General features: G+C 41.7%; 1 protein-coding gene across 1 annotated transcript; it reads left to right on the forward strand.

The window, feature by feature from the left end:
* The first annotated feature begins 12,513 nt into the window (after positions 1–12,513).
* LOC128838469 (proton channel OTOP1-like) lies at positions 12,514–45,235 on the forward strand. The gene is made up of 6 exons (XM_054030672.1): positions 12,514–12,913; positions 20,101–20,237; positions 25,298–25,356; positions 30,451–30,581; positions 36,931–37,865; positions 44,424–45,235. Exons 1-6 carry the CDS (start codon positions 12,514–12,516, stop codon positions 44,592–44,594), a joined length of 1,833 nt encoding a protein of 610 aa, XP_053886647.1. The 3' UTR covers positions 44,595–45,235.
* Positions 45,236–51,738: the final 6,503 nt, after the last annotated feature.

Consider the following 51,738-nt stretch of genomic DNA (forward strand, 5'->3'; position numbering starts at 1 on the left):
ATGCATGTTCCAAGTGAGTGTCATAACCAGCAGGCTTTGGGGTCAGTCACTTTCTTTTGGCCCAATGACTCACTAGAGTATTTATTGAAAGTGGAATGGCTTCAACAGGAGAGATTGAGAAAGACCCATATCAGAATATCCCTCAGCCCAATGATTAGGATGCTCTGAGAGGCAGGATTTGAACAGGGGTATCCTACATCCTAGTTGAGTGCTCTAACTGCTGGTCTAAATTATAAGGGAGGCACCACTACTATCTCTTCTTGGATTTTGAAAGGGGCCCTGCAGATGAGAAAGGTGTTCCCCTACCTATCTCCACCAACTTTGGGGCTTGAGTTGGGACTTAGGCATGATCTAGGTGCCTGGATGTCTAGTGTAAGGCATTATATGCATGCCCAGAGGCAGAAACTAAGGCACCAAAGGAACTTTTACCACAAAATTTTAGGCACTGAGTGAATTTAGGAGTCTGTAGGGTTAGGTGGCAGCTGAGGGGGTGGGGTGAGGTTGGATCACAGTAATGCCTAATCTTTGTGTGGACCTGGACCTGCATTTTTAGGTATGTAAATATCTTTGAAAATCTGGCTGATGAAACAATCCAGCAATTACTAATTACAGTAAATATTTCTGTTGTTTATGAAATCAGTTTTAAAGTGAGAAAATATTGATAAACTTGCTTTTTTCTTGTATATCTGCACATTTAAGGTACTTTTATTTAACTAAAAAAGTAATTTAAAATATTTATATATGTATTGAATTCTAATTTCCATCCAAAGACAGCTTGCCACAAATCCCAAGTAAAAGGTTACCTAGTAAACAAGAAATGTCATTCACCATTTTCTGACATAATGAAAAATAAATTGGAATAAATGTATGTTAAGAAACTAGATAGCCTAAAATAAGTGCATATAGTGTTTCCTACTGGGTAGCTAAACTACCAAATTTGGCAGAAAGTCAATATTGGGTTGCAAATCAGCAGGTTTTAATGGTTATACCATTAAATGAGAATAAACCTTTTTTTAGAAAATAACTGAAGTACAAATGCAAGATTAAAACCAATTGTTTAAAATGGTGGTTTTCAATCTTTTTTCATTTGCAGATCCCTAAAAAATTTCAAATGGAGGAGCAGATCTCTTTAGAAATCTTAGACATATGTAGTCTGCAGACCGCCAGGGCTCCGCAGACCACAGGTTGAAAACCACTGTTCTATGGTAACAACAATCTTTCACAGACCCCTTCAACCAGTGGTCCTCAACCACGGTATGCAGAAGGCTTCTGGGGGTATTCAACATCTAGATCAGTGTTTCTCAACCTGGGGGTTGTGGGATGGTTTGGGGCATTGCAAGTGCAGGTCTGGTGTTAGGGGTTAACAGGCAGGGAAATTGTCAGGGGTCTCATGCCACAGCGGACTCTAAAGCTAAGTTACATGCTTCGGCCATGAGCAGTGGGGCTCAGTCTTCAGACAAAGCTCACAAGTGAAAAACAGTATCAAGTATCACACTGAAATGTAAGTACAATATTTATATTCCAATAGATTTATTTTATAATTATGTGGTGAAAATGAGAAAGTAAGCAATTTTTCAATAATAGTGTGCTGTGACCCTTTTGTATTTTTATGTCTGATTTTGTAAGTAAGTAGTTTTTAAGTGAGGGGAAACTTGGGGTACACAAGACAAATCAGACTCATGAAAGGGGTATAGTAGTCTGGAAAGGTTGAGAACCATTACCTTAGACATAGTCTGGGGATCCCCTGTTGAAAACCACTAGTTTAAAACAAGGTTTTCTGACTGCTGATTTAAATCATGATTAAAATCCCTGATTAAATGAGCAGTCCACAGTGCTAAAATAATATAGAAAATATTATATGGAAGACTAGTGAACAGAGTCTATGGTATTTAGGTATGTCAATGCCCTAGAAATACTTAAATGGTAGCTAAGATAAGAATATTGTAACAGGCTTGCTATTTAATGAGAACCCCCTAATGGCCAGAGATGCCTCTTTAGTATCCACCCTGTTTGCCCTCCTCAGGGCCCTTTAGGAACTCCCTACAGTCTCTCAGGCCTACCACCAACCACCGCTTGGGGCTAGCTTAATAGCTAAACACTGCTCAAAATAGCATTCAGTGTCCCAAAAAAATAAAGTCCATCACAGGGACAGCAACACAAAAGTTCATACTCATCTCTGGCTTTTCTGCCACATACACAGCTCTTATTCTCCCCACACAGAGCTACAGCTCTCATCCTTCCTAGTGGGAACTTAGCCTACAGGATCTGGCTTGCTTTTCCCTGTCAGCCACCCTCCTGTTCTTTCTGAGTGGGTAGGCAGCCTATATAGTGCTCTCCTTCAGAGAGCTTCCTACTAGTTGGTTGAGGGAGAGGGGAGCCCTGCCCCCACTCTAAGCTACAGGGCTCCTGGTCCCAGGCCCTTAAAGGCAAGATGTTGGATTGGCAAAACCATAACTACTAATTCTGCAGGACTTCTTCCTCTTTTACTTCTACAAGACCATTTCTGGGGCCTTTGTTTATTCCAGCATTCCTGGAAGGGAGACTTCTGGCCCCCTTTAGTCTTAAAGGGCCAGTATTCCCTGTTACAAATATATAGAAAATAACTCTTCAACCAGGTATAGTTATTTGTCTAAAGTATTTATCCTGCAGAAATGACTTGTATAAAATCATCTCCATAGTTGCTTAAAAGTCAGGTTAAATTAAATAAAATTAGTGATGACTTAGCCCTTCCTGAAGTTCATAAACTGACAGATATAGCTTTGCACTGAGAATGAAAAATCAAGTAAGTTGTAACTGTCTCTTGTCTAACTTTACCATTTGTTGATTACACTGTTTTTGTAGATTGAACAATCTCCTATGGCTCAACTCTTCAATTTTGTACATTTGCAGTGTTGCCAACTCTCATGATTTTGTCATGATTCTCATGATAATTGTTTTCCTTAAAGCCCCAGCTCCTGGAGTCAAGTGGATATGTGATGATTTCAGCCTTCAGTCTTAAAAAAAAAAAAAAGTAAGTTTCTAGCCCTTACTGTGACCCAGTGCACCATAAAAGGCTCAAAAAGCAGAAGGTAAATAAAAAGAATACCAAATCTATTATTTTTACATAATCTCATGAATTAAAGCCAATCTCATGATTTTTGGTGAGCCTTACTCATGTTTTTTGAACATATGGGGTTGGCAGTACTGCATTTGTATTACAGATAAAATAATTGTTTTCCTGAAATCACACAGCTGGAAAATTGTTGTTTAATTATCAGATTCTTAACACTTTACAAGAGGCTGTCTAGCAATAGTCTATAGCAGACCAGAAAGTAAGGCTTAATAACTTAAAATCAGACAGGGATGTGTGGGGTGGGAAGTCCTCCTTTGCTGTTGTTCATAAATCACTTAAGAGCTTGTCTACACCTTGTTCTCAGCAAGCTGGGGTATGAATCTACCCTGCACTAGCACGCTGCACACTAAATGTCCTCATGGACCCTGCTGATGTGCACTAACAGTTCTTCAGTGTTCTTTGATCTACTCCACTTTGAAACGAATTGTCAGAGTATGTCAGTAGGATCCACATGGACACTTATTGTGTGGCAGGCTACTACAGGGTAGATTTACACCTTGGCTTGTCACAAACTAAATGCTCAAGTAGCTGAGCCCTTAGAGTAGATATTTTGTTATGTGAGAACAATGACAGAGAGACCTAAACTATCGTTTCCTCCATAAAACATTTGCATCATACTTGCCTGAATAGGTGATTGCACAAAATTCACTCAGTTACCTGCACTTAAATCATGTTTCCATTTTCCTTACCAGTAACACTAATATTAGAAGCCTATGTGTATTTCAGAATAATCCCTATTATTTAACAAAAATAGTTTTTCATACAGTTATGGCACTAGAAAAGAAGAAACTTTACAAAGTTCTAATCTACATAACATAAGAACGGCCATACTGGGTCAGACCAAACATCCATCTAGCCCAGTATCCTGTCTTCCGACAGTGTCCAATGCCAGGTGCTATTGGCTGTTAATCTGTGGGTTGAATGTCCATCATTATGAATATGTCCCTTTCTGTTGTTGCTAGTCTTCCAAAATCCTCTCTTGATCAGCCACTTCATTATATTTAACACCATGTCTAAATGGTGTTTTCTCTTACTCACTCTTCATGTCTACCCTCTATTACACATTGTTGACTTCCTATCCATTTATACTGTGCTTACATTTAATGCTATTGACCACAGCTGTTCTTCACACATTCCTTCTCTTTTATTTTCTTTTACATTCTGGTTCAGTTGTTATACTAGACCCATCACAGTGGTAACCAGGTTCTTTTCAAAGCTAAAATTAAAGGTATATATAATCCATGGATATTTTGAAGTTAGAAATAGTGTAACATATTTGATGCTGAGAGGAGATAAAAATATGAAGAATTTTAATAGCAGTCAGTATTTTAATTAGCCACTTGAGGACACTCATAGTGTCTGCTGTCTCTTTTAAGGAGCAATCATGTTGCACCTGCATATCCCCAGGGCGTGTAGATCACTGGATAGTAGTGCTGGTGGTCATGAAAACGAGGCAGGTGCTTTTATTTTTCCACTTTTCAGCTTTAACTGCATCTAGATCTGTCATCTTAATTTGTTGAGACAACGCGAGACAGTATGGCCACTCAAAAAAAAATTAAAGTAAAAAAAAAATTGAATGGTCTAGCCTGGACATTTGAGATGAATGTTAAATAAAAGAAAAGTATTTTAATGTATTTGCAATAGTTTAAAAGATGCTATACACAAACCACATGCAGAAAAAACAAGAGGTAAGAATCGACACACCAAATCAGACCAATCTAGTTGGTATTTTGCCTCCAGCTGTGGCCAATATGTGATGTGACAGAAGAAAGAGACATGCCCTGCCCGACCCACAATTCACCTAAACAACTTGTGCAATGTTTTACACTGGAATAAATTCCTTCCCCAGTCCTGCAAGCAATTGGTTGATGCTCCAAATTTTGAGATATTAATTTATAATATTGTATTTACCTTGCACAGCTGTAAATGGTAACAATGATCATGAAGTTATGCAAACACAAAGGAAACCTATAAAACACGGGAAAGGGAAGAAAATAAGCAATGGATGTTTAAATTCTTTGAGGACTAGATTCTAAAGAAGGCATTGCTATTTTTTGCTCATCCTGGCTATCCCAGCTACTAACAGAACTACTCTCCCATCTAAGTCTGTATAGCATGTGTCAAAAGGAAGGGAAGAAGCTGATCACAGAAGGCTGTAGTGTTAAGTGAAAAGGTAAAGAATGATTTCAGGAGAGACTATTGCAAAACAAGGGCCCAAGGATAATTGTTATTTTTTAAGCATTCATCAATGAATTAACATGGATGGCAACAAGTATTTCAGATATATTAATCCCAGAAATGTTCTTCTTTTGCTGGAGCAATACAAGGCATAGTGCCATCTGCTCAATCTTTTCTTACCACCTCATTGTCAGCACCAAGAAGAAACATTTCTAACTGTATTTATTGAGTAATAACTGCAAGTATTTTTCAAACACAGGTGTTACTTAATTAGGGAGCTAGGAGGGAGAGGGAGAGGGATAGCTCAGTGGTTTGAGCATTAGCCTCTTAAACCTAGGGTTATGAGTTCAATCCTTGAGGGGGCCATTTAGGGATCTGGGGCAAAAATTGGTCCTGCTAGTGAAGGCAGGGGACTGGACTCAACACCCTTTCAAGGTCCCTTCCAGTTCTATGAGATAAGTATATCTCCATACATTTATATTAAATCTTTGATTTGTATTCATTTCACATGTAAATATTGATTTTGAATTCCTCAAATATTGACCCTTCATCAAGTAATGATGCAATGATCCACCTGGTAACCTCTGATGATGTGGGAAATTTCTGTAATATGTCTATGTGTGCCTCAGTTTCCCTCTGTACTTTGCAATGCTACCCAGTGGGTGCAAAAGAGTTAAACTGTCTTGGGGCAGACCAGGAGACATGAGGGATTGTGTCACATAACTATCTGAGGTGGAATTAATGGGTTGTTAAAGGACTGGCTGAAACTGACCCATATCAATGTGGAGGATCCACCAAGATAATGGGAGCCCCCAAGGACTGAACAATTGACACTTATCCATGGGAATCTCCAGCAGTGGAATATGTGAACTGAACATGGGTCAATGATGGGTTAAGAGTTAGCTGTTGGAAGACACTCAGCAGCTCTCACCTCAGACTAAGGACAAAGAGTCAGAGACAGAGAGCGAGCCAAGATGGCTTTGACAGCAGCATGGCTCAAGGGCACCCTGATGATGGCCAGACTGAACTCTCTCTTAACCTTTGCCTCTCTCTGCTGACCTAAGGACTTTCAGAATCTCTAGGCCACTAATAAATTGTTACCTTGTTTTGAAAAAGCTGCCTGGTGTCACTTCAAATACTGAGAGTATTGTACCCTGAAATACATGTCTCTCCCGCATGAGTCTGACTTGGCTGGATTCACTGCAGGGAGCCATGAAGAGAAACTGAGATTACTCATGCCTGAAGGCCTAGTTTCAGAGTCTTGGAAGCCATGGAACTGCTCCTGTGGGTTCTTGGGCCAGAGAACATTAAAGGGGTCTCTCCCAAGGGACTGGTTACAGGCTAGGACATAGATCAGAGCTTGTGCATCTGTGACTTAAGCCACCCAGTTACAAAACAGTATGGCCACATGAGCACTGCATGGCAGCCGTCCGGGATCTTAGTATATTGAAGAATGCCAACACACATGAGGCAGTACAAGGATGGCAGGCTATGTACAATCTTTACCATACTGCCAGTTCCAGTGTTGCCACAGTCGTTTGCACACCCAATGGCAGCTATTGTTGACTGAAAAAAATTGCATGGTTCACACCCACAGTTTTCCTACATTGACTTTGATGTGCAGCTCCTTCAGGAACCTGCTCCAATGAATATTTTGGTACTATTTTGCAAAATAAAAGCTCCTGGTAAAAGTGACTCCAGCGGTGGCACAATTGTTGCAAAATGAAGAGAAACACAGATGACTATAACATCCAGGCAGAAGGAACCCATAGCATTATTTGTATTACTGTAGCACCTAGGAGCCCTAGACATGAACTAGGACCCCATTGTGCTAGGCACTGTACAGACAACAGAAAGACTGTCCCTGTCCCAAACAGTTTACAATCTAAGGACATTACAAAATTAAGTCAACCTAACTTACATTGGCATACAGCCATCACAGTAATTACATCACTTGAGCATGTCTTCACTTTGCTCCTTGTATTGGTGGTGCGCATCCTCACCAGAAGCACTTGCACAGATTGAACTGTCATTGTGGGGCATTATGGGATGGCTTCTGAAAGCCAGCAACAGTTGATGTAAGCAATACAATATCTACACTGACACTGCATTGACCTAACTACTTCAACCTCTCGGGGAGGTGGAGTTATTACTTCAGTGTAGTGGGTAAGTTATGTCACTGGGAGCAAAATTGTAGTGTAGACACTTACAGAGTTAGGTCAACCAAACTGCCTTTAGTTGACCTAACTGTGTAATGTAGTTCAGGGCTAAATATAAGACAAGATATGGATACAAACGAGTACATGGAAATGGCACAATATTAGTCAGCATGATAGACAGTGGTCTCATGCTCTAGGAAGGTTTATCAAGTATAATCATTAATAACAAAGATGTCCCTTAGGCTGTTGGGTCCTATATAGAAGAGAGTTGTCACGAGATGAAGGAAAAAGCTTGAGGTGATGCAAAAAAATACCAAGGTTGTAAAACAGACAAGATGCTGAAGTCTGTAGGTAGTGCAGCATCAATAGAAAATATTAAGACAAAATGGTATATACGTTGTGTTGAAGAAGCTTCTCATCCTATTAAATCAGTTCTTGTAAGAAGCCACTATATGAGAAGTTTTCAAAGGCAAATGGTGGTGTAACTATCTGAATGTTTCATGGTCTACTGTCGCCTATACACAGGAGTCTGGAAGTGTTTAATAACACACAGCACTTACATATTTGCTGAATATTATCTGCTATGAATTGTTGGTCCAGATATCGCTGACAGCAAGTTGCACAGTGACATAGGAGAGGTCTGCTACAAATGTAGACACAAGTGGAAGCCCACCCCTTCAATGGTCAACATGCATGTGTTTATGCAGGACTAGGACTCAATTGTGCTAGGTGCTGTGCAAACACAACAGAAAGATAGTTCTTACCCCAAAGAGATTACTGTCTAAGTCAGACAACAAATGGATATGACAGGCTACAGCTATGTGTTTACTTCCACCAGCTTTGTCAAACTAAAAGGCTTTGTGAGAGCAAAGTTAATTAAGAAAGTGCATAGGGTGCCTCCTATCAAGAATTGAAGATAGAAGATTATTATAAAATCCTAGCAAACTCTGGATAGAGTGACCTATAAGAAGAAACATACCATCTCTGAAGTCTTTTGTCGTATCAGTGTATGTTCACCCTGGCCTTAAAATGAGATTATGGTTGGTCTAGCTAAGTCATCAAGGCAATAGCCACCTGGTTATTATGGTGGCCATGAAATCTGGAGCACTATCAGCCTTGTTCTTTCCAATGCCACTGCAGTGTGGACACTTCATCAGCTCAGGCAGGGACTTTGCAGTGCCGTGTGGGAATCAGTAGACCAAATCTAATCCTGATTTAACACCACAGAGGGACTCAAATGCTAGATGAACACCGTGAATTCTGGAAGTCTTGTGGTAGAAGACGCCCTGTACTTCAGAATGGTTGCAAAATGCATAGTCGCCTCATCTCTCTGGTGATTCCTCTTTGGTTCATACTGGACCAAATACCCAGCTGGAATCAAACAGGCCAAAGCAGGTTACTAATACCAGAATGGGGACTGTGACAGTGTGGAATATCTCTGAACAAATTATTACTTCCATTTTGTACACTGTCTTCTATTTTGTGTGTTGACTACCATTTTGTATTCTGTATTGAAAAACCAGTTTGACCTTGGTAAGGTCAATCTTATACTGCATTCCAGATAGGTGACCAGCGTAGGAAAAAGACTTGACATCTAGTTGAATGCCTATGAGTGAGAAGCCATCACGGAGCAATCTAGGGCCATCAATTTTGTCTCTTGACTGCTGTCCCAATCCCATGAAATAATGAAAACTCTGCACAGAAGCCTGACTGGGGAAGGGGCTGGAATATCTTAGCATGGGTACATGGCAAAAGAGAATAGATACTGTATTTAAGGAGGATGGCTTCTCAATGGAGTGGGGTCATCCACGGCCACATGGAAAAGGAACTGGCTGGAGAAAGAAGGCATGGGGCCTCTGCCTGGTCTGAAATGCTGGCAAGACCTCAGAAGGGGTGAGATCAGACTAAGGAAGGGGGCATCGCTGAACTTCTGTTATTTTATAAAGATCTGTAACTTTTTAAAGAGTAAAGTGACAGGTGTTAACCTCGGCTGAGCTTGTTCCTTGCCTTTTTGCCATGTTCTCAAAGTGGTTAACCGTTAACCCCAGAGTGACTAGAGACTAGGTGGAGCTCTGAGTGTGCACAAGTGACTATGGGGGCTCAGGAGGTCTAAGGCACTGGTTCCAGAGTGTGCAGGCAGCAGGACAGTGGAGTTGCACATCCCATGGAAGGATTTTAATCAAGTAGTCTGAGCATGGAGTGTGTCTTACAGACCCAGAGCTAGGAACAATGATCAAGATCTGCGTGGTGGATCCAGTTGGCTTAGAAGCAAGAACTGATGTCCATCCAGAGAGGGGACTGGGCCAGTTAATGACATAGCCCTTGTCCTTAATTATACCGTGGACAAGTTAGAACTTTATTAAGCACCTCTCTTGCATTTAAGTGCCCAAATCAGTAACTAAGCATTTAAAATGTTAGGCACCAAGCCTGAAGATTTGACTTGCTATTGCTTAGCTGCAAACAATTTTCTCCAAGGTTGAGTTAACAAGGCAGCAATGTATTTGATTCTGTGAGGGCTATATTTTGGCAGCTAAAAAATATTTTTTTAAAAAGTTCCTGAAAAAAGGTAAGAGTGTTGCAGAATGCAGCAGTAATTTTGATGAAACTAAAAAAATCTGATATCCACATTCTGGCTCTGGCTGTTAAGGTGGTAGATTTGGAGGATTTTACAGCATGTGATTCAATGAGACATTTATAGGCTCACTCATGCAAATTATGTCCCTATATCTTCCATGCTAAGCAAATAAAATGTGTGTTTGTATGTCACAAAGAGGGTGGGTGAGTTACAGTTTGCTGCTGGGTCGTGGTGGTGGGAGTAGGTATAGAGTGATGGAAGTGTGACATTAATTTTTCAGAATAAACACCCCTGTCTTTTCCAGTCCACCCTAACTGGAAAAAATGACATCAATTTTCTGTTTTTAAAAGGAAATTATTTAGCAAGGATTCAGCCCAAATAGAGGGTGTTTGAAAATCTATATTTTATTTATTTGTTTGTTTGTCTTGTATAAGCAAAAATAGGAGGTTATAATTCAACCTGTTTTGACACCTAGAGTTTGGCATTCTCTGCTAAGCAAACATTATAATACCACATATGTAACCATTTCACTGAAGGATCTCAGAGTACTTTACAAATGTTAATTAGTCAGGCATCACAACACTCCTGTTATTAAGGCACAGAGGGTTCAGTGACCAGTTCTGCAGGATGCTGAGTGCCCTTGGTTGTCCTGTCTTTAATGGGAACTGAGGGAGTCTCAGCACTTCCCAGCTGCTCAGCACATCATAGGATCAGGCTGTATGTGACTTGCCTATGTCACACAGCAATGCCTAGAAGTCGTGACTCTTAGCTCTTTGCTATGCCTACTAGATTGCACTCCCTTGGGTAACAGAGATGCTGCTTGAAAAGAAAGGCATTTTATAGCCAGCTGAAGTACTACCTGCCAAAAATAAGATGAGAGGGAATGAAAGTCCCAGATCATGGCAATTACCACATTTCCACCTGAGTGAGATGGAATTGAATTACCTGTTATTAGTTCCCCCCCTCCGGATCCCAGACTCCATATGCCTTTCAGGAATCTGTCTAGGAAACACTGACATTCTATCTCGCTCTCTTAATACCACGTGGCTTAGCTCTTTGTCATTATTTGTAGAACCCTTCCACAAAGCTCCCCTGGGAAAGATAAATTAACTAATAGATTTTTCTGCACTGATTATTCTCTCTCTTCCTTTTCCCAAAGCACAACACACCTCTCCACTTCATGTCAGGCACCCCTACTCTAGGCACCGACAAACCACCCACCTCAGTCCTACACCTCCATACAGACCTCCCACCCAAAAACGGAGAAACAATCCGCTCTCGCCCGCTTTCAGCATTGACAAACCACCCCTTCTTCAAGCCCTTACACGGGGAACCCCTTCACCTCTCTTACCCATCCCCTCACAGTTAAGTAGACCAACACCTCCCACTCCCACCAGCACGCTCCATACACCATACTCCTACAGCTCCATCGCACAGCCCTAGCCGGACACTCTGACAACCCGCCCTCACTCAAATCCCACTGCACCTCTCCATTACACACCCCTAAAAGGAAACCACTCCAGCCACCGCTTGCGTCCTTCGCCCCTACCGTCCCACCGCTACGGCTACATTACCCAGTTCCCCACCGCCAAACACCCTGTCCCTCTCTTCCAGCCCCTACACACTGCTCACCCCTCCGCCGTAACAGGCGCACCGCACACCCTGACTCCCAGCTTCAGCTGCCCTACATGCAGCAGACTTCTCTAGCTGCCTTGCATGCACTCCAATATCTCCCCCGTCTCTGTCCGTCACACGTCTCACTCCTGCTGGGATGCACACAGACCCGCCATGCCCACCTCCTCACACACACTCCTCCAACAGGCGCACCCCACCCCACAAGCCCCGCCCCAATCCCGCACCGGATACCTAGACACCCCCCCTCCGCTCGCTCCTCTCGCACCGGGGGCCCGGACAGAAGGAGAGCACGGGGCCCGGGGGCCGGCTGCCGCGTGTGAACTGCCCAGGGGTCACTCCCCCGCCAGAGCGGTGTGCGGCTGACATCCAATCCCCTCCCGCGCCAACCCGCGGGCAGTGACAGCGGGACCTGCCCCCGCCACGCCGGCCGGCAGGTGTATAAAACTCGGGCTCGGATTCCCTGAGCTGCGAAGGCGGGGGAGCGAAAACGGGGCGAGCGAGGGAGCGAGGAGTGCCGCTGCTTGAGCAGGCAGCCGCCCCAAACCCGCGGGGAAGGAGAGCGGAACTTTGTCCGAGGCCATTGAGACCTGTCCAGGGAGAAGGGGCAGGCGGAGAGAGGAAGGGAAGCGCGCAGCAGGCTGGCCGCGGAGCTGAGCGCTCTCTGGGAGCGCTAACAGGTGCGGCGAAGTGACCCTGCCCGCTGTCCCGCTCCGCCTCCTCACTGTTACACCGCGAGTAGGGGGGTCCCTGCTGCGGGGGCTTGTCTGTCACCCCCGTTTCTCCCCCCCCCCCGAGTCCCGCTGGGGACCTCGGCCACTCCCAGCAGGTCTCAGGGCTCTCGGCGGGTGGCCGCGATGGTGGAAGATAACGCAGACACCACCTCCAGCTCTGGGGAGAAGAGCCGCGGGGGATGCCCGGACCAGCAGCAGCCGGAGGAGTGGGAGATGGAGAAGTCGGTGCAGGGCCCCCCAGGGCAGCCCGGAGGCAGCCGCTTGGTGGGAGGCAGCTACCCGCAGAAAAACGCCGAGATCCTGAGCAGCCAGTACGGCATCAACTTGTTCCTAGCCGGGCTGCTGCTCATGTTCGCCTGGGCCGTGCATGCGGTGGGCATCAGGAAGCAGGATCTGCTCTCCTATCTCATCACCATCATGCTCATCCAGCTGCTCTGGATGCTGTGGTACATCTGCAGGAGCTACACCCAGAGGAGGCTGATCCAAGAGAAAGACACCCACGCAGGAGCCCGCTGGTTAAAGTGTAAGTCGCGGGTCCCACTTCCATTTACTGGCAAAGCCAAGGCCGGGCTTTGGTTTCCCCTGCGAGGATAGCCAAAAAACCCAGCAACCTCCAGGGGCCTCAGCGCGTCATAGGGCCAAATCCATGGTCTGTGTACTTGCCCTACCCTTGGCCATATAGTAGTGAAGGTCCCTATACTCAAGCAGAATGGAAACTTCTTGTGGATTCATTCCATGCAACCTGCAACTTGTCAGTCAGGTTACTGTGAAAAGAGAAATTTCACTCCCAGAGGGTTCCTCTGAAATCCCCTAATTTCTACCTTTCCTACCAGAGCCAGAGAGAGGCTTGACACCAGTATATTTGAAGTTCCTCTTCTGTTCTTCATAATGATCACTTTCTTATTTTCTGTACAAAAACAATAAAAACCAACCAACCAAACAAAAAAAAATCCACTACATAGTTATATCTACATATAGAAATAGATGTAGATCTAGATTATATGGATACCAATCATACAGGTGAACACACTAAAGATTGAAACCCCCACCTCCCACTCTACTTATTTAAAAGCTAGATACGAGCAGGGCAGGCACATTGAAAATAGGATAGTTAGGTTAGATCAGGCAATTATGTAGGTGAGAGTCTATTTGTCTAGAGGAATTTGGGACTTGGGAAGTGCACTCTTTTCAAGCAATGCAATATTATTTATTTTATTGCAGAATGCATCACAGGTGTCAAAGTTTGTCTATACAAATAAGCTATTATTATTTATTACCTGTATTATCTGTAGGAAAGGGATAGGTAAGAGAGTGAGTAAATATTATAATGCCACTATATAAATCCACACCTTGAATACTGCAGGCAGTTCTGTTTGCCCCATTTCAAAAAAGATACATTAGAATTGGAAGAAGTACAGAGAAGGGCAACAAAATGATTGGGGGTATGGAAAACCTTCCTTATGAGGAGATATTAAAAAGACTGGGACTGTTCAGCTTGAAAAGGAGATGGCTAAGAGGAGGTTATGTCAGAGTTCTATAAAATCATGAATGGTTTGGAGAAAGTGAATAACGAAGTGTTATTTATCCCTTCACATAACACAATAACCAGGAGTCACCCAATTAAATTAATAAGCAGCAGGTTTAAAACAAACATGAGGAAGTACTTCTTCACACGGCACATAGTCAACATGTGAAACTCATTGCCAGGGGATGTTATGAAGGCCAAAACTATATTGTGGTCCAAAAAAAATTAGATAAGTTCACGAAGAATAGGTCATCAGGGGCTATTAGCCAAGATGGTCAGGGTTGCAATCCCATGCTCTGTGTGTACCTAAGCCTCTGACTGTCAGAAGCTGGGGATAGAGCATTCAATAATTGCCCTGTTTTGTTCATTTAATCTGAAGCATCTGGCACCAGCCATTGTTGGAAGAGAGGATACCTGGTTAAATGGACCATTGGTCTGACCCAACATGGCCATTCTTATGTTCTTAAGGTGCCATAAGCATTTATGGTGCTTTTCAGATAGACAAGAAGACAAGGACCCTTCCCCAAGGAGCTTGCAGTTTAGGATATGAACTATGTGTACCATTCAGGTAGCACCTGTAGGCAAAAAAGAGAATTTCTGGGAAGTTTTGCAAGGCTTTTGCAGCAGCAATTATTTGCACCGTCATGTGCATATGGATATAGGCCCTCAATGGTTTTATTTAATTGTGTATTGAATAGTGTGACAAAGTCACATTAACTTAAAAGAATGTAGTGTTTCAGGTTGTAGGAAAAAAGCAAGATCCTTTGCAGTAACCATTGAGCTGTAGTTTGGAATTCCAGCTGGCAAGGCTGTTTTTATCAACAGTCTTTTTTTCTGCCTGTAGCACTGTAAATGGTAGGCTGGAAACACGGGTGAGGTAAATGCAATACAGAGGTTGCATAAACCACTGGGGCCAGAGAAATTTTAAAAAACAATATCTCATGGCTTTGACGCAAATAGAGAAAATTCTCTGTGCAGCAGCTAGTGACTATCACTTAGATGAAAAACACTAGGAAGTCTGAAATGTGATCAATCAAAACAATAAGTAGTTGCTATTAAACTTCATTCTTTCTCAGCCCTGCTGTTGTGCCTTCTTTAGTCTCTTATTGTCAGTATTAACAGCACTTGAAATTTGTATTGTTTTATTAAAACCGAAATTTATACATCCGTTTTCTGCATAATCACTTTGCTAAAAATTTATACTATTAACATGGCATCACATGAATAGTTACTGCTTAGTATTTACTATTTCCCATAATAATATGCCATTCTTAGCCATAACTTGGTAGTTAAACAGTTTTACTTTAGTAGGATAGATGGGTCAAATTCTTCTTGGGTGTCATTTGAATTATGCCAGGGTTGAATTTGGCTTTATTTTGGGCCAAGTTCTGCTACCTTTACTCACGTTAAGTAGCACTTTACTCCGTCAGTAGTTCCATTACTTGAGGAATAAGATACTACTCAACATGAGTAAGGGTGGCAAAATCTGGTCCTTTATCTTTTTGGCACATTTTTTCACTTGCCATGGAGGATATAATGAATCATAGAATCTCAGAAATAAAATATGCAAAAGAACTATTAGGTCATCTTATCCATTTCCTCCACCAATGCAGGATTGCTCTTTACAGTCTTCCACAATTTCCATTGGATGACCATTTCACAGTCTAATAAATTTCACTGTTGGAAATTTTTTTCTGATATTCAAACCACATTTTCCTATGCTTAGTTATGGCTTGGACAATTCTAGACATTTCCTTTAACCAATGTTAGAAGAAAACATGCCTGGATTTATTAACAAATGTCCAATCCTGCAGTACTTACTCTGGCAAGACTAACATTACCTTCCTTTTCCAGAGTTAGAACTCCATACTGATCTCTTAAAAAGTATCAATCATTGTGTAATAAAAATGATTAGCTAGTAGAACTGTTTACAAGTTTGAAAAAAAATAAATGTTTTGTCATTGATTTATTGACTCCAAGACCAGAAGGAATCACTGTGACCATCTAGTCTGATCTCCTGTATAACACAGGCCATAGAACTTCCCCCAAATAATTCCTAGAGCAGATCTTTTAGAAAAATATCCAATCTTGATTTTAAAACGGTCAGTGATGGAAAATCCATCAGAGCCTTTGGTAAATTGTTATACTGGTTAATCACTCTCCCCATTAATTACTCTTACAATTTTCATGATAATTTTCACACGTTTTCCTCATTTTTTTGGCCAGCTCTATTAGCTAGTTTTTTAGAATGTGCCTCTTTGTTCTCATTGCATAAAGAAAATATGCATGAATTAATTGGTAAGACTAGAAAAAAGACTGGTTAGACTAGAAAATTTTAATATTTATCTAGATTACTTAGTTGGATTTAATTGTCCAGCATTTTGATACCCAATAAATGACCTATTTTATGTATTATCTTTAGTCAGTGAATACCATGGTGAAAAGCTGTAACTATGTTACCACTTATGGCTTGCATTTTACCAGCATAAATGTTGGATGAGAATTACTGAACAAAAACATCTTTTTATATAGTTATGTATCTTTTTATATCCATTTCTAACCAGATCCTTTTGTGACTAGATATTGGCAGTTTGAACCTTAGAGAAGTGTTCTTTCCCAATTTGTATGGTATACAAAGCACATCTCCTGAAGTCTTAATGTAGACAATGTTTCTATTGACTTCAGTGTCTGTTTTGCTTCCTTAGGATTATATGAGCATGCCCCAAGTAATCATTTCCTCAAAGCTTTGAAGAAAGATGCATAAATGAAGTCCTTTTCCTGACTTACTCCAGTATGGCATTTTTCTGTCTTGATCCCATGGTTAAAAAAGAACCATAGGCACTACACAAGAAAACAGTGAAGATCAATCAAATTCTAATATATAGGTGGACATCTTATGAAAAAAAGGGAGAAACAAACAACTTGCTCCCATGAACAAGTTTATCCTATTATTTTCTCCAACATCACAAGTTATACCTAAATTATGGCCAGCCTAGTTAATTTGGACTATGACCCTTAGCCTCAAATTTGAATGTTGGGCATTTTGTATATGTTGTTGGTGTATTGGGCTAAGACATTAGCTGTACTACTTGTTGTTTGAACCAGCCCAAACAAAATATTTTTAATTTATATGAGTCACAGAAGACTTCCTTGAAGTCAATGACACAACTCTCATTGACTTCAATGGGAGCAAGTTTGAACCCATAGCATATTTAGAGAGAACCAAGGGAAGCATGTGTGCAGAAATACTCATTATGACATAAATCATAATTACGCTGTGTGGGGGGGAAAGTAAGTGTTTCTCCACTGACCATTTAGAATAATTGTCTAAAACATGTGAAATCTAGAACCCTCATTAAAGGAAATCCATGACTATGTGTAATACAAAGTTACATGGAAAGGAGTTACAATAAATATACAGCAACTGATTCATGCAAAAACAAGATATGTGCGTAGTGGAGGGGTCTGATAAGGAATCTACGATATGATTATTTATGCTTTTGTGTGTTTAAGCCTGACTTTCTTTCTTCACCTTAGTAATGCCGTAAACTCAGTTGAACTCTTCTCATAAGTAATGAAAAAAAGCATGCAGAATCAGACCCTAGGACTGTGAATCCCTTTCACCAACTGCATTGCTTCACCATTTCACTCTGTTTTAAATTATAAATATATGTATACACCATTTTTTTCTCACTACCATTTTTTTTCTCACTTTAGTACTTAACTAAAGTGAGGAAAAAATGGTGTAAACATATATTTATAATATATAAAGATTATATATTAGGGTTTGAGCCTACACCACTGAACTCAATGGAAAATTTCACACTGGGATCAGGATTAGGGTCTTAAATCATTTCCAATCACACACCAAGTCTGTCTATATATTAGAATTTATTAAACAAGAACCACATCCGTTTTTCTCCAATGTAATATAAACTGTTGCTGCAGAAGGATCTTGTTTCCTGTTGATGAGATAATTATATTCAAAAAGAAATAAATCCTCAAGACATGTTGAAACCATTAGAAAAAATATCCAAATAGACTAATTTTTAAAATTGCATTTTTTTGGTAGCAGTTTCCTTGGTATTTTTAGAAATTAGTCCTGCAAGTTATTGTAATGGAATTAACAATGCTAATTCCCTTTAGAACAATATTAATTCCTTGTAGAAGGAAACCAAAGTGACTAACTTCTAAAGCAGTCTAGAATCTACCACCTTACAGTACAATTTACTTGTGTACATAATGAAAAATTATACACTACATTAGTTAAACCTAGGGCCCAATCCTGCAAACACTTCCATATGTGAGTAACGTCACTCACATAATAACTAGTCCAACTGAACTCAATGGGAATACTCACTTGAGTAAAATTACTCACACACACAGGTGTTTGCAGAGTGGGCCCTTAGTTTTTGAACTATAAAAGTGAAAAGTTGAGGCCAAATTCTCTGCTGGTGTAAGGTATATCCCTAGGGATTTTGGTCTTTGGTTTCTTTATATAGTGAGTATTTGTAAAATATGAAACTAAAAATACTAATGGAAATGAAATTCTTCAGGTTGCATTCTGTTTCCAAATCTGTTTTTGTATATTAACAAAGAGCTAATGAATTGAATAAACCGTGTTATTTTAAAAATGGCTGTAGCAAAGTGATTGATGTATTTTTTTTCTCCACTGCACCTGATTTGGAGCTTCTTGTATGCAGTGTTGTTGTAGCTGTGTCAGTCTCAGGATATTAGAGAAACAAGGTGGGTAAGGTAATACCTTTTATTGGACTAACTTCTGGTCCAATAAAAGGTACTACCTCACCCACGTTGGAGCTTCTTATTCATTTGTAATGAACTGGTGAGTACACTGAAAATATGAATAATTCCCAAACAGCAACAATTACACTATATTTTTAAAATTTTCATTCAAATAAATAGCTCATCTTTAGTAGGGTATTTAACATGTTATTATAAGAATGAAGGGTCTCCTTGGTTGACTTGTTAACTTTAATTTTAGGGAACAAATATATATTGCCCCAAAACAATAATTTCAGTGGAACATCTCATGTTAATAAGGTGAGCAGAATTTGGCCCTTTAAGTATAATATAAATACTGAATAAAGTCAACTCTTGTGATATCATTTACCATCTTTATATCACAATTCTCTTTGAGCCATAAGAAACGGGGACAAAGACATAGTGATCTAAGTTCTGAGGGTCTTAGCCAGTTTTTACCTGGTCTTTATTCAGCTAAAGTTAAGTTAAAGTCAATGGGAGTTTGTCTGAGTAAGGACTTAGGAAAAAACTTGAATAAAGGTCTCAGAGTCTGGCTCAGTAATTTTATCTCCCGTTGTGTCTTGTTGCTTAATTATGCTGGTACAATAAGGTTCAATAGCAACATAGCTGTATCTTATCATATAGCTTTCCAAAATGAGTTCCCGTTTACTTCTTTGAAGTGAAAGACATTGGAGTTATACTTAAAAAAACAAAACAAAACAAAACAAAACAAAAACCAGTAAAGGAAACATTTAAAAAAACCCTTTAAAAACATTATATAAAAATTTAGACAAACGTTTGTTTGTTTGTTTATGTATGTATGTATGTTAAAGTAATGGATCTCAGGATGAAGTCTGAAATCTGAGTGCATTTGTAAAAAGAAAAGCATACAGTTTTTGGTCTCTGACTTATAGTGGTTCAGTATAACCTTCTGAACAATTGAGATGGCATACCAAGTGATTGTATTACTGCCCAGTGTAGGACTCTTGGGTCAGGAGACTGTAACATGATTGTTCAGCTCTGTGAGCGGTATAGTTTGCTGTGTAGCTATATAGTGCATTAATTCATTTGACTGTATAACTGGCTCTGTGCTACAGTTACTTGAGGCTCTGATTCAGCAAGGTGCTGAGCAGCTTCTACAAGATGCTGAATGCCCTCAACTCCCTGGGAACTGTAAGATTGGTCCCTACATACTGCATGAGCTATTCATGTATTGTGGTTACGCATAAGTCATAGATTGTGAAAGAGCTTTCATGAATTACAGCGCTTTATTGCATTGAGTAAACTGATCTTATGACCATTTACTTATTTTACTGATTAGTAGGGATAGCCTTTTCAAAACATGAATTTTCATTTATTAGTACAGATTCTCTGAAGACAGGTTAACTGTATATTAACATTTTCTAATATTTGTTTTGTCTTAGGTGGGATTACACTATTTGCCGTGATTACTTTAATTCTGGACTCTTTTAAAATTGGATACTTTATTGGATTTTCAAACTGTTTATCAGCAACTGAAGGCATTTTTCCTGTCACACATGCAGTGCATACGCTTTTACAGGTAAAAGTAGCCAGTTTTAGCTTGTTGTTGTTATGTCTGTTTTTGTCACCAAGCATAATTTTTGTCTGTTCCTCTTGCTCTGTTTTTCCTAAATTAGTTTCTAAAAACATTAGGAGATAAGTTGTTAAAGGCTAAACTTTTTGTGAATGCATACCCCTTTCTGCATGCAAACTGGGATTTGAGCATGCAGATCAGGCAGTTGAGCCAATTTGTATCCAAAAATGCCTGTTTGTATCTGAAAAGGAATTGGCTCCTCACACATAGAGATGTATGTATAAATGTTTCACATGGATAAAAAGGTCTCCTAAAAATTTGATCCCACATTTGGCACGACATACCTTTTTGTAGTTCAAGTTAGGCACATAGTCGTTATAATTTTTTTTTATATGAAATGAGACAAATACATTTCACTGTTGCTTCTGCACAGGAACTTGCCATACTGGTTCAGTCCATCGATCCATCGAGTCTGGTCTCCTGCGGCTGGCAGTAATGAATAACTGATTTTTCAAAGGAAGGCAAAACCCCTAAATAATGTACTTATGTAGTTGTGCAATGCTTGTTTATCTGGGGAAATTCCTTCCTGAAACAAGTAAATGATGGGTTTTCACCCTGAAGCATGTTATTTGATTACGCACATCACTATGTGCATAGCTGCAAACATAGCCAATAAGGAGTGTACAATTATCCAGTCGTATTCTAAGTCTAGCCATTTGTCTTCATCTCATCATGTGGCAATGAATTCCACACTTGATTATATGTTGCATAAAGAAGTGTTTCCTTTTCTATTATTTTAAACTTACAGACCACCCCCTTGTTATTATGTAATAGGTCAAAAGGGAGAGACTGATGAGATTTCACAATAGCCTCCATAATGTTGAATACCTGACTCAAGATCCTCTTACAATTTCTCCATCCCGGATGGTGAGCCAGATTATGCACCTGCATGAGGGCCAGGCGCAGTGTGTGGTTGGGGAAGGCCCAACTAGCTTCCATTCCCTTGCACAACCAGCTCGGAAGCAGAATTCCAATTCCATGTGCAATGCAGAGCTGTACAGAGGAAGGGAAAAATAAATAACATCGATAACTGATGCTAGTGAGGTCACTTAATGCATCTTCAGAAGGTGCATAGATAACATGGCGATGGGCGCAGTATAAGAACTGTGCCAGAAAATTTGGATTTGATTCAAAACTTTCATAAAGTTTGGAAGCCTTTTGATCCAATGTTTTGGTTTAGTCCCTTTTTAAATTTGGCAAATGTTTCACTGAATAGATGGGCAAATGTGGTAGGAATGTGATCTTCTGGTTAGGTGGCTGGAGATCAGAATTCTCAGTTTTGCCAATGAAATGCTGTGTAGACTTAGGCCCTTATTTTCAAAAGTGTCCACTAATTTTGAGTTCCTTAAATCAGAGGTACTGAACATGGACAATTCTAGCTGAAGTCAATGGGGGCTGCAGAAAATCAGGCCCTGGATATCTCAAGTTTGGCACCAAAAGTTGAGGTGCCCAGAATGAATGGACATTTGAGCCTTAATTTACTGTTAATTAATGTGTTTTGGACATCTCCGAATTCCATTTCACTGGGACCATTATCAGACAGAGCATACATGCAATGTTCTTTTCAAAGGTTCTGTGGAGAAGAAAGAACCATTTTTAGATAAGGGAAGGGCATTAGATCTAATATACTTGGACTTCAGTAAAGCATTTAACTTGATGCCACATGGGAACTTATTAGTGAAATTAGAGAAGATGAGGATCAGTACAAGGTGGTGAATTATAAGGTGGATAAAAGTGCAAAAACAATGGGTTGTGCTGAAAGGTGAATTATTGGACTAGAGGTAGGTTACTAGTGGAGTTCCTCAAGGATAAGTCTTGGGACCAATCTAATTCAATAATTTTATTAGTGATTTTTGGCACAAAAAGTAGGCATCTGCTAGTGAAATTTGCTGCTGATATAAAGTTTTGAGGCATCGTCAATACAGAGGAGGATCGGAATATTATACAGGAAGATCTGGATGACTGAGTACCGGAGTAATACAAATGGGATGAAATTCAAAGTACTAAGTGCAAAGTCATGCACTTAGTGTCTAATACATTTTTTTGCCATAAGCTAGGGGCTCATCAGTTGGAAGAAACAGAGGAGGATAAAGACTTGGTTGTGTTGGTCTATCACAAGATGGCTATGAATCATCAACATGATGTGACAGCAAAAAAGACAAATGTGATCCTAGGATGTATCAGGTGATGCATTTCCAGTTGAGATAGAGAAGTATTAATGCCATTGTACAAAGCACTGGTAAGATCTCCTTTGAAATACCGTGTACAGTTCTGGACACCCATATTCAAGAAAGATAAATATGAACTGGAAAAGGTGTAGAAAAGCACTACTATGAATTGCTGTGCTCTGTTCACTCTCTCTGAAGCATCTGGATATTGCCACTGTTGGAAAACAAAATACTGGTCTAAATGGACGATTGGTCTGACTCAGTATGACCATTTTTCTGTTCTTATGATGATCAGGGGAGTGGAAGACCTATCTTATGAGAGGAGACTGGAAGATATTGGTATTTTTAGCCTTGCAAAAAGAAGGCAGAGAGGGGTTATGACTGCTTTCTATAAATACATTGGTGGGTAAACACCAGGGAGGGTGAAGAGCTATTTAAGCTAAAGGACAATATTGGTGCAAGAACAAATGGGTATGTACTGGTGAGGAACAAATTCAGGCTAGAAATTAGAAGAATGTTTCTACCCAGCAGAGGAATGAGGTTCTGGAACAGCCTCCCAGTAGGACTTTTGGGGCCAAACAATTTAATTAGATTTAAGAGAGGGCTAGACAAATTTATGAGTGTGATTGTATGACAGGGTTACTTGTGATGGTAGGGGCAAGCCTTGGGGCTCACTTCAAGTCTGATGTTCCTAAAATCTCATGCTTCAGGGTTTCAGCCAATCATCTGCAGGGATCAGGAAGGGATTCTCCTCTTCCCACCTCAAGCCCCTCAATTATTCTGGGTTGTTTTGTTTGTTTTTTATCTCCTTGCTTACCACAGCTGGAGATGGGACATTGGATGCTATGAGGTGCCACTGAGCACTCTCTCACTCAGGTTGTTGGCTGGCTGGCACTAGCTCAGGGAGCTCACATGCTCAGGGTCCCCAACATCACATGATCACCAGCCATTTGTGGGGCCAGGAAGGAATTTTCTTCCAGGTCAGATTGTCAGTGACCTTGGGGGTATTTTGCTTTCCTCTCCAGCATGTGGATGCTGGTCACTTGCCAAGATTATCTAGGTATATCTCACTTAATCATGTCCCTGCCATTGCAGGGGCCTTGGGCACTGGTGCACCTCGGTCTCTCCTGTTCTCTGCCTGTGGCAAATAATAGTCTAGACTCCTGTGGCCTGTAATACTGTGGTCTAATTTTGGTTGTTGGGTTGAGGTTGTGGGTGTTGGTTGCTTGCGATATGCAGATGGTCAGACTTGATGATCTGGTGTTCCCTTCTGGCCTTAAACTCTGATTCTATGCCTGACCCCTTTTCAAGCACTTCCCCTATTGTCAGACTTCAGTATTCTGGGAACCTAACTGTGATTGATGTCTCCAGATTCCATGCCAGCATTCCTTTGGAATCTGGTGTATCATTCCACTATCACCTTGCGTTCCTCATTCAATCCACTAGGTTGCATCAATTGGGAACTAAATCCTGAAGTCTCACTCCATTATCCTTCCATGACCTCAGTATCTGATTCTTCTTTCGACCCCCCCATGCCCACCTCTCAGACCCAGTCTCCAGTGATCTGCTCTGCCTCTTTAATATCCTCCAAAACTGACCTTTCTGCGCTCTCTTGGCTGCTACAACCTTTGTACCTGCTGTGGTTGTCTCTCAGATTGATTACTACCAACCTTCTCTCCTGCTTTCTGTATGTCACTGTTGTCAGATGCTATATCTCAGGGCCTCCTCTTACTACAGTCACTTCTCCTCCCTGCAGGCTATTCACAGAACCTCTCCACCTTGAATCCCTTCATTAACCTGTCTCTTACCTCATCATTCTCAACATTCTCAGCCTCACCAGGCCCTACATAAATCTCACTGCTGCCTACATCTCTGATCTCACTTCTTACTTTCACTTCCTACATTCCTCTCATTCTCCTTTCCATTTCCTTCTTTTGGCTTCTTGCCTTTGCTCATGCAGCCACTTTATTCATGGACCATGACTTGTCCACTTGGAGCCCTCACTGTGCTCTACTTCATAGCTCTCCTAAAAACTCACATCTTCCAGGAATTCTTCCTACCTTGTTCCCCTCACCAATGATCTCTTATCTGAACTGTTATCTCATAATTTGTCTCATGTGTTATTGTTGTCTATTTTAGACTTTAAGTTCCTTGGGGTAGGGGATTCATCTCCCTTGATCATGCTGTAAAGCCCAATGTAAATGTACTGACCTATACCTTTTAAATTAATAATACTGGTTGCTAATTGACAGGTGCTGCAAGATGAAAGCACTTTATTAATTAGAAACTTTGTTGGCAGCCTCAACCAAGAAGCACTGATGAATGGGTTGGGAACCAGTACGAACCTCTTACCCATCAAAATGCTTCTCTCAGAGAAGGATAGACGCACATAGCAGCACTGCTACTGTTGCAGTTGGAATACCTGTCTTGTGGACAGAGAACTTTATATTTCTGTGCTGTCAGTCTGGTACTTTCCTTCACATTTTTCACCACTACATGAAAAATAAAAGTCTTTCCAGCTACAGAAACTCAAAGTATGGGATCTATTTTGGATGAGACATGTTTAACCAAGTTTCTACTGTAATCTGTTCCGCTGTCTTGTGTATATGAGCGATGTTAGGTTTCTGAGTGACAGGCAAGTTCTGGGTGAATGGCCCAGGGGGCCCAGGGTCATTTCAGATCCATGGAGCCTGATGGCAATGGATCTGCACCAATTTACACCAGCAGAGAATCTGGCCATCAGTGTTTTCCTGTCTAACCATCTTCATTGTTAATACTCACAAATATAGTGACATTACCCAAATGAACTGATTGTATTTTATCTGTATTTCCATTTAGGTGTATTTTCTTTGGTGTCATGCCAAGGATATTATCCAGTCTTTCAAAACCCTTGAAAGGTAAAATGAATATGATTTAGCTCTGGAACATTACTTCTAGTTTGTATGTATGTTGTTTTAACATGTATTGCATTATCATATAAAAATGCAGATAGTGAAAATTTTTGGAGTCTGATTCTACTTTTACTTATGTTTGTGTAAATTGGGTGCAATTCCATTTACAGGCGTAAGTGAGAGGGTGAATCATTATTTTTTAATTTATATTTTCAATTTAAACAGTGTTTATACTTTAACAAAAATAGTCAAAGAATATGCATAATTTTCCCACTAATTAAATCATGTGACATGACTGCTACAGCATAGTAACTTTTCATCTTTGGAGTTACACGTGTCTTTCTCAGAGTAAGGAAATATCACCTGTATGTCTCATGTTTAATTTATTTAGCTGTCTGAAGGGTTATTGGCATCAGTCACTGTGTGCAGTAGCTTGCATTCAGTGACACATGTTTGACAACATCTTAAATTGTTATGGGGGAATGCCTTCTTTGGACCAGATATGAATGTGCAAATATACTGTGGCACAAATTCTGCTCTGACGTATGCCCATATAGCTCCCATTGAAGTCAGAGGGATTTGTGCACACATCTGACGGCAGACCTTGGCATCTACAGTGTGATTTACATATCCCATTAATCGGAAACACTAAATACACTCAGATGATCTTGAAATAGAGGACTATATTCACTAGCCCGGAACTTGGAAGACCTGGATTCAATTCTCTGTTCTACTATAGACTTCCTGAGTGACTTTGGGCTAGTCATGTCATCTCTTTCTAATTCAGTTCCCCATCTGTACAATGGAATTAATAGCACTTCCCTACCTCACAGGACTGTTATGAGGATAAATATATTAGAGACTGAGAGTTGCTCAGATACTACGCTAATGGAGACCAGATAAGTGCCTAAGGTAGATAGTGTAAAGTCATAGATTACAAAGACTATACCCATATCTTTATTCACAAAATACATATAGAACAGACAGCACCAATTAAAACTTTCCTACCTGGCTCCCTAAAAGTTGGCCCAATTTCCAGGAATTATGGAGTTATGGGAGCTCAGCACCTCCGTGAATCAGGCTCAGTGTGTCTGAACTCTGGCTTGGAAGGAACACCACCAATAGTGCTGGTAGCAGTCTCCTCTCTGCTTGCAGAAGTGTCAACTGTGCTACAGACAGAGGATGGAGATCACCATCTGATTTCACATTGCAGGCAAACTGAACCAATGATCATGAGACAAATGGTTTTTATACCCCATCCCCAAGTTCCTGAGCTGCCCAGTTACCTTACAATTACCTTAAAAAATCCATTCTTCTTTTAGGGTCCAATCCTAAAAAGCTGCTATTAACTTTAGACACACTGTCAGGTAGGAAGGAAGGATTGAACCTTTCCCCACACCATCCTTTTTGGCTTTCTTCTTCTTTAAGGCTCCAGCAGGGCCTTTGATGTGGGAATACAGAGCAGCATCCTCTATATCTTAGTGATAGCTTTTTATTTTTAATTAAATAGATGAGAATGTCAAACTATGTAGTATCTATGAAAATACTTCTTAAAACTATGGCTGCACAGGTGGGCAGCATTCCAGTAGAGACAAAATTAAACCATGATTGAAAAAGTAATAAAAAATATAGGCAACACCATTGAGAAAGTGGAAGAAATCAACAAAAAGACTTACTGTGGCCAGGGATAAAATGTTCAAAAGTGCCTAAATGACTTAGAAACTTAAGTCTTATGGACTTTCAGTAGGATTTAAGCTCCTAACTCACATAGGTACATTTGAAAATTTTACCTGAGATCTTCATGTGGCATCATTGACTTCAGTGGACCCTCCACCCCTAAATGTCAGATCTCCAGCAAGAATAAAAAAGAATGCCCATTCTACTGTCATCATGCATGGTACTGTACAATGATGTAGTACCACAGATGTAAACCAACAAGTTTATCTGGTGATGCCTGACAAAGGTGGATGGAAAGCGAGCTAGATTGTTGGGCTCAATGGGTAATGATCAACAGCTCAATGTCTAGTTGGCAGCTGGTATCAAGCGGAGTGCCCAGGGGTCGGTCCTGGGGCCAGTTTTGTTCAACAACTTTAATGATCTGGACGATAGGATAGATTGCACCCTCAGCAAGTTCGTGGATGACACTTAGTTGGGGGGAAAGATAGGTATGCTGGAGGGTAGGGATAGGGTCCAGAGTGACCTAGACAAATTGGAGGACTGGGCCAAAAGGAATCTGATGTGGTTCAACAAGGACAAGTGCAGAGTCCTGCAGTTAGGATGGAAGAATCCCATGCACCGCTACAGGCTGGGGATCGACTGGCTAAGCAGCAGTTCTGCGAAAAAGGACCTGGGGATTGCAGTGGATGAGAAGATGGATATAAGTCAGCAGTGTGCCCTTATTGTCAAGAAGGCCAACAGCATATTGGGCTGCATTAGTAGGAGCATTGCCAGCAGATTGAGGGAAGTGATTATTCCCCTCTATTCGGCACTGGTGAGGCCACACCTAGAGTATTGAGTCCAAGTTTTGATCCTCCCACTACAGAAGGGATGTGGACAAATTGGAGAGAGACCAGTGGAAGGCAGCGAAAATGATTAGGGAGCTGGGGCACATGACTTACGAGGAAAGGCTGAGGGAACTGGGCTTATTTAGTCTGCAGAAGAAAAGAGTGAGGAGAGATTTGATAGCAGCCTTCAACTACCTGAAGGAGGGTTCCAAAGAGGATGGAGCTCGGCTGTTCCCAGTGGTGGCAGATGACAGAACAAGGAGCAATGATCTCAAGTTGCAGTGGGGTAGGTATAGGTTGGATATTAGGAAACACTATTTCACTAGGAGGGTGGTGAAGCACTGGAATGTGTTACCTAGTGAGGTGGTGGAATCTCCATCCTTAGAGTTTTTAAGGCCCAGCTTGACAAAGCCCTGGCTGGGATGATTTAGTTGGGGTTGGTCCTACTTTGAGCAGGGGGTTGGACTAGATGACCTCCCGAGGTCTCTTCCAATCCTAATCTTCTATGATTCTATGAAATGTCATAATGATTCTTGAAACATGACTGCTAAACAAACTACAGGCACTGGCCAAATATTTATAGAAAACAAAATAAGAAAATGACTCAGAAACCTCGCCTATGGGTTCTATTCTCTTTAGGTTTGTATATAAATCTCATGAACACCAATGAGAATTATCTAAACATATAGAAAAGAAAATAAGCCAAGTCCTATGACTATATTTACTAAGGCTTTCTGATGTATAGAATAGACAGGTGTGGTCCAGTGACCCAAGTTCAGTAGTCGGAGCCAGGAACTCATAAATCCAAATCTTGCCAGCAGTGATGACCCCCTCTGCGGCTCTTAGCAAGTCTGTTCCGCATATTACTCAGCTACCTTACACAGTCACTGTGGGGAGTGAAATAGAAAGAGTGAGAGACAGTATGAGGTGACCTAGTGTGCTGTCTTGAGCTAGGGAGGCAGTGTGGTCCAATAGATACAGCAATGGCCCGGGAGCCAGGAGAGCTGGTTTCTATTCCTGGCTCTGCCACTGACCTGCTGTGTGACCTTAGGCAAGTCACTTTCACTATGTTTTGTCTCCCACCTTTGTTTGTCTTGTCAATTTAAATTGTAAGTTCTTTGAGCCAGAGACTTTCTCTCATTGTGTCTTAATAGAGAGCCAATGAGGTCTGATCTTGATTGGGGCTTCCAAGTCCTATTGTTATACAAATAATAAATATCTGACCAGACCTGGCTTTCATTTTTAGACAGGTTCCTGAGTCCTGAATTAAAAAGTCATATTTTATGTATCACAACTGTGAAAATCCACACACAATACCACTAACTAACACTGTTAGTTGGATCTGGGGGCAGTTCATACAACTGTGGGAAATCTCTTGAAAACAATTATGATGTACTAGTTCTTTACTTCCATTATTAGCTTCACTGCAGCAGCACAATAGAGCTTTTGTTATATGCTCTGCAGTACCTCTATACCGTGTGACATTAAAACATATTGTTCTGTTTGTTTAATCATGTAAAATACTATTCTTTTAGTTTATTTTCAAAATAAGGCTTGCAGTGTGAGATAGTGAAATAAGATCTATTTATAAGTAGATTGCTTATAGTGTGATACCTCTGAATCAGGGACTTTGTGCAAAGGCAAGATGAAGAAATGATCAGAGACGCTGGCCAGAAGAAGGAATGCAAACAGATTTGAAACTTGGTGCAAGAGAAGGAAGTCTGCAGTAAGCAGTGGGAAGTGGAGGGACCAAGACTGGCTCACTCTTAGAAAAAAAACACAGTATTCTACAACAATGGGTCAAAACATCACAGTTTGCAATAACTGTTATGTTTTGACCCATTATCTCACTGCTTACCCCAGACATCTTTCTCTTGCCCCACATTGGAACGCATTCTCAGACTGAGATTTCAAAGCCTCCTAGGGTGTTTAACCACACAGTTCCCATTTATTTTAAATGTAACTGTGTGGCTAACTCCCCTATGTGGCTTTGACAATTTCAACCAGGAAATCTTGTTGGATTTATAGATGGAAATGAATGGAGTGGAATCTGGAGAAGGCAGGGGAATCTCTGTAAGGAAAGGATGACTACAGTGGGTGTGAGGAAGGAGTGCAGAATGCTTTGACATACCTGTGCAGGAGTGGGAGCAGTAGAGCCTATTAACATAAACCTATTCCTGTTTAGATTAGTAAATCGTTGTCATGAAAGTGAACTTTCATATAAACCCATCCAGAAAGTCGCTATATAATATATGACTATTTCCAAAGAATGACATATGCTATTCCTGGCAATAATGCCATCATATAAATATAAACAATGCCATTGTACAAGAGATTGTGGCAAATAAGAGCAGCATCCTACTTACAATGCAATTTAATAGATTAAACCACTGCCTTTTTATAACATCCTGAAAGACCCACCTATCTAACCTGTTTCACCATGAATGTAAGGAGACTGTTTAGCATTTGTTTTACTGCCATTGAGGAGTAAAGTAGTGTCAATCTTTGTACCCACTAAAAAGTGATGGATTCCATTTCAGATAGATGGGGTGAAATCCTTTGTACAGATTGTATCAATAACTAATCTATTTTCTAGGTTTGGGGTGATCCATTCCGTGTTTACAAATTTACTCTTGTGGACAAACGGAGTGTTAACAGAATCAAAACACCAACTCAATGAACACAAGGAAAGACTAATCACACTTGGTTTTGGAAACATAACAATAGGTAAGCTAAAGGGTTGGTATGTTTTTGGAAGTTCTGCTATAATGCATGATCATTCTAAATATGGTATCCCACCAGGTCAACGGTAAGTATCGTACCATACGTAATAAGGTCCTGATCACCTGCAATGGTCCATACATAATAATAATGGTCCTGATCACCTGCAACTCCTATTTCCTTCAGTGGGAACTGATGGTTCTCAGCGCCTTAGTGAATCAGGACCAGAGTAACAATAATATCCACAGACTCTAAAAAAGGCATATTGTAAACATTTATTTTGTTGTATAAAATCCCCAAAGCACCTATCCAGTAAGAAAGCACAGAGATTAATTGAACAAAGCATGTAGTTAAAAGAGATTTTAATTGGTGCCATATTGCTAGTGGTAAGCAGCTCTCATGACATGGGCCCAATCCTGCAAAGCCTGTCAGGTGAGGAGTCCCACTGAATTCAATGGAACTGCTCCAGTGGCACCAATGCAGATATTTCTTAAGGAGGGGAAGCAAATTCCAGTCCCTGTCCCACCCGGACCTGGGACCCTGCTCTGGTCCCCACTCATTCTCTGGTCCTCTTCCTGCTGGGTCCCCTTTGGCTGGGGAGACTCTCCTCTCTTTTACTAACACAGTACATGAGCCAGTGGCACCAGGAGTTGAATTCTCAGCAGACTTCTCTGCACTCCACCGTACAGGAACAGACTTCTGGTGCACCAGGGTGGGGAGAGAGCGGGGGAGGTCAAATTTCAGTGGCATTGCGACCGCACAGCTGAAACGATGTTCCAGACCACTCTGGCAGCAGCTGTACTTATTTAGTATTGGACCATTGCTTAAAAGTGCTGTGCACCTCCCTCCCTGCTCTGCAGCTATGGAACTTTAAGCGAGTGCAAAACCCTTGGGGAGGGTGTGGAGCAGCATTCGCCCTCCTCCTTCGCTTACCCAGCCCCCTCCAATTAGCGCTACTGAAATAAAGATTCTGTATGTCAGTGCTGGTTTGCCTTCTGTATTGTAAGAGTCTCTTCTCATAATGGACAATTTTCTCCACTGATAATATGTCACAGACTTTGACCAATTCTGAACATGATCCTCTGAGGTGCTGAGCACCTTCAACTCCCAATGAAATCAAGGGAAGTTGAGGGTAGTCAACAGCTTAAATGGGAGATAAATGCACTCTGCAGGTGAGGGTACTTCTCTTCTGCTCCCAAAATTGTTCTGCAGGATTGTTTGGGATCATGCTAATCCTCACTGCAGGTGACGGGGAAGAGAGCCAGAGATATGCAAGGAGTGAATAGACTTGCAGCTTTGGTGTAAATATTTTTTCCCGAGTGAATCCAATAGCACCTGGATCTTAACAACCCCTTGTTTTGGTTTTTCAAAACCAAAACCCAAACCAACCATATTTTTGTGTCTCTCTATTGCAGATTAGCTGAAAATAGTTTGCAATTTTCCCTTACTCCCAGTAGAGTTCAAGGTAAATTCCAAAACTGGTAAAAAATATACTTAATAATTAGGGTTGCCAACTTTCTGTTGGCACAAAACCCAACACCCTAGCCCCACCCCTTCCTCGAAGCACCACCCCTTCACCCAAGGCCCGACCCCCACTCATTACATTCCTCCTCTCTCGGTGGCTTGCTCTCTCTCACCCTCACTCACTTTCACTGGGCTGGGGCTGGGGGTTGGGGTGCGAGAGGGGTGAGGGCTCTGGCTGGGGGTGCAGGCTCTGGGGTGGGGCTGGGGATGCAGGATTTGAAGTGCAGGAGGGAGCTCCAGGTTTTGGGGGGGGCTCAGGGCTGGGGGTTGGGGTCAAGGCTCTGGGTGGGGGCTGGAGATGTGGGGTTTGAGGTGCAGGAGGGGGTTCCAGGGTGGGGGGGGGCTCAGAGCTGGGGAAGGTGATTGGGGTACCGGGTTGATTCACGGGCTTACCTGCGGCGGCTCCCAGTCAGCGGTGCAGTGGGGATGCTAAGGCTGGCTTCCTGCCTGTCCTGGCAGCACGGATGGCGCTGCGCCCTGGAAGCAGCCAGCAGCAGGTCCGACTCCTAGGGAGAGGCGCGCAGGCGGCTCTGTGCGCTGCTCTCGCCTGTAGGCACTGCCCTCTCCAGCTCCCAATAGCCGGTGCTGACCGGAGTGCCAGGGTCCCTTTTCAACCGAGTGTTCTGAAAACCGGACACCTGGTCACCCTATTTTTAATATAGTTGACATTTTCAAAAACTACCTCTGAAATTGGACCCACAGTTTTATACCTACAATTTACAAGTTTTATCCCGTACAGGTACAAATAGAATCCAGATGCCGCATTACCTGATTGCTGCTGCAGATCCAGTATTTAGATATGTAGTTCAGAGATTTTCTCCAGTTGTACTGCATAGAGCACTGGTGGTCTGTGGAGAACATGTCAGCATCAGTAGAGAGCAGGTTATTGGCTTCCCTCTTAGTTTCCATCTGTTAAATTGCATTTAGAGACAGCTAAACTACATTCAGAACCTCAAAGATACAAACACCAGAGTTCTGGACTTACCAGTCAACCAGACACCCTCCGGAACCGGAAGTAATCAGGCAGCAGCAGAGACGCACACAGACACAAAAAAAGCAAATATTTTACTGCCTTGGGACTTTAGCCCTGGGGCTCACGGCTTCAGCCTGGGGGTGGGGGTTAAGGTTGCAGCCACAGGGTGAGGGGGGAATCAGGGCTCTGGGCAGGGTGGGGGTCATGGCTTCTGACCCTTGGGATCACCAGGACTCAGGTCTTTAGATCTAGGGGGGAGCACTGGGGCTTGGGGCTTCAGCCCCATGGCTCCGCTCATGGTTTCAGTCTGGGGCCTGGGGCTTCAGCCCTGTGGCTCCTTTCCTGGCTTCAGCCCCATGGGGGGTGCCAGGACTCAGGGCTTTAGCTATAAGGGGAGCGCTGATTTCAGCCCCAGCATTCCCCCCATAGCTTAAGCCCCGACCTCTAGCATGTCCCCTCCACCCCGCTGAAACTGGGAATGGAGCCATGGGGAGCCCCGAGCCCCGGCCTCCCCACGGCAGAAGCCAGGAACGGAGCCACAGGGCTGAAGCCCCGAACCCTGGCACCCCACCTCCCCCTGCCCATGAGGCTGAAACCAGGAGCAGAGCCACAGGGCTGAAGTCCCGAGCCCCAGCACTACTTCCAGATCTAAAGGCCTGAGCTCTAATGCTCCTGACGGTCAGAAGCCCGGACCGCCCCCTACCCAGAGCTCTGCCCCCCTTCCCCACATGGCTGCAGCCCCAATGCCCCCTCCCCCAGTGGCTGAGAGTGGGAAAGAACAGAACAAAGTAATTTGAATGATTCCTCTTGTCCAGTCCCAGCTTCTGGCAGGTTGGGGTTTAGGGAGCATGGGGTTTCGTCTCTGACCATGCTTTTTAATCTCTCCAGGTATAGAAGCTGTTCCATACCCTTAATCATTTTTGTTGCACTTCTCTACACCTTTTCCAATTCTAATACATCTTTTTTGAGATGGGTCAACCAGAACTGCACACAGTATTCCAGGTGTGGGAATACCATGGATTTAAATAGTGGCATTATGATATTTTCTTTTTAGATATTTTTATTATCTATCCCTTTCATAATGGTTCCTAACATTCTGTTAGTTTGACTGCTGCTGCACATTGAATGGATGTTTTCAGAGAACTATCCGTGATGACTCCAAGATCTCTTTCTTGAGTGGTAACAGCTAATTTAGACTGCAACATTTTGTATGTATAGTTGGGATTATTTTTTCCAAAGTGCATTATTTTTCAATTATCAGCACTTAATTTCATCTGCCATTTTGTCACCGTCACCCAGTTTAGGAGATCCCTCTGTAACTCTTCACAGTCAGCTATGGACTTAACTATATTGAATAATTTGGTATCATCTCCAAATTTTGCCACCTCACTATTCACCTCCTTTTCCAGGTCATTTATGAACATGTTAAATTTAATATCCTTGTAGGGTACCACAGTAGCATTTAACTTCAAAAAGGGGAACTACACAAAAATGAGGAGGTTAGTTAGATGAAATTAAAAAGAATAGTCACAAGAGTGAAATGCCTGCAAACTGCATGGGAGATTTAAAAAAAACCCACAATAGAGGTTCAAACTAAATGTACATCCCCCGACCCCCCCCCCCCCCCAAAAAAAAAAACAGTAAGAAGACCAAAAATGCCACCATGGCTAAACAGAGTAAAATATGTGGTTAGAAACAGAAAGTTATCTTTTAAAAATTTGAAGTAAAATTCTACTGAGGAAAATAGAAAGAAGCATAAATTCTGGCATGCCAGATTTATTGTAAAAGTATAATTAGGTAGGCTAAAAAAGACTTTGAAGAGCAACTAGGAAAACACACAAAACTAATAGCTAACATATTTTAAGTACACCAGAAGCAGGAAGCCTGCCAAACAATCAGCGGGGCCACTGGATAATTGAGGTGCTAAAGGATCACTCAGGGAAGACAAGGCTATTGCAGAGAAGTGAAATGAATTATTTGCATTGGTCTTCACTGCAGAGGATGTGAGGGAAATTACTACACCTGAGCCTAGGGTGACCAGATGTCCCGATTTTATAGGGACAGTCCTGATTTTTGGGTCTTTTTCTTATATAGATGCCTATTATTACCCCTCACCCCCGTCCTGATTTTTCACACTTGCTGTCTGGTCACCCTACCTGAGCCATTCTTTTTAGGTGACAAATCTAAGGAACTGTCCCAGTTTGAGGTGTCAATAGAAGAAGTTTTAGAACAAATAGATAAATTAAAGAGCAGTAAGTCACTAGGACCAGATGGTATTCATCCAAGAGTTCTGAAGGAACTCAAATATGAAATTGTAGAACTACTAACTGGTATGTAAACTATCGCTTATATCTGCCTCTGTACCAGATGATTGGTGGGTAGCTAATGTGTAGCTGATATTTTTTAAAAGGCTACTGAGGTGATCCTGGTAATTACAAGCTGGTAAGCCTAACTTCAGTACTAGGCAAATTGATTGAAACTATAGTAAAGAACAGAATTATCAGATACACAGATGAACACAATATGTTGGGGAAGAGTCAACATGGTTTTGTAAATGAAAATCATGTTTCACCAATCTGTTAGACTTCTTTGAGGGGGGGGTCAACAAACATGTGAATAAGGGTGATCCAGTGGCTATATAGTGTACTTGCACTTGGTGTCCCAAAACACCTGACTTCTAGAATCTGGGACTGGGTGACAGGAACTGGATCACTCGATAAAGTGCCCTGTTTTGTTCACTCCCCTTTGAAGCATCTGGCACCGGCCACTGTCAGAAGACGACATACTGGGCAAGATGAACCAATGGTCTGACCCAGTATGACCATTCTTATGTTCTTATGTTGAACAGCACAGGTACCAGTATAGATCATTGGGGGGATGCTGTTATTTACCTCTCCCCATTGTGAAAACTGTCCATTTATTCCTAACCTTTGTTTCCTATCTTTTAACCAGTTACTGATCCATGAGTGGACTTTTCACTCTTATCCCAGGGCTGGTTTGTTTGTTTAACAGCCTTTGGTGAGGGATCTTGTCAAGTAGATCTTGTCAGAAAGTCTAAGTACACTATAGTTGTGACCTGTTTGAAAATTTGTCCCATATATGTAAATTTATATATTACAGATAAATTCAATGCAAAATAAAAGTGATAATTAGTTTCTCCTTTACTATCTTGACAAGATTGAGCCTGTGTTTTCCCTACGACAGGTGGTAGAAGCCATAATTCTCAGTTTGGTAGAGAAATGGGAAGGGAACTGATATTTAAATATTTTATTTTAAATTAAAATATTGGTAATATTTAAGTGTAAGTATATAAAGACCAATTATCCTATCACTTACACATGTGTAAATCAGGAATAAAGTCAGTGCAGTTACATTGGTGTATAACTGAAAGGGGAACTAGGCCCCTACACAGTTAGGACTCAATTTTGCATCTGTTCCAGATATGGAACTCCTATTGGCTTCTGTAGGAGTTTCATCTGCAGAATGGAAGCAGAATCAAGCCCCTACTCGTTTGAGATCTTAAATATTTTAAATACATTGTTCCCTCAAAACTGTGCTGAACTTTAAGAGATGTCTGTGAATTTTTAACTTTCATTTTTTATAAGGATTTTGCCTAGAAATTATAATAAGGTTATAGTTCAAATTTTGGAGGAGGTGCAAAAGTTGCTCTCAGACTAGTGATTTTAGTGTTCAACACCCAGCTAATTTTTTTTTTTTTTTTTTTGCAGGTGACTAAATGTACGACATGAGCTGTCTGACTAAAATCATTATTCTCCCTGTTGTGGTTGTCTCATTTAAAAGAAAAAACATTTATTTCACAAATTCTAATCTCTTTCTCCATTTTTTTTTTTTTTTTAGATGACCATGCACCCGAATGTAATTGTACAACAACTCTCTGTTCGATATTTTCTCAAGGAATGTATTACCTTTATCCCTTCAACATAGAGTATCATATTTTAGCATCCACAATGCTCTATGTCCTGTGGAAGAATATCGGACGCAAAGTAGAACACCACCACCAACACAAAATACTGTTCAAGTTTCATGGCATAACAGTGGGCACGATTTTTGGACTAATTGTGCTGATTAGCACAATAGCAGTCGTTGTTGTGTACTTAATTCAGATAGGACGTTCGAAAATCAAGAGTGAGTTAGCACTTACTATGTTTTACTTATATGCTATCTCCGTACTGACTCTTATGTGTGCAGCTGGAATTGTCGCCCTTCTAATTTACAGACTAGAAGAAAGATCAATGGATAATTCAAAAAATCCTGCCAGGAAACTTGATGCAGACCTATTAGTTGGCACAGCTTCAGGTTCCTGGCTCCTCTCTTGGGGTTCTATCCTAGCGATTATCTGTGCCCAGTCTCATCCGAAATACACATGGTACAATCTTCCCTATTCCATCCTGGTTATTATTGAGAAATATATTCAGAATCTCTTTATCATTGAGGCCATACATCGTGAAGAGGAAAAGGTGAATGATGATATTAAAACTCTTCGAATAGTAACTGTATCCAGTGGGAGCACTCTGTCACTTACCCCATCATACAAAGAAATTTACACTGGAGCAGCTGATATGGACAATGGAAAGTTTCCATACGTGTTTGATGGGAATATCTACATGAGAGAAAGAAGTGGCGGTGATGGTTTTGATGAAGTCAGGAGTCAAGCTAGCAGTCCAGTCACACACTCAACCTCCAATTTCTCACTGTACAGTCAAAACTCAGTTAATAATAAGAGGAGAATCCTGAAGAACATTGCAGCATTTTTATTCCTGTGTAATCTTTCGGTAAGGTATTTTGAATGTAATTCACAAAATTAATACCAAAAAGCTCCCTAAAACCACCAAGACTGGGAAGAATATTAATGTTACTCAGTTTTACTCTTTATAAGAAGTGAATTCTAGTGCTTGTGAAAGGAGGTGGATTGACTGCACCTTTGGGGAATAATGTCTACTTAGAAGTGGAATAGGCATGGGAGAAGGTATTTAACCTTGCAGACTAAAGTCTGTTTATCCACAGTACAGGAATGGCACAGGCAGTGATCTCTGAAACTCTGCCCTGTCAATGTGCCCCCAAAATGATCTGGAGGACTACTTACGGAGGAGAAAAGAATAATTCGGTCTCCATCCTTGGTCTTTCTGTTGCGACTGCTAACAAGACAGGATGTAATTAGTCACAGTTATAGTGTGGATAGTGGTCCAATAGAAGACTCCCAATCCATTTCATATTGGCCACTTAATAGTTGTCAGTCAATTTATTGTTTTTGTCAGACAGACATGAACATAACATAAGAATGGCCATACTGGGTCAGACCAAAGGTCCATTCAGCCCAGTATCCGGTCTTCTGACAGTGGCCAATGCCAGGGACCCCAGAGGGAATGAACAGAACAGGAAATCATCAAGTGATCCATCCCCTGTTGCCCATTCCCAGGTTCGGCAAACAGAGGCTAGGGACACCATCCCTGCCCATCCTGGCTAATAGCCATTGAAGGACCTATCCTTCATAAATTTATCTAGTTCTTTTTTTAACCCTGTTATGGTCTTGGCCTTCACAACATCCTCTGGCAAAGATATCCACAGGTTGATTATGCATAGTGTGAAGAAATGCTTCTTTTTGTTTGTTTTAAACCTGCTGCCTATTAATTTCATTTGGTGACCCCTAGTTCCTGTGTTATGAGGAGTAAATACTACTTCCTTATTTACTTTCTCCACACCAGTCATGTTTTTACAGACCTCTATCATATAATAACTAAATGGAGATATCCCATCTCCTAGAACTGGAAGGGACCTTGAAAGGTCATAGAGTCCAGCCCCCTGCCTTCACTAGCAGGACCAAGTACTGATTTTGCCCCAGATCCCTAAGTGGCCCCCTCAAGGATTGAGGTCACAACCCTGGGTTTAGTAGGCCAATGCTCAAATCACTGAGCTATCACTCCCCTTAGTTGTCTCTTTTTCAAGCTGAAAAGCCCCAATCTTATTAATTTGTTCTCAGATGGAAGCTGTTCCTAATAATTTTTGTTGCCCTTTTCTGAACTTTTCCCAATTCCAATATATCTTTTTTGAGACTACATCCGCACACAGTATTCAAGATGTGGGCGGACCTTGGATTTATATAGAGGCAATATGATATTTTCTCTCTTATTATCTATCCCTTTCTTAATGATTTCCAACATTTTGTTTGCTTTTTTGACTGCTGCCGCACATTGAGTGGATGTTTTCAGAGAACTATCCAGAGTAACTCCAAGATTTCTTTCTTGAGTGGTAACAGCTGATTTAGACCCCATAATTTTGTATGTATAGTTGGGATTATGTTTTCCAATGTGCATTACTTGCATTTATGCTTTACATTTCACCTGCCATTTTGTTGCCCAGTTACTCAGTTTTGTGAGATTCTGTGATGGGGTGGGACTCGCCACTGCAGCACCCCCAGCTGGATGTGCTAGGGATCAGCTTTGTTAATAGTGTACCCTCTTCTGGTGGAGTCTCACTGCCATCACTTCTGCTCCAAGACCCATGTCCCTCCAAGGACTGTGATGTCCCCTTCAGGACACAGCCCTCCAGCTGTGCCACACTCTGTGCTCCCCCCTTCTGGGGGGACAATATTGAAGTCCCTCAGTCCAGCCACTTCCTCAGTGGTGAGGGGGGAGTGAGGGGAGGACCCAGGACCGCCCACTACTTCAGGTCCTGACCCAGGGACCCTGTAGAATGGCAGCCACATGCTGCATCTCCTCCAACCTCTCAGTCTACTTCCCTGGACCACTTCCCCGCAGCCCCATCTCCACCCTTATCTCAGGGCCTCAGCATGCCAGTCAGCCAGGAGCTCACTCTCACTCCCCTGATCCTGCCCGGCACTGCTCTGTCTAAGGTGCTAGCATTCTTTCTCCTTGATCTCCAGGGAGCAACTGAAGCTGTTCTGCTCTGCAGCCCTTCTTATATGGGCCAGCCCGGCCCTGATTGGCTGCTCCTCGAAGCCCCTCTCTAATTGGCTGCCTCCTGCACAGCCACCCTAGGGCTTTATTAACCCCTTCTGAGCCAGTGTGGGGCAGATGCCCCATCACAGATCCCTTTGTAGCTCTTCACAGTCTGTTTTGGATTTAACTATCTTGAGTAGTTTTGTATCATCTGCAAATTTTGCCACCTCACTGTTGAATAGTACTGGGCCCAATACAGACCCCTGAGGGATACGACTATTTATCTCTCTCCATTCTGAAAACTGACCATTTATTCCTACCCTTTGTTTCCTATCTTTTAATCAGTTACTGATCCATGAGAGGAGCTTCCCTCTTATCCCATGACAACTTAGAGCCTTTGGTGAGGGACCTTGTAAAAGGCTTTCTGAAAATCTCAGTACACTATGTCTACTGGATCTCCCCTGTCCACATGCCTGTTGATCCCCTCAAAGAATTCTATTGGATTGGTGAGGCATGATTTCCCTTTACAAAAGCCATGTTGACTCTTCCCCAACAAACTATGTTCATCTATGTGTCTGACAATTCTGTTCTTTACTATAGTTTCAACCAGTTTGCCCGGTACTGAAATCAAACTTACTGGCCTGTAATTGCCAGGATCACTTCTGGAGCACTTTTAAAAAATTGGCGTCACATTAGCAATCCTCCAGTCATTTGGTACAGAAGCTGATTTAAATGACAGGTTACAAACCACAGTTAGTAGTTCTGCAATTTCACATTTGAGTTCCTTTAGAATTCTTGGGTGAATACCACCTGGTTCTGGTGACATATTACTGTTTAATTTATCCATTTGTTCCAAAACCTCCTCTAATGACACCTCAATCTGGGACAGTTCCTCAGATTTGTCACCTAAAAAGAATGGCTCAGATTTGGGAATCTCCCTCACATCCTGAGCCGTGAAGACTGATGAATTCATTTAGTGTCTCCGTAATGTCCTTGAGTGTTCCTTTAGCATCTTGATTGTCCAGTAGCCCACTGGTTGTTTAGCAGGCTTCCTGCTTCTTCTGTACTTAATTTTTTTTTTTTTTTTTTTGCTATTACTTTTTGAATTTTGGCTAGCTGTTCTTCAATTTTTTTGTGGCCTGCCTAATTCTATTTTTACCTTCATTTGCCTGAGTTTATGCGCCTTTCTATTTTCCTCACTAGGATTTAACTTCCATTTTTAAAAGGATGCCTTTTTGCCTCTGACTGCTTCTTCTACTTTGTTGTTTAGCCACGGTGGCACTTTTTTGGTTCTCTTCCTATGTTTTTTAATTTGGGGTATGCATTTAAGTTGAGCCTCTATTATCGTGTCTTTAAAAAGTTTCCATGCAGCTTGCAGGGATTTCACTTTTGGCACTGTGCCTTTTAATTTCTGTTTAACTAACTTCCTAATTTTAGTGTAGTACCCCATTCTGAAATTAAATGCTACCATGGTGGGCTGCTGTGGTGTTTTCCTTTTTCCCTGCCACAGGGATGCTAAATTTTATTATATTATGATCACTATTACTAAGTGGTCCAGCTATATTCACCTCTTGAACCAGATCCTGTGCTCCATTTAGGACTAAGTCGAGAATTGCCTCTTCTCTTGTGGGTTCCAGCTGCTCCACGCAGCAGTCATTTAAGGTGTCAAGAAACTTTATCTCTGTGACCTGAGGTGACATGTACCCAATCAATAGGGGATAGTTGAAATACGAATATTGAGTTTTTTATTTTTATAGCCTCTCTAAGTTCCCTGAACATTTCACAATCACTATCACCATCCTGGTCAGGAGGTTGGTAGTATATCCCTACTGCTATATTCTTATTATTCAAGTATGGAATTACTATCCATAGAGATTCTATGGTACAATTTGGTTCATTTAAGATTTTTACTTCATTTGCTTCTATGCTTTCTTTCACATATAGTGCCATTCCCCCACCAGCATGATTTGTTCTGTCCTTCTGATATATTTTGTACCCTAGTATTACTGTGTCCCATTGATTATTCTCATTTCACCAAGTTTCTGTGATGCCTATTATATCTAGATCCTCATTTAATATGAATCACTCTAGTTTACCCATCTTATTATTTAGACTTCTAGTATTTGTATATAAGCACTTAAAAATTGTCACTTTTTAGCTGTCTGCCATTACATGTCAGCCAGCCAGCCCCCTCCCCATTCTGAGAATGATGACATATCTACATCATTATAACTTCTCAGTTTCCCTTTTTAGGGTACATCTGCACTGTAGCTGGAGATGTAATTTCCAGCTTGGGTACATGGATTAACTTTTTGATTGAACTAGTGTGCTGAAAATAGCAGTGTAGTCTCAGTGGTGCTCACAGCAGCCTGGGCTAGCTGCCTGAGTCTCAGATGAGATTGTACGTGGGTGACTAGCCAGTGCCACTACCCAGCCTGCCAAACAGATTTGCTTTGAGGACACTGACAATACAAAACCCATTAAAGTCCCTTTTTTTTAGCTTGTGTATGAGCAGCTGCTGCCGCAATTAATACATTTTTAGGCTAACCCTTGTATGTAGTTACGTAAAATTTTACTGTACATTCAGTAGAACATCAGAGTTATAAACACCTCAGAAATGGAGGTTGTTCGTAACTCTGAAATGTCTGTAACTGAACAAATCGTTGTGGCTGTTCTTTCAAATGTTTTCAACTTAACATTAATTTAATACAGCTTTGAATCTTTACTATGGAGAAGAAAAAGGCTGCTTTCAACTGTCTTAAGTTGAATGAAACAAGTACAGAAACAGTTTCATTATCTTGTCAAATCTTTTATTTTAAACTTTCCCTTTTTTCCAATAGCTTATATTTAACACGGTACTGCACTGTATTTGCTTTTTAAAAAAACCCTCTGTTGCTGCCTGACTGGTTGCTGTCTGTGGTTGCCCAGTCAGTTTGTAACTCTGGTGTTCATAACAAACCCCCTTCCCCACAAACCAGAAACACTATGGGCCTGATTCTGCAACAGACTGAACTTCCTCAACTGAAAGCACTCATCACCTTCCATGATAGGACCATATTCTGTGAAGCCCCAAATTACAGGTTTAATATGCTGGTAAAAATGGGCCCTTCCATGGGATCCTTGTTTATACTAGGGCTCACTCTAGTGCTAAGACCAGTTCAGTTGTCCCTGTGATACCACCTGTGGGAATTTTTTTTGTAAAACTTCCCAGTGTAATGTGGCCTAAGGGGTTTATTTATCTGTCAACTCAATAACAAATGTAGGTCTCCTTAAAGTAACCATTAATTATGTTCACACATTGAGGCAAGAATCCCTTGCTGAGAAGGGTTCATTTACTTGCTGTGGAATTGTTTTATAAAAGTCACTAAGGCCCCAGTTTTAAAGGTGTTTAGGCATTGCTCTGCTCAGCATTGCAAGGCCTAAGAGCAAAATTTGTAAAGTTATTTAGGGATCTGAAGATGAAGATAGGTGCCTGAGGCCAGATTTTTAAAGATATTTAGGTTTAAAGATGCAGACAGGTCTCTTCTAGTGGGATTTTCAAAAGCCCCTATGCACCTAACTCTGCCTGGGCACTTTGGAAAATCCCACTAGGCATCTATCTGCATTTTAGACACCCAAACAGCTTTAAAATTCTGGCCCTTAGGAGCTCAAGTTGCATTGAAAGTCAGCGGGACTTAGGCTGCTATATGCCTAAATAGCTCTTGAAAAGAAGACTTACTTGTCTCATTCACTTAGGCCGCGGCTACACTCGACACTTCAAAGCGCTGCCGCGGGAGCGCTCCCGCGGCAGTGCTTTGAAGTGGGAGTGTGGTCGCAAGCCAGCGCTGGGAGAAAGCTCTCCCAGTGCTGCAGGTACTCCACCTCCACAAGGGGATTAGCTTACAGCGCTGGGGCACTGTTTACACTGGCGGTTTACAGCGCTGTAACTTGCTGCACTCAGGGGGGTGTTTTTTCACACCCCTGAGTGAGAAAGTTGCAGTGCTGTAAAGCACCAGGGTAGCCATAGCCTCAGGCTGAGAATGTTGACTGGAACAACCCCTAATACCTTTAAAATCTGGCCCTAAAAACTGGAAGTATTTTCCAGCAATCTTGCTATGGAATTAAGCAATATACATTATATTGTAAGTGCAACACAGTCTTGCATTACAAGCCACCTTTTAATGTATTATATGGAATAGGAACGCAGGCCAAATCTGTTACCTTTAAGCAAGACAGAGGACCCGATTCTTTGCTTGCTTACACTGGAATGAACCCGGAGTAACTGCTGAAATCCGTGTGAATGGAGAATTGGGCTCAGCGATCTTTGACACCAAATGATATTGGTTCATTTGCAGTATAGAAGGAATGAGTATGTCATACCACAGTCACAACAGGTAAGCATCACTTGATGAAGATGATGATGACTGATAGCAATGTTGTTTTCTTTCCATGCAGCTTTGGATTCCACCAGCATTTGGTTGCCGGCCAGAGTATGACAATGGACTGGAAGAAATAGTTTTTGGCTTTGAACCTTGGATAATTGTTGTTAACCTTGCAATGCCTTTTTCTATTTTCTATCGAATGCATTCAGCTGCCTCACTCTTTGAGGTGAATTGCAAAACATAATCTATAAAGAGTCTCAGTGAACAATTGGTTGAATGCATGACTGAATAAATGAAAGGGTGAAAGAATGAATACACCAGCAGCTGTTTGATATTAACAGGTTCTACAACTATTTTAATAAATAAAACTATAGTTAATAGAACTTAATATTCAATATAATTCATTCCCCCCCACATTTTATTGTCCTTTTTTTTAGACATACTTTTCAATATTATTGTAGAGTAAAGTTAACCAAAATGCATCTGAATCTTTTGCTGTCTAAATCATCTGAGGCTCAACATGTGGAAACAAGATATATTTTCTGTGTTGTTGGTATTGATGCAGTTCTCCTCTGAATGTTGCCTCTGGATGGGATTTTTCAAAAATTAGGAGCAAAGATCCCATTGCCTTTCCATCAGACCTACGCTCCTAAATTACTTAGGCACCTTTGAAAATCTCACCCTCAATTTTTAGCAAAATGTTTTATAATATAAACTGGAAACAAAATCTGTTATTTAGACGGGAAAATTCTGTTTAATTTTCGGACTGAGAAAAATAATATGTTATCTTCCTGAGTACTCTGTATGAAAGTACAGACACTGTATAGATTTAGATATGGTACTGTATATAATTCCTTATGAGTTAAACATGATTTTATTCATGAACTCCCATTGTTTTATACTTACTAGATAAAATAACTAATGAATAAAGTTAATTTCTTTTAATTGTTCAGGTTGGTTTCCAGATCTTTGAAACTGTTTGAGGGGAAAGCTAATCTTGTAGCTTATGTTCAGCTCCAGGTGACCTGTGTTTAGTCCCAGCACTGCCACAAACTTTCCACATGACTTTGGAGACGTTTCTTAGTTTCTCTGTACCTCAGTTCTCCAGTTTGTAAAATGAGGATAATAATATCTATTTATCTCACACTGGTGCTGTGGGTCTTACCTAATAATGCCCGTGAAGCTTGGCAGGATCCTTGGGTGGAAGATCACAGAGAAAGACAAAAGTACAATTATTATTTTTCATGAGCTGCTTTAATCATGAATATGTGGTGTCAGGAACATAGGAACTGCTATACTGAACCAGGTTAGTGGTCCAGTGGTTTCTCACAGTGGCCAGTACCAGATGCTTCAGGGGAAGGAGTAAGAAACTTGCCATACACCATTATGGAATAACCTATCCACAAGGAAAGGGGTAACAGGGATAAATATTGTTTACTCCCACCCTGCCTTTTACTGTTAAGTGTACCAGTTTTTCAAGTCCCTTTATACCACACCAACTGCTGGGGTATAAGTGCTGCTAGGGCTGGACAAAGTTCCTTACAGTGAGAGCTTAGGGAGCTCAATCTGTTTATTTTATGAAAAGGAAGATCAAAAGGTGACTTGATTAGTGTGTAATTACCATCACAGGGAGAAAATAGCAAGCACTAAAGCACCCTTTAATCTAGCAGAAAAAGGCATAATCAGAAACAATGGCTGGAAGTTGAAGCCAGAGAGATTTCAGTTAGAAATTAGGCACAAACATTTAACAGTGATGGTCATTAACCATTGGAAAAAGCTACCCAGGGAAGGATTACAGTTGTCTGCTTAACTTCAACCCATAAAAACAATGTTGCCTACACACCACTAGATGGTGATCTTACACCAATACAAATAAGTCCTGACAAAGCAGGCATAGTGCAGTAAATAATTGAAGTGATTAGATTTAAGGAGCACCTCATACCCCAATTACTTTGGTTTTATTCTGTGAAATATTAGGTGAGCAGGTGGAGTTCCATGTAGCTTATCTACTGCACTTCATGGGCTGGATTCACGAAAGGTCTTAGGCACCTAACTGCCTAAATCCCAGAATCAGCCCCCATTGGAATTCACAAAAACCTCCGCTTAGCTGCCCCAAACGCTGTAGATGCCTAAACTCGCTCAGCACCTAAAGTTGCCTAGGCGCCTATGTTTCTACCTCTGAGCATGTGCGCTGCAGCCCGACACCATGTGTCCGGATGCCCAAAACAAGTCCCTAACAGGAGAAGATAGACATTCATCTGTCTGACTCCCCTGTGGGGCCTGCTCTGGTAAGCTGGCTCGGAGCTCACCTACCAGATTGGCCCCTATAGACAAACTCACATGCCGCTGCCACCAGCCAGTGGCAAAGCTACAATGGGGCAAGTGGTGCAGTCATGGGACTCTACCCTATTCTTGCACCAGGGTCCTCTGGGGTCTTGTGCCCCTGCCTCGTAACTTTTAGCTCAGTAGTTAGGGTACTCACCTGTAATTGTGAGAGACCCCCCAGTTCCAGTCCCTGAGGGGGAGAAATGATTTGAACTGGGAAGCTGCCACCAGTCCCCCTGCTCCAATGACTTTGCACACACCCTTTGGCTTGGCATCTCCCACAGGCTAATATAGGTGAGGAGCTGCCTAGCATGCTGGTTTTGTAAGTCCCATTCAGAAGTGCCTCTCACTTCCCATTCATTGCATAGGGAGCCTAGGCACCAAACACAGGCATTGTGAATTGCAGTGATTTCTAGATGCCTAAAAGTTACGTGTAGTGATGCTCAGCATCATCATCACATAATTTTCTTTGTGACTCTAGCCCTATATGTTTTTTGCACCTTCCTCAGAAGCATCTGGTGCTGGCCACAGTTGGAGACAGGATACTGGTCTAGATGGGCCACAGGTGTGATTGGGTCTGGCAAGTCCTTTGTTTCTGCAAAATTCTTTTACTTGAACCACCAAAATGTCCATGTTCTTAAAATAAGTTAGCGCATGATCATATTGCTGTAATCTCTGTCTTTCCTTATCCCTTTGTCTGTCCATCACATCTACATTTCAATTGTCGGCTTTTCATGGCAGGGACTAAACTTTTTTATTTCTTTTCTTTAAACATGTAACATGTTGGATGCTGTAAAAATGATCTACAACAACATGAACATAGTTTCATCTAGCTAGATTTCACACACAGTGACTTAGCCTTTTCCACTTGCTGACAGTCAACATTGAAATAAGATGACTGGTCCCTCAGTCATAAGTATAATTTTATGGTGCTAAGGTAAAGTTTCTTCAGGAAAAGAAAATTAGGGCAACATTGTGTCATTAATTATGTGCAACTCTCACTTAAGTCAATGGGGAAAAAGCTAGTCTCAGTTGCACTGGCGTTATGTAAATGACTTAAATGGGGATATTCTGGTGAAGCAGAGAAGAGAATTTGGCCTGAAAGGAGCTGAGAGTCTCTGGTGCCAGGATTTGTTGTATTATTATTATTTAATACAGATTCAAACTATCCCAAGGATTGGAGATGTGAAGAGCAGAATTGTAATTTGGGCCTTTGTAGAAATAGCAACCAGCCATGAAGTCTGGAACATTCACAGGTTTTAGATTTTATGGCCAGAAGTGACCTTCAGTTATAACCACAAACGATTAGGGTTGGAAGAGACCTCAGGAGGTCATCTAGTCCAACCCTCTGCTCAAAGCAGGAACAACCCCAACTAAATCATCCCAGCCAGGGCTTTGTCAAGCTGGGTCTTAAAAACCGCGAAGGATGGAGATTCCACCACCTGCTATCAAATCGCCCCCTCACTCTTCTCTTCTGCAGACTAAACAAGCCCAGTTCTCTCAGCCTCTCCTCGTAAGTCGTGCCCAAGCCCCCTGATCATTTTCTTTGCCCTCTGCTGGACTCTCTCCCATTTGTCCACATCCTTCTGTAGTGGGGGGCCCAAAACTGGACACAATACTCCAGATGTGACCTCATACTCCAGATGTGGCCTCACCAGTGCCAAATAGAGGCTACCTCATCCTCCTGGTCTGGTGGTCTATAGCAGACAACCACCACCACATCACCCTTGTTGCTCTCGCCTCTAAACGTAACCAAAAGACTCTCAGACGTTTCACCAGTTTCATACTGGAGCTCTGAGCAATCATACTGCTCTCTTACATACAGTGCAACTCCTCCACCGTTTCTCCCCCGCCTGTCCTTCCTGAACAGTTTATATCCATCCATGACAGTGCTCCAGTCAGGTGAGTTACCCCACAAAATCTCTGTTCATCGAGTCTGACCTCTATCTACATGATCCACACCTAAATCTGATCTTCCCTAAAGAACTTTGGTTTTGGCCTCCTCTATCTTTAATATAATTTTTATAAATGACAATTTAAAAAAATTGGAATAAATAAAATAAAACTGAATAGAAAGGAAATTTTGATACAGCACATGCTCTTTCAAGGGGTTTTCTTGAAGTGAGCCAGATTACTTAGAGCTGCATGTTTGCCAGCACAAGTGAAGATCTTATTTATGCTGTAGAAAACTGCAGCTGGAGTTGTCAACTGTATGATGCTTGGCGTGATAGTCATTGGTCGAATTTTGAAAGCCCTGTAAAGGACATCTGTCCAGTTGGTCAAGGTTTGAGGTCCGGGGAGATTATTTTTGATATTGTGTTAACATTAAAAAGGAGACTCTTAAAGTCAGGAACCCGTTCCATGACCAAGTATGAGATTTTTTTGGCCAATCCAAAGAAAAATTATTTCGTCTGAGAAGAGTCAGGAATTCTGAGAGGTGCATAAACTGTGAAATGTTGCTGTTTAATTTCAATCTGAAAAAACTGCCTAAAACTGTGTCAGAGATGGACTCTAGTTGATTCGTAAGAGTCAGTCTGAGGTCCCCAGTTTCATACCCAAATTGTCTGGCTGAGCAATTATTTGTTATTGTTAGTGGTTCCAGTGAAAGGTATGTAATCTTTCAAATGGTACCACAGAAAGTCTCCTTATGAAGCAAATCTGATCAGAGAACGGTGGGATCTTCTATAGTATTTTAGGCAATTTTTAAAAAAAATTTATAAAGAAAAATGTACCAAAGCATACAAGCCAAACCCTTAACTGACCACAGTTTTGCCTCATTATTGCTGCTGAATTTACAGGAGCAATGGGGACTACGTACAGACTTCAAATTCAAGTTGTTAAAAAGACTGAATTTTAAAAAAAGATATAGAAAAATAATGTCAGTTCAAAATCAGGGATATAAAAATTCTTTGTAAAGACAAAAAGTCAGATTTTGAAATCAATCAAGTGCATAACATTACTCACAGGAGCAGCCTGTTGATAGAGTACTCATGTGAGTAAAGATACAATGTACTTAAGTGTTTGCTGGATCAGGGCTTAAAACAGTGTCTCATCAGTAAGCTCTACAGAGGCTGAAGAGTCCACAATTTTGTCTTGCTTCTCCCTAGTCAATACATATTTGCTGTTTGTTATCTAATAAAAGCCAACGTTTAGATAGAAAAATAATGCAGACGTTGCTCCAATTTCTGTCAATTACTCCCTTCAATTTTCTCCATTTCCCTCTTTCTCTATTACTGGCACCCACACCTGTAGTCTCCCTATCACTCAGGCCTACGATCTTCTCACTCTCTCTTGCTCCACACATCCAGGCCGTGCCCAAATCCTGCTGCTTCTTCCACCTCAGCATCCCCATGATCTGTCCCTTTCCTGGCAGCCAGACAGTCAAATCTCTCAATCAGACTCTCATTACAGCCTGCCTTAGCGTGTCGAGTAGCCTCTTTTCTCACCTCCATAACACACACACATTGCCCCTCTTCAGGTGGTTCAAAAGGAAACCTCAAAACTCATTTTCCTTGCCCGTTCATTTGATCATGTCAGCCCCCTGATTGCATCACTCTACTAGTTTTTTTCTCTTCCTTAATTGGCCTCTCAGAGTTGGTAAGACAACGCCCACCTGTTCATGCTCTCTGTATGTATGTATATATATCTCCTCAATATATGTTCCACTCTATATGCAGCCAAAGAAGTGGGCTGTAGCCCATGAAAGCTTATGTTCTAATAAATTTGTTAGTCCCTAAGATGCTACAAGTACTCCTGTTCTTCTTACAACAAATGTAAGAAATTTAAGAAAGCCAGTGAAGTTCTCTCCTTGATCTTTGGAGAAATCTACACTACGGGATTAATCCGAATTTATATAATTTGAATTTTGGAAACAGATTGTATAAAGTCGAATGTATGCAGCCACACTAAGCACATTAATTCGGCGGTGTGCGTCCATGTACCGGGGCTAGCGTCGATTTCCGGAGCGTTGCACTGTGGGTAGCTATCCCATAGCTATACCACAGTTCCCGCAGTCTCCTCCGCCCATTGGAATTATGGGTTGAGATCCCAATGCATGATGGGGCCAAAAACATTGTTGCGGGTAGTTCTGGGTACATCCTCCCCCCTCTCCAGGGAAGCAACGGCAGACAACCGTTTCGCGCCTTTTTCCTGGGTGAACAGTGCAGACGCCATACCATGGCAAGCATGGAGCCCGCTCAGCTCAAGACAGCAGTCATGAACATTGTAAACACCTCGCGCGTTATCGTGCAGTTTATGCTGAACCAGAACCTGCAAAACCAGGCAGCGAGGAGTAGGCTACGGCAGCGGGGCGGCGAGAGTGATGAGGGCATGGACATGGAATTCTATCAAACCGCGGGCCCCGGTGCTTTGGAGATCATGCTGTTAATGGGGCAGGTTATAGCCGTGGAACGCCAATTCTGGGCCCGGGAAACAAGCACAGACTGGTGGGACTGCATAGTATTGCAGGTGTGGGACGATTCCCAGTGGCTGTGAAAATTTTGCATGTGTAAGGGCACTTTCATGGAACTTTGTGACTTGCTTTCCCCTGCCCTGAAGTGCCAGAATACCAAGATGAGAGCGGCGATAGACCTGTGGAAGCTTGCAATGCCAGACAGCTACCGGTCAGTCGGGAATCAATTTGGAGTGGGCAAATCTACTGTGGGGGCTACTGTGATGCAAGTAGACAAAGCAATCACTGAGCTGCTGCTACGAAAGGTAGTGACTCTGGGAAATGTGCAGGTCATAGTGGATGGCTTTGCTGCAATGGGATTCCCTAACTGTGTTGGGGCGATAGATGGAACCCATATCCCTATCTTGGCACCGGAGCACCAGGGTACCCAGTACATAAACTGCAAGGGGTACTTTTCAATGGTGCTGCAAGCACTTGTGGATTACAAGGGACGTTTCAGCAACATCAGCGTGGGCTGGCCAGGAAGGGTTCATGACGCTCGCGTCTTCAGGAACACTACTCTGTTTAAACGGCTGCAGCAAGGGACTTACTTCCCAGACCAGAAAATAACCGTTGGGGATGTTGAAATACCTATAGTTATCCTTGGGGACCC

Source organism: Malaclemys terrapin, chromosome 5 (assembly GCF_027887155.1).
Source record: "Malaclemys terrapin pileata isolate rMalTer1 chromosome 5, rMalTer1.hap1, whole genome shotgun sequence".
Classification (NCBI taxonomy): domain Eukaryota; kingdom Metazoa; phylum Chordata; order Testudines; family Emydidae; genus Malaclemys; species Malaclemys terrapin.

Excerpts from the sequence above, each read along its gene's own strand:
- LOC128838469 (XM_054030672.1), top strand. The coding sequence starts at position 12,514 with ATGGTGGAAGATAACGCAGACACCACCTCCAGCTCTGGGGAGAAGAGC. Across the intron at positions 12,914-20,100 it reads AGGAGCCCGCTGGTTAAAGT|GTGGGATTACACTATTTGCC; the intron begins GTAAGTCGCGGG and ends GTTTTGTCTTAG. Across the intron at positions 25,357-30,450 it reads TCTTTCAAAACCCTTGAAAG|GTTTGGGGTGATCCATTCCG; the intron begins GTAAAATGAATA and ends TCTATTTTCTAG.